The sequence below is a fragment of the Prinia subflava genome, chromosome 26 (genome assembly GCF_021018805.1).
Source record: "Prinia subflava isolate CZ2003 ecotype Zambia chromosome 26, Cam_Psub_1.2, whole genome shotgun sequence".
NCBI classification, from domain to species: domain Eukaryota; kingdom Metazoa; phylum Chordata; class Aves; order Passeriformes; family Cisticolidae; genus Prinia; species Prinia subflava.
Window position 1 is genome coordinate 1,151,654 of NC_086272.1, and position 70,951 is coordinate 1,222,604.

General features: G+C 51.7%; 1 protein-coding gene across 1 annotated transcript; it reads left to right on the forward strand.

Annotated features, from left to right (window-relative positions):
• The first annotated feature begins 3,292 nt into the window (after positions 1 to 3,292).
• On the forward strand, positions 3,293 to 28,682 carry LOC134562175 (serine/threonine-protein kinase pim-1-like). Its single transcript, XM_063419600.1, has 7 exons — positions 3,293 to 3,304; positions 26,008 to 26,255; positions 26,400 to 26,763; positions 26,893 to 26,943; positions 27,148 to 27,514; positions 28,160 to 28,339; positions 28,576 to 28,682. The coding sequence occupies exons 1-7, from the start codon at positions 3,293 to 3,295 to the stop codon at positions 28,680 to 28,682; spliced, it is 1,329 nt and encodes a 442-aa protein (XP_063275670.1).
• The last annotated feature ends 42,269 nt before the right edge of the window (positions 28,683 to 70,951 follow it).

Below are 70,951 nucleotides of genomic sequence, written 5' to 3' on the forward strand. Positions count from 1 at the left end.
GCACAGACGTGCTCCTGTTTGCACATCAGCAGCTCAGTGGAACATGGAAATGTTCCCCCTTTGGTGCCTGATGCAGGGTGGGGTTAGAGAATTGACCAGGGGGATCTGAGGTGCAGCTGATCTGTCCTGGGCTGTGTCCCTTCCTCTCCCTGAGCAGGACTCTGAGCAACTTGGGACATTTCTGATTTTCCTCTTATCCTTTCTGTGGGATGTTTTCCACACTCAGGTTCCAAATCAATTCCCCATTTTCGTTCTTGCCTTTTGTCCTCCCCGGTGCTTTCAGCAGAGGTCACACAGAATGGCACCTGCCCCACCTGGGCCTCCATCGTGGCTCTGCTCTCTCTGATTCCAGCCCCTCTCTAGCGGAGCAATCCTTCAGCTGGGTACTCCAGTGCCAGATACCAGGGCCAAGGGTAAAGGAATTTGAGGATACAGAACCCAGCTGGGCATTCCCTGATGGAGATTTGGGCACCGCCAGTGGCACTGGGAATAGGGCAGCAGTCCTCAGCCTCTGGAAGATGCTCCTGCTCACTGGGAAGGACAGGAATCCCTTGGAGCAAGATCTTGGGAGCTCTTGCTTAGGGATGTACCCAGGATCTGAGGGAATCACCTCTGGGGGAGGCAGTTCACAGCACCCTAGAGAACAAGCAGCCATCCCAATCCCTGGATGGAATCCAGAACACGCTGTCCATGCAGAGAGAGTTTGTGCAAAGGGCACTGATGTTGTTCACCAAGAGCAGGGGATAATGAGCTGGACAGGCCACCCAGCTCCAGGAACTGGGAATGTCCCTGCCTCCCTCGGGAATGTGTCTCAGCTGTGCAGAGACTGGCCCCACACTTACCCCAGCTTTTAATGAAGGATGTTTTTCCTGCTTCTACTGACCACAGTCTCAGCCATGCAGAATTTCTGCTGCAGGGAGGGGCACTGGTGCCACAGCCCATGTGTCACCCCATGGTTCTGTCTGTGGGACAGGGGCCTGCACAGGAGGAAGTGGGATGGGGAACCTCCCTGGAGACTAGAAGCTCGAGTCCAAAACTTGGAAGGGGAAAAAAAAGACAAAAAGCATTTCTCCAGGACAATCCCAGAATCCTGGGATCACTGAGGTTGGAAATGCCAACCAGGACCATCAAGGCCACCCTGTGACCGATCCCCACCTTGTCACCAGAGCAGAGCCCTGAGTGCCACATCCAGGCGTTCCTTGGACACCTCTGGGATGGGGACTCCATCATCTGACTGAGCAGCCCCTTCCAAGGCCTGACAACCCTTTCCAGGAAAGGGAAAAAATTCATCCAGATGTCCAAGCTGAAACTCCCCTGGCACAGCCTGAGGCTGTTCCCTCTCATGCTGTCCCTGTTCCCTGGCAGCAGAGCCCGACCACACCGTGCTGCCCCTCCTGTCAGGGAGTTGTGCAGAGTGAGAAGGTTCCCCCCAGCCTCCTTTTCTCCAGGCTGAGCCCCTCTGGCTCCATCAGACACTCCTGGTGTTCCAGCACCTTGCACAGCTCCTTTCCCTTCCCTGGACATGCTCCAGCCCCTCAGGGTCTCTCTGGCCATGTGGAGCCAGAACTGGACACAGCCCTCCAGGGGCCTCAGCAGCCCCAGCACAGGGACTGTCACTGCCCTGCTCCTGCTGCCACCCCATAGCTGGCACAGCACAGCAGCCCTTGGCCTCTGACACACCTGGGCACACCTGTGCTCATCTTCAGACACTGGCACCAGCACCCCCAGGACCTTTCCCAGTTCTCCAGACAGTCTCCTCCAGCCTGCAGCATTCCATGGGGTTCTTGTGAGCCCAGGCTGGGACCCAGCTCTTGGCCTTATTGACCCCCACACCTTTGGCCTCAGCCCATCGATCCAGCCTGCCCAGATCCTTCTGCAGAGCCTTGATGCCCAGCAGCAGATCCACAGGCCCACCCAGCTTGGTGTTTTCCATGAATTTGGTGCTGTCAGACTCAATCAGCCCTGAGCCCTGTTCAATGAGGTGCTGATCTGCAAAAGGAGCCCATCAACCCCCACCTGGGGGCACCTGGAATGGCCCCTCAGGTGAGCATGGGCTGGAAATTCCTCTGCTGAGCAGCTTCACTTCCCCTGGGCCCCTTCTGGGTCAGCGCTCCTCAATCCTCCAACAAAGGAGGCACAAAGCACCAAGAGGCCAAAGGAAAATCTTCCTGCTGGCTCCTGGGGAAAATCCAAGGCAAACAGTCAAGTCAGGTGTCTGCAGGGTTTTGCCACCTGTGCCACAAGAGGTGCCTTCTGTGTGGTCAGTGTGCCGTGAGGAGGGAAGATCTGCTGGAAATGTCAGGGCCTGTCAGTGGAGAATGGAGGCGCTGGCAGCTGGTGGGAGCCCTGGGCAGGGGCTGTCATTGATCTGTGCCCTCGGGGCTCCCCCTGCCAGGGGCTCTGAGCTGGGACAGGATCATCCTGCAAACAAAACCAGGGACCCCTGGGATTCACTGGGGTTCAGCCAAACCTCCCAGTGCCCTCAGAACCCAAAGCAAGTTTTCACCACCAGTCTGTGATCCCCAGCTTGGGTCTCATGAAAATCCTTCACCACAAACCATTGTAGGCAGAACATGAAACCAGAGCACTCTTTGTCTGTCCCATGGGCTGCTGGAGGGGTTTGGAATTGGATGGGGATGGGGAAGAAGGACTGCAGAAGGACTGCTGCCCCAATGCCACTGTCAGTGCCCACATCTCCTGCAAGGACTCCCCAGCTGGGCTCTGTATCCTCCAATTCCTTACTCTTGGCCCTGGTGTCTGGCACTGGAGGAAGCAGCTGACAATTTGCTCTCCCAGAGAGTGGCTGGATTCTTTTTGCATCTCTCCCAAGTCAGCCTCTGTTTCCATGCATCCTTCCTGGCTGCAGGGCAGCCAGTGCAGCCAAGGCCATGGCCTGGTGTTTGTGTGTCTGGAGATGCAAACCTGCCCTGTTCCCCTCCCTGGATGTGGAGCAGGGGCTGGAAGGGCCCAGCTGTGTCACACAGAGTTGGTGCTGGGGCTCCCTGGGTTCAAACCTCATGGCTCTGCCTCCCTCCTGAACTTGCTTGGGTTGAAGGCCCAGCCTGTTGGAGGGGACAACCTTCAGAGGGACCTGCCTGTGTTTCCCCTCCGTGTCAGCCATGGCTACACTGCTTTGGGGTGGGGCAAATCCCTGGGGATCTTCCTAAAGAGCTGGTGAGCCTCAGGAAAATCTGGGAAACTCTTCCTGAGAAAGAGCACCAGGAGGATTGTGGTTTCACCAGGATGTTCCAGACACTGAAGAATTGTTGGAATAAAGGACAGCAGAGCCACGATGGAGGCCCAGGTGGGGCAGGGGCCATTCTGTGTGTCCTCTGCTGAAAAGACCTGGGAGGACAAAAGGCAAGAAGGGAAATGGGCAATTGTCTCCGTGCCCAGAGCAGAGGGAGGGCCCAGCACAGAGCGCCAATGCCTGCCCAAGATCAAGGGCAGGATTTTGCAGCCCTTCCCAGAAAGCCCCCAGGTAGCCCAGCGACTGCAGCCCAACCCCACCTGTCCCAATTGCAGCAGGAACAGGAGCAGGGCACAGCCGCAGGAACTGATGGGGACACCCAGCACGGCTCTGCTCTGGCCAGCAACTGCTGAGCAGCCCCTTATCCCAGCCAGAGCACTCCAGCAGCACTGAGAGCCCCTGCTCCTGCCCTGTCTGCCCCCCTCTCCCGCACACCGCAGCCACTGAGGGAGTCTGGCAACGGGAGGGCTCTGGGAAACTTGGAAGGGAGATGGAAATGTGGGCACAACGGGCTCCTCTTTTCCCCCTGTGATCCCCCACAAGACCTCCGTGGAGTCACAGCCTGTGGAGAATGGCTGGGCCAGAAATTGATTTGGAACCCGAGTGTGGAAAACATCCCACAGAAAGGATAAGAGGAAAATCAGAAATGTCCCAAGTTGCTCAGAGTCCTGCTCAGGGAGAGGAAGGGACAGAGCCCAGGACAGATCAGCTGCACCTCAGATCCCCCTGGTGAATTCTCTAACCCCTCCCTGCATCAGGCACCAAAGGGGGAACATTTCCATGTTCCACTGAGCTGCTGATGTGCAAACAGGAGCACGTCTGTGCAGAGCCCATGAAGCCCCAGCTGGGCTCACCCGCAATGGCCCCTCAGGTGTGCAGGGGCTGGAAATGTCCCTGGGCCCCTCCTGGGTCAGCGCTCCTCAATCCTTCAACAAAGGAGGCACAAAGGAACAAGAGGCCAAAGGAAAATCTTCCTGCTGGCTCCTGGGGAAAATCCAAGGCAAACAGTCAAGTCAGGTGTCTGCAGGGTTTTGCCACCTGTGCCACAAGAGGTGCCTTCTGTGTGGTCAGTGTGCCGTGAGGAGGGAACATTTGCTGGAAATGTCAGGGACTGTAAGCTGAGAAGAGCCATGGGCCGGGGGGCTGAGGACACCTGTGTGCACCCCTGGCCCCACCAGGGCCAATCCTCACCAACCTTTTGCTCTTCTTCCCCAGCCAACATGGATGGCAGTGGTGAACCTGTGTGTGCTGGGGTAAGTCCTGGAGCTGGGGGCACCAGTGTGGGAACTGGGGGGCACTTTGGTCACCCCCAACCTTTCCCAGGACTGGGGACACCCCAGTGAACACATCTCATGATCTTTCCACAGCAAGTTGGTGGCATTGGAAATAGGAAGGTGAGTACCCTGAGTTCTCCTGCTGTGCCCATACTCTCCCCTCTCGTGGCCATCATCCTCCAGGGCATCCCAGTGCACCCCAGTGCATGCCAGTGCACCCCAGAGCTTCCCAAGGCTGCCCCTTCCCCAGGCTCCCCATTGCATTCCCACCCAGCCCAGTGCACCCCAGTCACCCCCAAAGAGCATCATGGCCAATCCCTTTCCTCTCCTCTTGCCCTCCAGTCCTTTCCCTTTCTCATTGCCCATGGCAGTGGTGACCCCCAATCCCCCTCCTTGACTGCCACTCCCAAAGCCCCTCCCAAACCCAGCAATTTTGCTCCTCTGCCCAGGATTTCCCCTGCCCCCACCCACTCCCCACTTCAGCCCCCATGGCCCCCCCACTGGAATTCCTGCCTCCCCACCCACATTCCCCAATTCCCATCCCTTCAACACCCCCAGCCCCATCCCTTGGGACCCCCAGCTCCCCCCTTTCACTGTCTTTGGGTTCCCCACATCCCACTCCTTCCCCTCATCCTTGGAGGCCCCAAATTCCCCTCGCTCTCCTTGTCTCCGTCCCCACCATGGTCCCTGCAGGAACAAGGATCAGGGGAAACTGCCTGGAGTGGGACTGGGGGCAGCAGAAGGGATTTTCCCCCTCAGACCGGGGCCAGCCACGGGGCTTGGGGACGCCTGTGATCCCCTGAGCCCCACAAGGGCCATTCCAGACTAATCCTTTGCTCTGCTTCCACAGGGAGGTGTAGTAGCAGGTTGGGGTGTATGCGATAAGGTAAGTCCTGGAATTGGGGCACCAGTGTGGGAACTGGAGCCATTGGGTCCCCCTGTGCCTTGCTGGGACTGGGGACACCCCAGTGACCAGGGACATCTGCCCATTTCTCTGAAAAAACCGATTGGCTTCCCATGAGTTAAGAGCTTTCAGGTGGGTACCTGGAGTTCTGCTGGGCCCAGAGCTTCCCCTGTCCTGGTCATGGCCTTCCAGGGCACTCCAGTGCACCCCAGTATACCCCAGCATACCCCAGTATCTCCCAACATGCCCCAGTACCCTCCAGTGTGGCTCTAACCCTTGCTTTCCCCCCCAGCCCCCCCTGGCTGAAAAGGTGAAGCTTCTGCGGGAGTGATGCCCAGCTGCCCCTCTGGATGCCCTGGTGAGAAATCTTCAGGGCTCTCCAGCCCCACCAAAGATCCTCGGGGTCCAGGGCACATCCCTGAGCCCTCTGGGCTGTGCAGACCTTGGCGATGGCAGAGGGACATGCAGGGGACTGTCCCTGATCCATGTGCTGGGCTGAGGTGGACAGAGCTGTCCCCAAGGCTTTCCTTGCGCTGGGGAGCTCTGGGGACAACCAGTGTCCCTGAGGGAGCAGGGAGGGCTGTGGGAGCTTTTGGGATATTCCAGGCTGAGGGGCTCTGGGAGCCACATGGAGCTCAAGAGCCAAGTGCAGTGCCAGGTGTATGCAGGGCTCCAAATCCCTTCTCCTGCTGCAGGGCCCTGCAGAGAGGGCTGGGGACAAGGGCCCTCTCATGTCCCAGAGGAGAGCGGGATCCCAATTTGGGTTCTGCCTTTCAGGTCTGGAATTGGTGGTGACACTCGTGTCCTGTCCCCCTGCAGCAGCATGAACAGATGATCATCCCTGGAGAAGGCCCTGACCCCCTTGGAGCCCTGGGAATGTCCCTGCAAGAATCAATAAATGGCTTCAGCAAAGCAGCTCTGGCTCTCCGTGTGGCCTTGTTCTCATGTCCCTGTGTGTGTTCCACGTTCCCTGTCCCTGTGTGTTCCTTGTCCCTCTCTCAGCCCTGCCCGGCTCTGCTTCCTCCCCCACCATGAGCAGAGCGACTCTGGGGGCTGCCAGGGCTCTCTGTCCCTTCCCCCCTGCCTGGTGCCCTGGGCAGGGCAGGTTGGGACAGCCTGGAATGTCCCCCCACAGCTGGCAGGGCCCAGGGGCACCCAGAGCAGCCTCTGGAGCGCGCAGGCTTTGGGGCACAGAGGGCAGCAGGTTGTGCCCAGGGCTCGGGGAGCCCCATGCCCAGGGAGCACAGCTTGGGCTGGCAGCAGCAGTGGAGCACGGCCAGGAGCCTGGAGCCCTGGCTCCTCTGCTGCCGCTGGGAGCCACAGTGCTTCCCTGCTCAGGGATCAGCACTGCTGGGCTCATGCCTGTGGGCAGGGAGGGCCTTAAGGGCACCGAAAGGGTCCCTGGCTGTTCAGATGCCATCCTTGAGGTGCCTCTGCCCAAATTCAGGGGCAAACGGGACCAGGAGCCCAAGTCAATAGTACGGAATTCGGTGAACAATCCAATGTGAAGGGGAGAAAGGAGCAAGGGCAGGAAGAGCAGGAGAGGAAGGGAGGGAGATTGTCGCTGTTAGCCTCGCCTGAAAGACACACGTAGTCCAGAGTTTGTGGAGATCAGAGCAGCAGGGAGAATCTCCTGCTTTGTTTATTACTTCCTATTATATACTTTTAGCAAGATGTCCATGGATTGGACAGTGGCATTCCCACTTCTCAACCACATTGGTCAAGGAGGCTGTCATTCAACCTCCCCTTCTATTGGAGAAGGAATTCAAAACAATGACAGTATTTACAAAACACAATCTCCTTTTTTATATGAATGAGCATGAGAAGGTGCACACTTCTACTTTAATATGAACGCTCAGCAAACTAGGAAAATCTCATGGTGACACCTCACCTTTTTAACTGTTGCAAAAAAGAAAACAAAAAAAGAAAAATTAACATATGTACAATGGGGGAAAAAAAAACCCAAAAAAATAACCTGTACAAAGTTTACCAACCTTCATTTTGGTCATCGTGTGAGGGTTGCTTGTTGGCCTGATTCTGCCTGTGCTGTGCAGGGCTTTACCCTGAATCCCCTTGCAGTAACCTGCTCAAAGAACCCCGAGCATGTTCTTCAATGGTTCAACCAGACAGCCCTCATTTTTCAAATTTCTATATGATGCAAAGGCAATATTATGCAAAGGCAATATGATGCAAAGGCAGGAGCATTCCAAGAAAAAAAAATCACTCAAATCAAAGTTCTGTCCCAAACCACACCCCCAAACCTCGTGCACATTCCCCACAAAGGGCACAGTGGCTACAGTACATAAAACTGAACCATCGCAAACAGTTCCTCTGAATCCTCGATTAACACAGCCTGCTGGCTCCCACAGCATCACGCTGCACCACCCCATCCTGCAACAGGCAGCTCCACAGGATCCAAAACCACTATGGAGGCCATACAGGAAAGGAGAGGATGGCCAAATCCGTGTCCATGTCAATCAGATCTCGAAGAGCCATCTCTGATGGGTGGCACCAGGGTGGCACAGAGTACACAAGGTTTCAGGATCAGACAGGATCAGTCCAGTGCACCTGAGGCAGCTCAGCAGACTTGAAGCGGCCGCCTTCATGACACCGATCCCCGAACCTGAGGACTTAAAAAACACAAATTGAGCAATTGAATTTTCTCAAAGAATGCAACATGGGAGGTGGGTTTGGGAACCACTGCACAAGTGTGCACTTCGCAAGAGTCCAAAAATGACCATTGCTACTGTGGTGACATCAACACCTCCTGAACTGCAGGTGCTGGCTGCAAGCTAGCCAAATTTGCTCTTGCTCCAGGGCTTAGGAAACTGTTTTGCTCCCCAGACGTCTTTGGCGCTTTCTCCGCTTCCGACTTTTCAGGCTTGGCAAGGGCTGGCCATCAACATGAACCACTGCTTTACATATGTCTGCAGTATGGTCTGGCCCGCCACACCGTGTGCAGAAGAACAAGGGAGTCACTTTCTGTGCCTCCTTTCCCTGTTTTCCACTGGCCTGAACATTTGCCTGGGTCTGCTGCTCACTCTTCAGCCCCTTATGGGACAGCTGTGGGGCAGCAGCCGGGGCAGACACCTTAAAGTCAGAGGTGTCCAAAACCGCACAGACCTGGATCATTTCCAGGACATCAGAAGTTTCAGGAAGGCTTCCAAGGAGCCTCTGGCAAGCCGCGTTAGCATTGCTCCTTGCAAATTGTTCTAGCAAAATTACTTTCAAAGTGCTATCCTCAACTTGCTTCTCCAAAGAATGCATCAGACGCCTTACAAATTGAACAAAGGTCTCGTCTGGCTTCTGGACTATACCCAAGAACTCCTGCTTTAGAGAGGAGGATAACATAGTTTTTACCAGTGCAGATATACCTATGTGTCTGCACAGATTCAGAACAGTCTGAGAAAAGCCAACTGCACATCGGGGTGAGCATATTCGCTTCTCCTGGTAAGCAAATCAGCTCTGACCCCAAACCAGGGATCTTCTTGAGACAATTGACTATTTTGGACAGCCACTTCTGTGGCCAGTCGTTCCCAATTGTCTTCAAAGCTAGAAACCTGAACAGGTCCAAATAACGCCAAAGCCAGGCATCTAATTTCATATGGAAAGGTCAAATCCACAAATTTTACACTGATCAGCTGTATGACATCAGAAAAACTGAGATCACACCTGACTACCTCCCCTCGGAAGGGAGGCAGATCTGCCCAGGACAGGGCAGCGTGGCCGTGAGGCTGTGAAACCACAGCCCACAGCTCTCGGGACAGGCTGGGGCAGTGCTGCACATTCAGACAGCGGCTCCGTCAGCTCAGCAACCGGGCTCGCCTGCAATGCAGGACCAGAAATTGCATCCCAATTCAGAGCAGGGCGAGCGTGCACATCTGACAACGCTTCAGCCTCGCTCGCCCCTCTCACAGCTGGCTTGGGCCGGCCAGGGGAGCGGGGATGGTGCAGAGACGCCGGCTCAGTCTCCGCTGTGTGCGGGCTCGTGTACATTGCACTGGCCAGGGGAGCGTGGCAGATTCGCCACGGCTTTCCGCCCCCTGCCAGTTCGGGGGGGCCCGGGACCGGGCAGACAAGTCCCGGCCGGGGGGCGATGGCAGCGGCACGGCTGCCACCCCTGCTCCCCGCTCAGCCTGCAAGTGCTGGCCGGGGGAGTGGGGGGGTGGCAGTGGCATGGTTGCTCAGCCCCCCAGCTCTGTGCGGGGAGGAATTCGCCACACGGGGCAGGGAGGGGCGGCAGATCTGCCACAGTGCTCAGCCCTCTGCCGGTTTGGGGGGGGCTGGGACCGGTTGGGCAGGTCCCAGCCCGGGGGGGGTGGCAGTGGCACGGCCACCGCGGCACCCAGCCCGCTTTCGGTGGGTTGTGTGGGGAGGGGGCGGGCTGCAGGGCCGGGCTGGCACCGCACGGGAAGGGCAGGGCGTGAGGGATTTGCCTCCGCAGGGTCTCTCCTCACTGGCACGGCCGCCAATGGCGCAGGCGGCGCCCCTGTCCCCACTCCAGGGCCAAGGCGTGGGGTGGCGGTGGCAGCGCCGCGGGGAGCCCGGGACCGCGCTCGGCCACCGGGTGGCCCCGGGTGGGCCAGGCTGGGGAGGGCCGGGCCATGGGGGTGTCCCAGCGCCTCACGAACGGGGCAGGGCGGGGGGGGTTTGCCTCCGCAGGGGCCCCCTCCAGCACGGCCGCCAACGGCGCAGGAGCAGGGAGCGCCTCCGTCCACATTCCAGGGCCGAGGGGGAGGGATGCCTCTGCACCCAGCGACTTTGCAGAAGGCACCACCGATCCAGGGGCTGGGATTCCTTGCTACCACGGCCCACCGGCCGCCCCAGCGCACGCTGACCCAGCAAAAGGACTTGAAAAAACTTCGCAGCCCTCCCAAAATTTGCGCTGGCCACACTCAACCCCTGACATGGGGGTCAGAACCTCCCGTGGTGGCTCAAACCCTGCTTCAGAGCATTCGTTGTTGAAAGGGATGGAGCTGCTGGCAGGGGAACCGATCTGCTGTCTATCTCAATACCCGAATCCGAATCCCAATCTCGAACAGTCTGTCTTAGAAACAGAAAGACTGTGCCCCAAGACCCCAAGAGCATGCCCGCATTGGAATCTCCATCAAGGACGGATGGAAAAAGGCTTTTCCCTAGGGTTTTCCATGGGGTGATTGAAAGTGCTTTTCAGCACTATAAAAAATTCCACGTGTCTTGCCCCAAGTGTATAGTTCTCTTACGTGTCCATTGGGTAGCTCGGCTTCACGGGACACCAAAAATGATCAGAGAAGTTCTATTAGGAGTCGATCTTCTGCGAACATCGTGAGTTCCTGATTGCAGCCATGGAAGACGGGGTTTTTTCTTCTTTTTTCTTTTTTCTCGTCTCACAGCTTGCAAGTTGACCACGTGGGCTCCAGATGTCGCTGGAAGCCTCACCTGAAAAGACACATGGAGCCACGAATTTGGGGAGATCAGAGCAGCAGGGAGAATCTCCTGCTTTGTTTGTTACTTCCTATTATATACTTCTAGCAAGATGCCCATGGATTGGAGAGTGGCATTACCACCTCTCAACCACATTGGTCAAAGGGACAGTCACACAGTCTTGTCTGTTCCAGCAAGGAATGTGAAAACAGTGGCAATGTTTACAGAATACAACTGGTGTTTACATGAAAGGAGCATGAAGGTGCAAACCTTCTACTTTAATATGAACGCTCAGCAAACTAGGAAAATCTCATGGCAACAGAGGTGGAGAGAAAAAAAAATGAGAAGTGGCAGAAACAATGACTTTAATTTCTGGATAAGATTTAAAAAGTAAAACAAATAAAAAGAACCTCAAAAATGAAACCAAGAAGTAGTATGAAATATCAATTCTATTACAAGTGATTTGCAAGAAATTGGCCAGCAGTTAAGTGTTTCTGAAATCGTCTAGTCATCAGTCTCCACACTGCAGCCTGAAGCTCCTGGTTCCTCAGGCTGTAGATGAGGGGATTCAGAGCCAGAGGCACCACCAAGTACAGACCTGACAGGGCCAGATCCAGGGATGGGGAGGAGATGCAGGGGGGCTTCAGGTAGGCAAAAAATGAGGTGCTGACAAAGAGTTAGCCCACGGCCAGGTGAGGAGGCAGGTGGAAAAGGCTTTGTGCCGTCCCTGCTTAGAGGGGATCCTCAGCACGGCCCTGAAGATCTGCACATAGGAGAAAACAATGAACACTAAACAACCAAAATATAGGAAAGCACTTGGCACAGTGAGCCCAAGTTCCCTGAGGTTGGAGTGTGAGCAGGAGACCTTGAGGATCTGTGGGATTTCACAGAAGAAGTGGCCCAGGGCATTGCTCTGGCACAGGGGCAGGGAAAATGTATTGGCCATGTGCAGAAGAGACGTGAGAAAGGCACTGGCCCAGGCAGCTGCTGCCATGTGGGCACAATCTCTGCTGCCCAGGAGGGTCCCGTAGTGCAGGGGTTTGCAGATGGACACGCAGCGGTCGTAGCACATGATGGTGAGAAGGGATTATTCTGCTGAAATGAAAAATACAAACAGAAATAACTGTGCAGCACGTCCTGAGTAGGAGATGGTGCTGGTGTCCCAGAGGGAATTGTGCATGGCTTTGGGGACAGTGGTGCAGATGGAGCCCAGGTCGCTGAGGGCCAGGTTGAGCAGGAAGAAGAACATGGGGCTGTGCAGGAGGTGGCCGCAGGCTACGGCACTGATGATGAGGCCGTTGGCCAGGAGGGCAGCCAGGGAGATGGCCAGGAAGAGGCAGAAGTGCAGGAGCTGCAGCTGCCGCGTGTCTGCCAATGGCAGCACGAGGAAGTGGCTGATGGAGCTGCTGTTGGACATTTCTTCACTCTGGGCATTGTGGGCTGTTGAAAGAAGACACTGAGAAAGTGGTATCATATTCCTTCTGTCAATCCTATATATTGTATTTGTAATCCCCTCAAAATTACTTATTGCAAGGGAATTTTTCTAAACTTTTTTGTGTTCGGGTTTGTGCTGCTGAGTTCCTGCCTCATCTTCAGCACCACTTTCAGCCTGAACACCTTTGAACGCAGAGGGAAAACAGGGCTCCCTGTGCCTCAGTGCAGCCATAACTGCACAAAGAGGTGCCCTTTGTTCATTACACCTCTCTCTATTTCAGAGTGATAATACTTAAAATGTGCTTGAAAAAAAGTGGAATTTCTGAAAGCTCCAAAGTCAAAAAAAATTCCCTAAACTCTTCCCTCCTTTCTTTTTCCTCTTTGTTGTTGTTGTGGTTGTTGTTGTGGTCATTGTTGTTTTTGTGTTGCTACACAGGAAAGGCTATCCAGGGTTGGTCTGCCTCTATGCTGCCTGGAATTGCACCTGCTGGGAACTGAGAGACTTTCTCTCTATCCAAGCCTTGTCCCTGCCAGTGCTCCCAGAGCCCAGCCCTGCCCTGGGGGCTCAGCTCTGCCCTGCACACCCCTCCCAGCACAGGGCACTGCCCAGGGGCATCTCCCTGGCACCAGGGCCTTAAGGGCTGCTCAGACAAACAGAGATGCTCAAGCCAAGGTGCTGCTGCTGCTGTCTGTAGCTAGAGCAAGGTGAGGAGGCACTTTCTGAGGGAGATCTGAGGCACTTCTGCTGATCCCCAGGGTGACAGTGCAGGAGTGTCAGTGGCACAGACAACCCTGAGAGCCCCTTTCCCTTTCCTTTATGAGAAAGCTGAGAGCAGCCCTGGCCATGCAGCACCATCTCCACAGCAGCAGGAATCTGCCCTGATGGGGGTGGCTCCTTCCACTTCCAACTTCTCCCCACAGTCCATGGGGAGCTCCTAGGCAGGCTGAGAGCTGCCCCTGGCAGGTGGCAGATGCCCTGGCCTGGCCAAGAGCCCTCAGGGCTGCAGGACCTGCTCTGCACCACAGCACTGGGCAGCCTTGGCTGCAGCCCCAGCTCCTGCCCTGTCCCTCTGACGGTGCCCAGGGCAGCCCCGCTCTGGAGCACATCCTCCCCCAAAGCAGCAAGGGCAGCAGAGCCATCCTTACAGTCACCTCAGTGCTGTCCTGGGTCAGCTTGAGGAGATCCCTGCAGCCAGAGACTTATGGTGTCACAAGTGGTGAACATTTCCCCATGAATGACCTCGTAATTGTCCTTCCAGTTTCTTTAAGCCTCTGTCTGCTTCACTGCTCTGAGGTGCCTGCAGACAGCACCCTCAGCCCTGCTGGGCTGGGAGAGGAGCTGCTCCTCAGGAGAAATGGCGTTTTGAAGGTCTTCTTGATTGCCAGGAGCTGCCTCTGTGCCAGGAGCCCAGCCCAGCTCAGCAGCACAGACACAGCTTAAGGACTTCAATTAGTCTCTTGAGGTTTGGTGTTGTTTACATGAGACTCAGTCCCTGAGAGAGTGTTCAAGAAACTTCTCAAGAATTCAAAATTATATTGAAATTCTGAAGTTTCTTCAAGTTTTAATGGCTCCCACTAAGAGACACGACTGAGAAAGCGTCCTGAGGTTCCAGTCAGAGCAGAACACTGTAGGCAGTGATGACAGGTGGGGACAAACAAGGCAAAGGTGTCTCTGATGCTGAGCAAACCTGGATGGGTTTCAGGAATGCACAGGGCCAAGGCCTGAGCCCCAGCCCCTGGCAAGGCAGATCCTGTCCCTCCCTCACAGCTCAGGGCTCTTCCCGGGCCACTGGGATGTGGGGATGTGCAATGTCAAGGGCAGCACCATGGGGCGGCCCCTGCCAGGCTGCTGAGCAGGGACAAGGAGGCAATGAGGCCCCAGGCCTGCAAGGGTCACTTGTCTCCTCTGATGCCTCAGGCCCAGGGTCAGCAGCCATGGCCCAAGTGCTGCAGGAGTTGGCTGTGTCAGGGCCTTTCAGCTGCTGCCCATGCCTGTGCCCTGTGCAGCCCAGGCTGTCCTACGGTGTCCGTGCCCTGTGCCTCTGTCCCTGCAGGCTGTCCTCATCCCCCGGCTGCCCCACCTGGCTGGTCCCTTCCTCTGCTGACAGCTCTGCGTCCTGCCTGCCTCTGCCTGGGCACACAGAGCCTTGGGCTGCTCCAGACTCCTTCTGGGGGATGTGTTGCACCACAGCCCTGCCCTGGCAGGGAAATTCCTTTCTCCTCATGTCTATTCTGTGCCTCCCCTGCTGCCCTTTGCAGTAATAATTTCTTTCTCTGGCTGTTTTCTACTAGGTTAATAGGATACATCATCTCTGAAACCACTTTCCAGTCCCTCCCAGAACTCTCATCCCCTGTCCTCATTCTCCACTCCACTGAGCACAGAGCTCCTTTGTCCCTGTATTGTGGTCAAGAGGTTGAGGCCAAGAGCCTGGACAAGAAGGACAGTTCTGTTCCATAGGAAGGAAAGCACAGAGCCCCAGTGCTCCAGGGGCAGAGGAGAAGCAGCTCTCACCATTCCAAGGTCAGCCGGACCCCTCAGGCAGCCCCAGGAGCCCAAGCCAGCCAGAGCTGTTCCCTGTTCCCTTGGTTCCATGGGGCCCTGCAGTGTCACAAAGGCCCCGTGGTTCTTTGGGGCCCCTCAGTGCCACAGTGGCCCCCTTGGTCCCATGGAACACCACAGGATCACTGTGGCCCCCTTGGTCCCATGGAACACCACAGGATCACTGTGGCCCCCTTGGTCCCATGGAACACCCCAGGATCACTGTGGCCCCCTTGGTCCCATGGAACACCACAGGATCACTGTGGCCCCTTGGATCCATGGAACACCCCAGGATCACTGTGGCCCCCTTGGTCACACAAGCCCTGCAGTGTCCCCATGGCCCTGGGTTCCACCAGCCCACGCAGGGTCACAGTGGTCTCCAGAGGAAGGAAAGCACCGAGTCCCAGTGTTTCAGAGACAGATGAGACACAGCCACCAGAGGCCAAGGCCAGCCACATCCATCTGTCCAGGCAGGGTTGTCAGGGAGCAGCCCTTGGATATTGGGGATTTGGAATGTGGAATCCCACTTTCAGCCATTTGTGCCTGGACGAGCTGGATGAGTCTTTTCCATGAAAAGGAAAGCATGGAGCTCCAGTGTTTGGAAGGCAGGCGAGAGCTGGCCCTCAGGAGGCCAGACCAGCCAGACCTGACAGTACTGGTGGCTTTTGTCTGAGAGCAATCCCTGGATTAATGGAATTTGGGAGGTGGAATCCCAGTTTTGGCCATGGGTGCCCTGTCAAGAAGGATGGGTTTTTTTCCATATGAAAGAAAAGCACAAAGTCCAAGAGGTTTGGAAGATGAGAGGTGGCCACAGTAAGTGAGGGCAGCCACACCTGTCTGTCATGGCAACTTCTGTCTTGGAACAATCCTTGGATATATGGAATTTGGGAGATGGATTCTCAGTATTGGCCATGGGAACTTGGACATGGAAGATGTTTAATTCCATAGGAGGAAAAGCACAAAGCCCCAGTGTTTTGAAGGCAGATGAGAGGTGGCCCCTGGGAGGCCAAGCCAGGCAGATCTGTCTTTTCCAGAAGGTTTGATCTGATAACAATCCTTGGATATACTGAAATTTGGAAGTGGAATCTTCTGGATTTTGATCATGGACACCTGGAATGACGGTTCTTTCCCATGGCAAGGAAAGGGTGGAGTCCCAATGTTTTGAAGGCAGATCAGATGTGGCTCCAAGGAGGCCAAGGCCAGCAAGACTTGTCTGTCCTTGCAGCTCTTCCCTGGGAGCAATCCTTGGATAGAATTTGGGGGCTAAAATCCCGATTTTGACCATGGGCTCATGGACAAGAACGACAGTCCTTTTCCATAGGAAGAAAAGCACAGAGCCCCAGTGTTTTGGTGGTAGATCACCAGAGGAGATCTGGTGGCCAGACATGGCCCCCAGGAGGCCAAGCTAGACAGACTTTTCCCTCCTGGAAGCTTTTGGCTGGAAGAATTCTTTGGATAAACAGAATTTTCGAGGCCAAATCCCATTTTTGGCCATGGGTCCCTGGAAGAGAAGAACAGTTCTTTTTCACAGGAAGGAAGTCATGGATCCCCAGAGGTCCAGGGGCAGATGAGAAGCGACCCTCGACATTCCATGGTCAGCTGGAGCTGTCAGGCAGTCCACCCGCTAAGCACAAATGATCCTGGGAGACTCCATCCCTGATCCACCCCCAGGACAGGTTTGAAGATAAAGCCTTGCGGGAGCCCACCAGGTGCAGAGAATTTTTCCTCTCCCAAGCAGCAGAGGAGCAGAGAAGCAAGCTGGCAAGCCCCAGTAACAGTGTTGAAGGAGAAAAAAAACAAGAGGAAAAAAGCAAAAGACCAAAACCACAGGGCAACAAGACCTCAAAGCAGATGCGCTGTGCCACGTGGCCACTGAGTCAAGCACCGCAACCAGAAAGAAGAGCAGCCCCTGGCCCCCAACCCCTGCAGGACCCCGGGCTGCCCCTCCACCCATTGCAGCACTCCCAGAGGCAGGGAGGGGAGGCAGTGACCATTCCTGGTACAAAACAAAAAACAACCCAAAATGGTGATGGGTTATGAACCATCCCCAGGACAGTTCCATGAGGCTGCCCTGTGTCAAAAGGGGCACTGGGTTATACAAGAGCTGGCAATGCCCCAGTGGCACCTGTGTCCCAGGAGACCCCACTCTGCCCAAGTAGAGCCTTGCATCCCTGAGATTCCACGTTGTCACCGTGGTCTGCTGAGCTCCATGGGGCTGTGCTGTGTCACAGCGGGCACTGAGTTCCACGTGCCCTGGCACTCTCCAAGTGGCTCCTGGCTTCCATCAGGCCCCGCTGTGTTTGCAGCTGGCACTTGGCTCCCCAAGATGTCATTGTGTCACTGTGGTCTCCTGGGTGCCCTGAGACCCCGCTGTGTTGATGCCTTACAGAACCTAGAAATAAAGTAACACCCTTTGGAGATAATATTATAGAGGAGGTAACAGAAAGGCTGATCTTTATTGGAGGCCTCCAAGGGGCAGATACAGATAATGTCCACAAAATGCCCAACCCCTCCATGAAGTCAATACAGTTTTATAAGTTTAGCAGATTAGCATATTTGACAGAAGTCACCAATTAGGAGCACAGGTGGTGAGGCATGACCAAGTTCCTTGGCAAGAGTCACTCTACCCCTGACTGGACACTTTAGGCACACCAAGGAAGGAAAGCATCAACACAACCAAACCAAATCCAGCAATCAAACCACAAACAAACCGAGAACTGTCCCTCTGTGTGTGTGTGACGAGGACAGTGAGGGCAAGAATAAAAGGAACATGGCCTTTAGCTGAACAGAGCTCAAACTAACAGGACTTAGCTTCTACCTTAACCTTAACTTACACCTTACACAATTTAACAAAAGAACAGCACTGAACAGTATTTATTCTAAATTATAACCTATGATGTAAACATTTACACAGAAATAGTACCCAGCTTGTAAATTATATTAAACCTGGAATATGGTAAGGCACTTTACAAAGCACTGACTCAGAAAACGCTAAACCCTACAACTTCAAGTTATCCATATTTTGAGAAGAGGAAGTCAGGAGAAGAGAGAGAGAGACATCCACAGCCAAGACCTTGGATCCAGCCCATCTCAGCTGCTGTAGGCTCCGGGGCCGTGGGAGGTGTCAGTGTCACAGCCGTGTCACAGCCTCACCTGCTCTGGTTCCTCACACAGGTGGGGTTTTGGGGGTGCCAGGGGCTTGGCAGCCACTTTGGGGCTGGCCCAGAGGCTGCAGTGGCTGGGGCTGGGGCAGTGACTGTCCCACCTATGCAGAACTTGTCCTGGCCCCCCAAACACACCCTGGAGATATCTGGGGCCTTTCATCATTTCTCTGCTCTCCAGCACCGAGGCAATGGACTCTGGCTGCAGCTCTGAGCTCGTGCCCAAAGCAACCACTCCTGGCAATGGGGCTCCATGGAGCTGTGCTCAGGAACCCCCTGCCAAGAATTGGGGAGTGCCCCCAAACCACCTCAGAAACCTGGGATGCACCAAAATGCCTTCAGGAATGTGGAATACCCAAAAACTCCCTCAGGAATGGGTTCCCTCTCCCTTCATCATTCCCAGCCTTCGGCTTTCTCATTCCAGATTTCACCACACCCTCCCAATCCCCACCCAAAGCCATCCCACCTCTCCTGGACATCAGGACCCCCTTCCCAAGACATATTTCCCCCATCCCACCCCTCCCAAACCCCATCCCACCCATCCCACTCCACCCAATGCCCATCTCACCCCTCCTGATTTGCAGCACACTTCACCAAAGTCCTTCCAACCCCGTTCCACCCTGAGGGGCTGTTGAAATCAAGAAATTTTGGGGTGGGATTGAATAGTTTTCAGTGGCATTGAGTGGTTTTGAGGTAACAGATCAAACCTTCTCATCTCTTTGAGTGCCAAGAAATGGAGAAAATGACAACAAATACCCCCAAATCCCTAAATCCCTTCAAGTATCTCCCTGAATCCCAGATCCCCTCAAAAGACTAGCAAAAAGTGAGCCTTTAGATGCCTTTGATGAATTTGTTCATTTTTATCCCAATTTTGTCTGTTTTAAAGGGATGAAGAGGAATCAAAAGAATATTAGGGACCACCAAACAAAAGGACCACCAGCCCAGTGTCTCCCCAGTGCAGATCACAGGGAATGTGGGTCATCAGGGCTCTGCCCAACGTGATCCCCTGATGCAGGATAGAGTTGGAGCAGCACACAAAGCTCTCCCCACAGTCGGGTCACTCACAGGACTTCCCTTACCAGTGCCTCTGTCGGTGCCTGGTCAAGGGAGAGCTGTGGGTGAAGCTCTTCCTGCACTGGGGACACTCACAGGGCCTCTCTCCGGTGTGGATGCGCTGGTGGGTGACGAGGTGGGAGTTGTTCTTGAAGCCCTTCCTGCAGACAGGACAGCAGAAGTGCTTCTCCTCTGTGTGAATCCACTGGTTCTTGAGGAGATGTGAGCTGGTCTGAAACCTCTTCCCACATTCAGGACACTCATAGGGCCTCTCCCTGGTGTGGATCATCTGGTACTGGATCAGGGTGTTGCTCCAGCTGAAGCTCTTCCCACACTCCAAGCATTTGTGGGGCTTCTCCCTATCATGAAGCTGCTCATGGACCACCAGCTCAGAGCCCTGGCTGAAGCTCTGTCCACCTTCCTAGCACTGGGTGGGTCTTTCCTCCTCTGAGTACTCTGAGATGGGTTTGGAGCCCCTTCTCCTGCGGGATCTCTGTGACTTTTCTTCCCCGTTGCATTCCTGCACCATGGAGCCGCTCAAAACAGCCTCTTCCATGAGGTTCTGCCGTGGGGATTTGTCCTCCCTGGTCTCTGTCCTCAGCTCTTTGTCTAGGGGAGGAAGCACAAGGAGTGGATGGGATTTGACTCCGTGCCAGAGGGAAGGCCAAGGAGATCCCCCCAGTGCATCCCCGGCAGGACGGCGTCGGCAGCGGGGTTGTCCTGCAGCCGGGGCCAGGCTGGGCTGGGAGATGGAGCAGGAGAGAGGGGCAAAGGGGCACTGACTTCCTCCTCACCTGCCTGGCTGTCCCTGGCCATCTTCCTCTTCCTTGCAGCTGCCTTCTCCATCTGGTCAAGGTTTGGGAATGGGAAATGCTGCTTTGGGGAAAAATACAATGTATGAGCACATTGGGTTGGGGGGTTCCTCCTGCCCAAGTCCATCTCTAGAAGTCACTGGGCTTCTGGTGCCCATATAAACCTCCAAAACACAAAGATTCATTTCTCCAAAATAACCAAGTGACCAAGGTTCAGCAAAAACACCCAACCATGAGTTTCTTCTCTCTCATCTCTCCACTTTGGGGTCCTGGAGGCCCCCCTGTCAGTGTTGCCCCGGGTCAAGTTTGTATTGGTGTTGGCCCTCTCTGGGCTGCTGTGGCTCCTGAGAATCCACGAGGTTCCCCTTCTCCGGGCTCACCACTTGGGGATCACAGGTGTCCCTGGGCTCAGCACTATCCAGGGTCCCTCTTTCAGAGTCCTGGGGTATCCATGGGTCCCCCTTGTCCTTGCTCCCAACCTGTCCAGGCTTCTGGAACAGCCCCAGCTCTCGCACTGCCCGTTTCTGCTCCCCCCATTCCCGGGTTTGCCTCCCAGCGCTGCTGGTACCGGGCGATCCCCACGTGTCTCTGGGCTGACAGTGCAGCCCCTGAGCCGGGCAGAGCAAGCCCCACCACAGGGGGACCCTGCATACCCCGCTCCCTGGGCAGCCGCGCCCAGCCCCGGGCACAGAGCTCCGCCAGCCCCCGCCGCCCCCTCCCCAGGGCCCCGGGGACCCCCGCAGCCGGGGCCGGGTCTGAGCGAGGCGGCCCCCGAGCCCGGCTGCGTGGCCAGGGGGGCACGGGGAGCCCGGGGCCTCTGTGCCAACGCTTCCCCCGCTCTCCCTCAGCCTTTGCCCGGCCCAGCCCGGCCCCCCGAGCCCCAACAGGCCCCGCACGGCCACGGCCGGGCCGCTCCGCTCCCCTGCGAGCCCGGCCACACGGACCCACCTGCGCCGGGGCCCACGGGCCACCGAGAGCTCCCCGGGCCGCCCGGGCCTGGGCCCCGAGCACAGAGCTCTGCCCGGGGGGCTCCCGGCCCAAGGCGGCGGCTCCGGGCCCGGGCGGCCGCTCCCGGCTCCCACAGCCCGCCCGGGGCCGCCCCGCCCGTGCCGGGGCTGCGCCAGCGCTCCCCGCACCCAAGGGGGTTCAAACTGCCGGGGGCATCTCACAAAAAAACATTGCCCGTATCCCCTCCCAAAACAATAAAATCCCAACCAGCCATCAACCCCCACAAAAAATAATCCAAAAACAAACCCACAAACTAACCCCTTCCACCCTGCCCTCCTGCGCCTTCGCAGGGACCCCGACCCCGCGGGAATGCCCCCGGGCCGGGACAAAAAGCTGCTCCCCTGGAGGCGCTTTGAACACCCGCCCGCGGCCCGGCCCTGGCACACGGCTCCTGGCAGCTGCCCCGCTGTCCCAGCCGGGCCTTTGCAGCAGGGAGGCTCTGCGGGACCCCCGGGCTGTGCCCCCTCCCAGGCCCTGCCCGCCCCGGGGCTGACCTTCAGCCCGGGCTCTCTCGCTGTCCCGGCTCCTGCAGAGTCCCCGCTCGCAGCTCCTTTGGCCCCTGGGCTCTCCTCTGGGGGTTGGGGAACAGCCGGCAATGGGATGTTGCCCTGAAAAGGAATCATTTTGGTGCTCCCTAGACAGGCCAGAACTGAAACTTTGTTCCTTTTACCTGGGTGCAGAGACCATCAGGGCATTTTCTGCACAGAGTTCCAGCCCCCAGCTTTAGTTGAAGGAGCTGCCTACCAATGTCATGCTGCCAGGAGCCTGTCCTTGCTGTCACCTGCTGTGGCTGGGCATGAACAGAGCTCCTGCCCTTGCATTTCCAGCTGCTGTGCAACCAAAGCTGAGGGATCTGGAGCTGCCTGAATGCAAAAACTGCAATATGAGCCACTCTCAAGGGGGAAATCTCCCCCTGCTGTGCCAGCCCGTGGCAATGCTGCCATTCTCTGCTGTTGCTGGGGCACTCTTGGGTCTGGCTGAGCAGGAAAGGTGACCCTGAGCCAGGAGATTTCTTTGGCTGCAGCAAAGCCTTGGAACGCAAAGACCTTCCTGATGCTGTGCCCTGGGCCAGGAGGCAATGAACCACCAGAGCTGAGCCTAAATTTCTTACAGAATTCACAGAATGACTGGGTAGGAAGAGACCTTCAAGAGCATCAAATCCAACCCATGCCCTAACACCTCAACTAAACCATGGCACTGAGTGCCTCATCCAATCTTTTTTTAAACACATCCAGGGATGGTGACTCCACCACCTCCCCAGGCAGACCATTCCAGTACTTTATCACTCTCTCTGTGAAAAACTTCTTCCTAATATCCATCCTGTATTTCCCTTGGGGCAGCTGAAGACTGTGTCCTTTTGTTGTGTCAGCTGCTGTCTGGAGAAAGAGACCAAACCCCACCTGACTACAGCTACCCTTCAGGGAATTGTAGAGAGCGATTAGGTCACCTCTGAGTCTCCTTTTCTCCAGGCGAAACAACCACAGCTCCCTCAGCCGTTCTTAACAGGGTTTTTGTTCCAAGCCCCTCACCAGCCTTGTTGCCCTCTCCTGGACGTGCTCAAGCGTCTCAATGTCCTTCCTAAATTGGGGGCCCAGAACTGGGCACGGCACTCGAGGTGCGGCCTCACCAGTGCCGAGTACAGGAGAAGAAACACTGCCCTGCTCCTGCTGGCCACACCATTCCTGATCCAGGCCAGGAGCCATTGGCCTTCTTGCCCACCTGCCCACACTGCTGCCTCATGTCCAGCCTGCTGTCCAGCAGTGCCCCAGGTCCCCTTCCCTGGCTGCTGTCCAGCCACTCTCTTGCCAGCCTAGAGTGCTGCACGAAGTTTTTGTGGCCAAAATGCAGGACTCAGCACTTGCACTTATTAAACTTCATCCTATTGGACTCTGCCCATCTATCCAGTCATTCCAGGTCTCTCTGCAGAGCCCTCCTACCCTCCAATAGATGGACACACGGTCCAAGCTTAGTGTCAGCTGCAAATTTACTAATGAAAGACTCAATCCCCTCATCCATGTCGTCAATAAAAATATTGAACAGAACTGGCCCCTGCACAGACCCTGGAGGAACACCACTGGTGCCACCAGCTGGATGCAGAACCTTCACCACCACTCTCTGGGCCCAGCCATGCAGGCAGTTCTTAACCCAGCACAGAGTGCTCCTGTCCAAGCTGTGGGCTGCCAGCTTTTCCAGGAGGGTGCTGTGGGAGACAGTGTCCAAGGCCTTGCTGAAATCCAGGTACACAACATCCACTGCCTTTCCCGCACCCACCCGGCGGGTCACCTGGTCATAAACGGAGACCAGGTTGGTCAAACACGACCTTCTGTTCTTAAACCCGTGCTGGCCGGGTCTGATAGCCTGGCCATCCTGTAGGTGCTGTGTGATGACACTCAGTATAAGCTGCTGCAGTACCCTACTGGGTACTGTGGTCAGGCTGACTTGAGCTGTGGGATAAGGATTTAACAATTAAAACTGTAAAGCAGTTTTATTTCCATCTGGGACACAAGGGGGATTTCCCACCATACCTGCGTACCTGGTTGAGACAGGTTTAAGGTTTAAATACACTCAGATCCCACAAAACAACCCCTCCCTCCCCGCCCATTCTCTGCCCACTCTCCGCCTCCTTGCACTTCCTATTATAATTAGCCTTCTCTGGTGCCACATCTCCTGGTGGTTGCAGGCTGGGGTCTTCTGATGAAGTAAGAGGTCTTCCTCAGTTGTTCACTGTTTGACCTCTTCCTCTGGGCAGGTGCAGTGAAGGTTTGGCTAACTCCCAGGTCACTTTGTCCTGGCCAAAACCACGAGCCTGGTTCTTTCTGATTTCTTAAGCCACAGGTTCTGCTTTATGGGGTTTTCACTATACCTAAGTCTTGCTTTACTGAGTTTTCACAATATACACAATATACATCTTATCTCTGTGGCCTTTACCTAGCAACTAAATCCTCATGTGTTCTGCTACAAGTTGTTTTTCTGCTTTTACAGGATTGCTAAATGAGCTGTATATTTCTGCTTCCCCTCCATCTGCTTAAGCACATTAAATGCTTCTAAATATCTGAATTTTAGATATGTTTCCCATATCAAACTGGCCTATAATTACCAGGATCCTCCTTTCTACCCTTATGGTGTAGGGGTCACACAACACATTGGCCAACCTCCAGTCCTCTGGAACCTCACCAGTGAGCCAGGACTGTTGGGAAATGATGGAGAGTGGCTTCACAAGCTCATCTGCCAGCTCCCTCAACACCCTGGGCTGGATCCCATCTGGGCCCATGGATTTTGAACATCCAAGTGGCTCAGCAGTTCTCTGACTGCCTCCTCCTGGATAACAGGGGCACCTTTCTGCTCCCTGACACCATCTACCAGCCCAGGAGGGCAGCTGTCCTGAGGACAAGCCGTCTTCGCCTCATCTGCAGTTCCTAAGTTCCCTCCCACATCCAGTAGAGAACAAAGGTTGGTCCTACCCTTCCTTTTGCCATTAATTTATTTGTAAAAACATATTTTATTATCCTTTACAAAAGTTGTCAAAATGACTTCAAACTGAGCTTTGGCCTCCCTAATATTTTTTTTCCTACATGTTCCCTTAAATACTTCCTGAGAGACCTGACCCTCCTTCCAAAAATGATACATCCTCTTTTTATTCCTAAGTTCCTTTGAAATCTCCTTGCCCATCCAGGCTGGACGTTTGCCTTGTCAGCTCATCTTTCAGCACACAGGGACAGTCTGTTCCTGTGCCCTCAAGATCTCTGCATTGAAGCACACCCACCTTTCCTGGACTCCTCTGTTTTTAAGGGTTCCTTCCCAAGGAACTCTCTGAATAAGTCTCCTAAAACGGCCAAAGTCTGCCCTCCAGAAGTCCAATGTAAAAATCTTTTTGATGTCCCTCCTGAATTCACCACATATTGAGAACTCTGTAATTTCATGATCCCTGTGCCCCAAGCAGCCTCCAAGCACCACATCTCCCACCAGCCTTTCTCTATTTGCAAACAACAGGTCGAACATAGTCCCTCCCCTGCTGGCCTCACTCATCCGCTGTCACAAAAAGTTCTCCTCCATCCACTCCAAAACCTTCCTGCACTGCCTCTTTGCCGCTGTACTGAGTTCCCAGCAGATGTCTGGTAGGTTAAAGTCACCTACGAGAACAAGGGCTGGTGATCCTGAAACATTCTCCAGCTTCTTAGAGAAGAAGTTGTCCACCTCTTCTTCCTGCTTGGGTGGACGATAACAGACTCCCAGTAGGTACCCCTGGGAGCCCGTCCTGTTTGCTTCGGGTAGAACAGGAACAATGAAAACCTTCCCAATGGCACAACTCCCTAGCCCACATGGGGAAAGGAAAGAAAAAGTTGTCAAGTTCTCAAAACCTTTCTCCTGCTTTGCTGCAAGACTCCTGCTTCACACATGTTGGGGAAAGTCAAGAGAAGCTGCATGGGTGGGCTATCTTGTGACAGATGGTGCAACTCGTTCTCCAGGAAAGGTTCTTGGAAAGAGCAGACAGGACTGTGGAGAAGATTCTGGGAAAGCTGAAACAGCTTTTCGGAAATGAAATGAAAGTGGAAAGAAACAACCCAAGATATTTTCCTCTGTTTATTTCTCTGTCCCACTTTCCATCTTAAACTACTTCTCCATCTCATTAATTCTAAATGGGTCTCACCTCTGACATCCAAGACTTGGTAAGATTTAGACACTGTAAAATACCATGAGCACATCCAGTTTGCCTTCCCGTTTTTCTTGGAAAGCAATGCCGGAGACACAAGTGCAGTGCTTGGGTCAGGTACAAATTCTGCATTCAGGGAATGTGCTGTGACAGTGTCTGACCCTCAGCAGGGACAATGCACAGCAACAGCCAAGGGGATTCCTCTGTCACTGTGCAGGAGTCAAGACTGGGCCCTGACTGAAAACGGCGAAGTTCCCGTGTTTGGACAGGCTCAGGGGCTGCCCCGGGGAGTGCAGGGCTCGGTGCGAGGCAGAGGGGGCAACGGAAAAAACTGACAAGGGGACAAACGGCCCTGGAGCTTCAGTTGCAGCAGCAGCAGCGGCAGCAGCGGCAGCAGCGGCAGCAGCGGCAGCAGCAGAGAAGAAAAAAGCGGCTTTGTTGACCAACCCGTGCTTCCCCTCTCCCTCTCCCACAGTCCCGCAGCCTCTCCCTTTCCCAGTGTCCCCCTCCCAACCCAGTCTCCCTTTCCCCTGCTGGGCCGGGCCATGCCTCGGGCCCACCCCCGGCCCCGGGCGGGGCTGCCCCGTCCCTGCCCCCGGGCGTCCCGCCGCGGTCTCGCCTTCGCCCGGCTCTGGCAGTGCTGGCGATGGCGCTGCTGGGCGGGCATCAGTGCCTGGGGCTGGGGCAGCATTGCTGGCCTTTGGCTGCGCCTGTGCCGAGCCCAGCCCAGGTCCCGGCCCCAGCCCCGGCCCCGGCCCCAGCCCCGGCCCCGGCCCCGGCCCCAGCCCCAGCCCCAGCCCCAGCCCCAGCCCGAGCCCCGGCCCCGGTCCCGGCCCCGGCCCCGGCCCCGGCCCCGGCCCCGGCCCCGGCCCCGGCCCCGGCCCCGGCCCGAGCCCCGGCCCCTGCCCCAACCCCGGCCCCGGCCCCGGCCCCGGCTCGTCCCTGGGCCCGCAGAGGACACAGGCGGCGCGGCTGCTCCCGCCGCCTCCACTGCGGCTTCCCCAGCCCAAGCTCCTCCGCTTGGCAGCGCAGCCGCTGGCCCTGAGCCGCTGCTGTCCCGTTGCCAGGAGCAAATGCCTGGGGATGCCCAGCCCGGGCCGCTCGAGGGGCGCTCGGGGGCCGTTCCTGGCCCCGGGCCGAGCGCTGACAGCCGCGTCTCGCCGGCAGGGAAGGCGCAGCAGGCCCTCCAGGAGCAGTACCGCCTGGGTTCGCTGCTGGGCCACGGCGGCTTCGGCAGCGTCTGGGCGGCCACACGGCTCTCAGACCGTGCCCCGGTGAGCGGCAGGGCCGGTGGTGGGTACACAAGGAAGGGGCGCAGGAGGAGGAGGAGGGTGAAGGAGAAGGAGGCTGGGGCTGGGCAGGGCAGGCAGTGAGCTCAGCCTGCTGCTCCCCTTGGCTTGCAGGTGGCCATCAAAAGGGTGCCACGGAACCGTGTCCGGCATTGGGGTGAGCTGGTGAGTGAGCGGGGCCAGCAGGAGAAGCTGGGCCGTGCCGGGCGGGGATGAGCTGAGGCCTGGCAGGGTGGAAGCCGCCAGGACGCCTGGAGGGAGAGCGGGCGTGGGGCCAGCAAAGGGCGCAGAGCATCCCGGGCTGGCTGAGGGGTCCCTGACCCCTGGCACGGCCTCAGCCCCACTGACAACATTGTGCTCCTCCCACAGCCCAACGGCACCAGCGCACCACTGGAGATCGTGCTGCTGCACAAGGTCTCCACTGGCTTCCCTGGTGTCGTCCAGCTGCTGGAGTGGCTGGAGCTCCCCAAAGACATCATTATCATCATGGAGCGCCCGGAGCGTTCTCAGGACCTCCAGCACTTCATTCGGGCACGGCGGTTCCTGTGCGAGGAGGTGGCGCGGGAGCTGTTCCGCCAGGTGCTGGAGGCCGTGCGGCACTGCACCAGCTGCGGGGTCCTGCACCGCGACCTCAAGCCAGGGAACATCCTGCTTGACCTGGCCACCGGGCAGGCCAAATTGATCGATTTTGGCTGTGGCACCTACCTACAAGACACAGCCTATACTCACTTTGCAGGTGAGCCATCGCAGGGGTGTGCTCCCCATTCCAGACATCTCCTGGCCCAACATCTCACAGCCCAGCCTGGGTGTGGCTCTGGGGATTCTCCCTTTCCCTGCCACTCATGGCACTGAGTCTTCAGCCCAGTTGCTTTTGAACACAAGTGGGTGGGGGGACCAGCTTCCAGCCCTGCTGGCAGCCTTTGCCAGCCACTCTGCCTGGGACTGGGACTGGGGCTGGGGCAGCCAGCCAAACAGAAGCACCCGTGGGTGGGGGTGGCTGAGAGGGGAGCCAGAACATGTGCACCAGCCAGTTTGGTGTGCAGGTGAGAAAGGGCTTGGACTGCTGTGATTGCCTGGTTTGCTTTGGGTTCATAATGGTTTTTGGGGCAATGCAGGCAGGGACGAGTAAGGCATGGTTTTTCCCCAGCACTGAGTGGGTTTTGCTTGTCATGGTTGGGCCTTGCCAGGGCTTCCACTGCCACCTTCCAACACCAGTGGCTTCTTTTCCAACCCTAAGTTTGTACACAAGTCCCAGGTGCTGGCCAGAGGGCAGCAGGTCACACCACGTGCCACTGGGGCAGCCCCTGCACGCCCAGGGATGCTGGGGCCAGGCTCTGGGAGCAGCAGCATCCCCCTGATGAACTCCATCTGTATTCCATAGGAACACCGTCATACAGCCCCCCGGAATGGAACCAGTTTGGCTGGTACTATGGACAGCCAGCTACCGTCTGGTCCCTGGGCATCCTGCTGCACCAGATGGTGTGTGGGGAGCACCCTTTCAGGAGGGGCCACAAGATCAGCTGGGACCATCAGCTCTCGCTGCCACCACGGCTCTCTCAAGGTGAATCCTCATCTCTGGGCACGGGGGAAATGCCAGTGCTGGGAGACAACAGTGGGCTGTGGCAGCTGCTGAGGAGGTGGCACGTGTCCTGCTGTCCTGCTTTCCTCCAAAACAGGGAATTCCTGGGAAAGTTTAGGCCCAGCTCTGAGCAAATGCAGCATGGCCTGAGAATGGGAACAGTGGGACAGACAGGAGCCTTCTCCAACTGACCGGCGGTTTCTGGTTTCTCTCGCCAGAGTGCCAAGATGTCATCCGGCAGTGTTTATCCATGCTGGATGTGGACCGGCCTTCAGTAGAAGACCTGTTGTGTCATCCCTGGATACAGGATAGTCATCTGCCATAGAAGAAGGGAGAGAGCCACAGAAACAGCGATGCAGGGCCCTGGTAAGTTCCAGCTCCACACATGCCTTGGCAATCAGAAGCAAAGAACCCAGACTTTTTTGTCCTGCCAGTGTCACTGCACAGGGGTCATCAGATGGGAACACACAGCCCCTGTGCTGGAGCTGAGCTGCTCTGCCCAGCACTGCTGGCTGCCATCCCAGCTGCTTTGGCTTGTCCTGGGTCACTGCCAGCTGGGGCCCTGGGCAGAACACTGACAGCCTGGTCTCACTCCCAGGGAAAGAGAAGCAGCCCCTGGAGAAGCTGTGCCAGGTGGGGCTGCTGCTGCTGGAGACAGCCAGGACAACATCAAGGATGAAAACCTCTTCCTCGACCAGGCCACCACAAAGCTGAAGATGATGGACTTTGATTCTGGCACCTTCTTCAAAGCCAGGCTCCACAGTGAATTTGCAGATGAGTGCACACACAGGGGGATGCTCCCAGATTTGGGCATTGCACAGGCTGGCCGGGAAACAAAGGTTCCCCCTTTTGCTGGGGTGGAAGCAACTGATTTTTCAGTGGGCTGCCAAGCTGCATTTTGGCAGGGCTGGGGGGCATGGGCTGGGGTGGGTGTGAAATGGGTGTGGGGTCCTGGCCCTGCCAACAGCCCCCAGTATCCACTGTGCCATTTTCCCTTTTTGTCTGTAGTCTATTTTCGTTAATTTCCTGTTTGTTTCTCTAAAGGAAGCGTTCTAGGTGGTGTCCAGGCTGGATGGGGAAGTGCTTGGGACCAGCCGTGCTGTGGATGGGCCGTGCCCTTGGAGAAGGCTGAGGACATCGTTTGGGAGCAGCTTTTCTTCCAGCGGCGGATGGCGTCAGGTGTGTCCCGTCTTCTTGGCCTGGGTGGGATCAGAGCTTTTGGGAGATGGCAGCCAGCACAGGAGCATCCTGCTGTGGGCAGCTGCTGAGGAGGTGGATGTGCCATGGCTGGCTGCAGGCTGGGCACATGTCCTGCCCTCCTGCTCTGCTGCCAAGGGCAGCAATGATGGGCAGCTCTGGGCACTGCTCTGGGCACGGCCAGCATGGCCTGGGCACGGCGGGCACTGGGACAAGGGGGACAGGAACCTTCAGCTGACGGGCGGGTTCTGATTTCTCTCCTTGCAGCTGGGCTCTGCGGATGCTGAGGCTGCTCTGGGCTCTGCCAGGGCTCTGCTGGAGCTCAGCCCCAGGCCAGAATCAGCCAAAGAAGAAATGGTGTGACCTGCAGCAGAGACTTGCTTGAGCACTTGGGCAATGCAGCTTGCAGAGTGTACATCTCCGAGGGAAAACATCACACCCTCCAAAATTAAACTTGATCAAGAACTTCTGAAATGCAATCAATCTGGGATGACCCCAAATGACATTTATCAACTTGCCCAAGGTGTAGCTCAGCCCTTCCCTGAAGATTTCTCTCCCCCACCTACTTTTAAATTTCACAACTGCTCCCTCCTTTCCCCCAGTGAGTTCCCAGCCCATCACATCCTATTATATACTTTTAGCAAGGTGACCATGGATTGGAGAGTGGCATTCCCACCTCTCAACGGCATTGGTCAGAGGGACTGTCATTCAACCTCCCCTTCTCTTGGGGAAGGAATTCAAAACAATAGCAATATTTACAAAACACAATCTCCTTGTTTACATGAATGAGCGTGAGAAGGTGCACACTTCTACTTTAGTATGAACGCTCAGAATACTGGGAGAATCTCATGGTGACAATGGGGAGCACCCAGAGCTGTGGCTTCCAGTCAGTGTTTGCCAGTGTTGTGTTCTCATCTCCTGCAGCCTGTGGGGAAAACAAGCTGTGCTGCCAGGCCAGCAGTGCTCCTGTGTGCAGGGACAAGGCTGAAGGGCTTTCCCATTGCAGAGGAGCTGGCACTGATCCTTGTCAGGGCCTGGCAGGGCTGGAGCCGGGTCTGGCCTGCTGTGAGGGACTCGCTGCCACCAACCGGCCCCACCCGCCGCGCTGCGTCCTCCAGGGACAGAGGGGTCTGTGTGTGCCAGGGGCTCTGGGATGTCTCTGTCTGCAGGGACAGAATGGTCTGTGTGTGCCAGGGGCTCTGGGATGTCTCTGTACCCATGGACAGAAGGGTGTGTGTGTGCCAGGGGCTCTGGGATGTCTCTGTCTGCAGGGACAGAAGGGTCTGTCTGTGCCAGGGGCTCTGGGGTGTCTCTGTCTGCATGGACAGAAGGGTCTGTGTGTGCCAGAGGCTCTGGGATGTGTCTGTACCCATGGACAGAAGGGTCTGTGTGTGCCAGGGGCTCTGGGATGTCTCTGTGTGCAGGGACAGAAGGGTGTGTGTGTGCCAGGGTTTCCATAATGTCTTTGTACCCATGGGTATGGAATGAACACAGAGAGTGAAAGTGTCAGTCACGTTGCTTGCACACTCCTTCCTCTTTGCACAAGACACATCCATGCACACCCCCATGTATGGATATACTAAAAGCATAGGGATGAATAGAGATTTCCCACACAGTTCTAAGTTTGGAATAACTCACTTGTAAGCCAGTGGCCAGGGCAATTTTTCCCAGCTCAGTGTGAGTAGGTGTCCAAGAGCTGAAGGGAGCATCATTCAGAAGCAGTTTCAGGATTTCTAGGCAGGAAGTTACACCATCCGTGTAACTCACTGTATTTATCGGGATGGACTCTGCTGGTTCTTTAGGAATATGGAGCAATTGAGACACGAGACTTGGGAAAATCCCTGCTCTGTGGATTTGTGTCGAGGGAGGAGCAGCAGAAACACTTTGTGTCTGCTTTGGGGGATACAGGGTCCAAGGAGCTGGGGTGGCAGAACGTGACCTGGCATGTTGGCAGGTGAAGTCCTGTTTCATGACATCCCAGAGTGGAACAGGACAAAGCTCCAAGCACCCCTAAGCCCACTGATGAAGTCTTTGTGATGCTGCAAATTCTCAAGGAAAGGCTGCTGCCACACAATCCACTGGGATTTACAACTTTCAGTTGCAACTCTAGGTCGAAGTGTCAAACTGTAATATTTTTTACCCTCAAGATACAGTCATGCACAATCCATAGGTCAGTTTCTTAATGCTTCAACAACAATTTCAAATAACTTAATATTGGAAAGAAAACCCATAATCTTTTAAAAAAGGATACTGAGGTCAGTAAGATGGATCCATGCCATCAAAACATTCACAAATTAAGTAATTTAGTTGTCTTTTTAAGAAGATCAGCTACCTCTTAATCTAAAGTTACAGAAGATTTTTCACTGCATGTTTGTTTTTTGTTCTCCCTTTCTTTTTTCCCTGTTTTTTCCTTTTTTCTTTTCCTTGTTAAGCAGATAACACATCCTAAAAGAGGAATGTACAGCAAAATGAGATACATTTTGGATAAACAATGAAAATGTAGGCTCCTCCTCTGTTTGCTTCTGTCTGGAAACCCTGAAGAAAAAGATCTAGCAGGGACCAGCAGAGGTCTAAAGTGGTTGCTTTGGGCTAAACTGGAGTTCAGCACTGGTGACATCCTGATCCAGTCAAGAGTTGCAGAATTCCTTTGCACATCTCGAGCCATGTGTTTGCAGGCACAGCACCTGCAGTGCTGATGCACCAATGCACGTGAATAACTCTGTTATTTCCTCACAGAATTTGGGCTTTGGCCAAGAACGAGGTGCTCCAGTGCTTTGCTGCTGGTTCCCGTGTGGAGCAGCTCCCTTCCCACTGGCTGAGCTGCTCAGGCACAGCCCGGCAGCTCCTGGCCCTGCAGGGCTGAGGCTTTTCCCCATTGCTGGGCACAGACTGATGGAGCAGCACTGCTGGACACGGGCACACACAGAGGGAGCAGAAGCAGCTGCCTTTGTGCACTTGCAGCTCCAAGGCCCAAACTCTGAGCAGACAGAGCTGCAGGAGTCTGGCAGGCTCCCTGTTTGCTGTGCTGCCCCACTTGTGCCCAGCCCAGCTCTGCAGGGCAGAGGGAGAACAAGGGGCAGCTCCCTGCCAGCCCCAGCCCAGGGACCCCTGCGGCCCCGGGGCTTGGGGCACTGTCAGCACCCGCTGCTGCAGCCACCGCCTCTGCTGGCACTGCCAGCAACAACCAACCTGGGGCTGAGCCCAGGGAGCAGCAGCAGGGCCTGGAGCTGATCCCTCCCTCTGGGCAGGGCTGCACAAATGACCCCCACAGCAGCAGCAGCACATGGAGCTGACTTTGAGCACAGCCCTGCCACTCTTCCCTCCTGTGTGCAGGGGTGTCACAGCAGCCTGAGGCACCTGGGAGCCCTCAGGGCCAGCAGGGCCTTGAGATGGTAGCCCTGGGCTCCTGGGGGCTGTGCAAGGAACAGAGGTGGGGACTCTCTCTCCATGTGCAGCTTCCAGATGGAAAAGGCTGCTGTGCCCAGGCAGCTCTAAGGGCAGAGAAATGAGGAGCTCGATCACTGGATCTGTGCCAGTCCCACAGACCTGGGCAGCAGCCACTGAGCACAGGGGAACAGAGGGCACAGCAAGAGGGACAAAAGCAGGCAAGGTCAGAGCATGGGAAGAGCCAGAGCTGGGAGCAGGAACAGCTGCTCCATTGCACTCTTGGAGAAAGCTCTGGGCTGGTTCAAAGCGCTGAAAGGTGTTAAGGGTAGAGGGGAGGCCACACCAAACAATGTTCCTGTTTCCACACCCTCCCCTCTCAGTGTCCATGAAGGAATTGCATGAACTCTGTGTTCTTCTCTCTGAGTCATCTCGTTCAGCATGAGCAGCTTAGCACCAGGAGCTGAAGGAGCTGAAGCCTTAGGCCACAAGAGCTGAGCAAGAGGAAACTTTTTGACCAAAGTAATGCTGCTAACATGGTCTTGGATGAATCCAGCAGATGGAATCCTGGAATTATGGAATCCTTTCTGTTGGGAAAGACCTCTGAGCACATCCAGTTCCTCCGTTCACCAGCACTATCAAGCCCAGCACTAAACCATGTCCCTGAAAGTGCCAAGGCCTGGACAACAGGCCTGAGTGAGGCCTGAACAACAGGCCCTGAGCCAAAGGTGACCTCTGGATGAACCTTCCAACCAAAGGTTATCTTTGTTACTGCTCCATAATGAAATATGCATGGTCATTAGTGCTGTGATAAATTGATCACTCATCACTTAAACATGGATTGACCTTTCTGTAGTTAGAAACCGGACAAGGCCATGAAATCCGACATCTGGCCTTGTTTGGGGCTGTATGGTCAGAGTCAGCTCCCTTGGTTCCTCCTTGAGCCCCGGCCAGGCTTTGGGAGGAACCCAAGAGGAGAATGAAACCAGATGTTCCTGCACTAGAAGTGCTGTCAGTTTGTTTATTCAGCACTGTCAGAGCTGGGCCCTCTCCCAGCCAGGTTGGAGCCTCACCTGTGGCTGGAGGCCCCTGCAGGAATTCCCAGTGTCCGGGAGTGGCTCTGCAGTCCTTGGCTGTGACAGCTCCCACAGCTGATGTGTGGGTCTGGGTGATGGCAAAGTCTGAGGGTGACTGCTGCTGTCTCTTTCTTAATCACTGCAGGCAATCCTTGGTAGTGATGATTGGGTGCATTGCTGAGCTTCTCCTTTTGTGATTCTTTGCAGTTTTGCATTAGAATAAATCACACCATTGCTGAACTTTGTGTCTGTGTCTTTGGTGCTGACCCTGCTCAGGGGCAGAACAGACACTGCAGCCCCAGAGAACCAAAGGTGCCCTGTGACACTGCGGGGCCTGGTGTGACCAAGGGGACCAGAGTGACACTGTGGGGCCACATGGAACCAACGGGACCAGAGTGACAGTGTGGGGCCACATGGAACCAAGGGGACCAGAGTGACACTGTGGGGACACATGGAACCAAGGGGACCAGAGTGACACTGTGAGGCCACATGGAACCAAGGGGACCAGAGTGACACTGTGGGGACACATGGAACCAAGGGGACCAGAGTGACACTGTGGGGCCACATGGAACCAAGGGGACCAGAGTGACACTGTGGGGCCACATGGAACCAAGGGGACCAGAGTGACACTATGGGGCCACATGGAACCAAGGCGACCAGAGTGATACTGTTACAAACGAGGCCAGGACTCGGATGGAAAAATAAGAAAAATATTCCTCGTTTCTTCTATAAACTACCAAAGACGGGAGCCCAGGATAAGCCCACGCTCCTCACCACAAGCCAGAGAACACATCCAAAACAACAGTGTAACAATTCAGTACACCTGATGCTCCTTGGCATACGTTGTGTCCGCCAGAGAACGCTGGCAGAGCTCCAACACTCCCTTTTATCCGCTCCTGTCCTCCTCTGATTGGGGCGCTCAGGATCCTCTCTCTGACTGGCCAGTTGTCTAGGGTTTGATTGGTTTATAATGAGAGTCATCCTGGACCAATCATTCTGCCAGGGCATCGAGTGATTGGTCCGTTGCCCCTACCAATCCAGGCTCGTGGTTTTGATGCTGCCTGCATGATGGCATCTGTGGAGCTGTTCTTGTTGTCACAGTTCCAGCGTTTGCAGAGACATTACTAACTTGTACCCCAAACATGCAAACCTAAGAACTGCTACTTATAACACCCCTGAAACATTTTTCTACTTATAACAATTTCCCCAAACATACAAACTTAAGAACTGTTAGTTATAACACCCCAGAAACATTTATCACAAACTTATAACAATTTCCCCAAACATACAAACTTAAGAGCTGTTATAACACCCCAGAAGCATTTATCTGCTTTTAACAATTTCCCCCCTCTAAGAATTTGATCGGGCCTTTTGCCCACATCAACTACTTAATATCGAACTTTTATATTAAACCGTTTCTTCATAAACTTGATTTATTTCTCGCATCTTCTGGTAATTTTCATATATTTCTTTCGCTGTTTCTGGGCTTTCTTGGTTGGTTCTCATGTTTCATTCATGGGAGATACCCATTCTGGTATCTCCACAAATCCAACAGTTAGTGACATTGAACTCATGACTTATTTTCTCTGCCAGATCTAAATACAAATTTTTCCCTCCATACACTTGAATTTCAGGTCCCATTTTAATTATCCCATTTGCCTCTCTTTCTTTAATTAAATCTGGTTCATAGTATTTTTTTTTTTTCCCCCTGTTTCTTCGAGCTTAGGATCTTTCAGTGCAGATCCATTTTTTCCTCATAGGGCATTCTCCTAGCAATTTTTGTTTAAAATTCCCTACATTTTCGAAAAGCCAATAGATTTCGCCATCTTCTTTACAGGTTATTAATCGTGAAAAGTCAGTACAAGCAGGGCTTGGATTGGAATGTATTCTAAGGACGGCTGTCCGAGAGTCTCCTGCATATAAGGGGTAGCAGCACTTGTCGCAGGACCCATCTCCTTTTGTAATAGTTATCACTAGGAGGGCCCAGATCAACGGGGGTCCGGCACAGAACACTCTCCCACTCATCTCTCTCCTCTGCTCTCTTCCTAGAGGATCTACCACTCAGTGTGGCAAGAGTGTGTTCTGACCCGGCCTTGCCCCCCGTGGCGGTCTTACTGGCTACTATTCTCCTCCTGGTTCCAGGAACTCACATTCCCTTTTTGTATCGATTTGTTTCTTTTTCTTCTTTTGGGGTCAGATTACTAGGTGCATGGGAGGATGCTCTATTTTTTTAGGCTCTAGGGTCTGCAATGAAAAATACCAGAAGTTAGATCAAATTTCTAACATTTTGATACCATAGATTGTTAACAAACAACTTTTTAGAACTCTTAGCTTTAAGTCATACAGATAAACTTCAGATTTTAGCTTTTTAAAAGAAGACTTTTAACTGTTGTAAAGAAACTTTTTACTCTTCTGGTCTCTCTTGTGGCTTCTTCTTCAGAATCAGTTTAGTATCTGCTGCTTTTACTATTGTCTATTCAGTTGGGGCGGAAACTGGTCCTTTTACTCTGGAAGCATGTGTCCATCCTTTTTCTTGGGTACGTACTGCAGTCTCTGTGACCAGGAGGACCTGAAAAGGACCTTCCCATTTCGGGATTAACGGTTGTTCCTTCCAAGTTTTTATCAAAACCCAGTCCCCAGGTTGGAATCTGTGAATTTTAAAATCAATGGGGGTGGTCTGAGGGAGATAACCTTTTTCTCTTAATTCCTTCAGGGTCTTACTAATAGTCTGTACATACTTTCGAACACTCTGCTCCCCTCCTTCATAGGTTCCAAAATTGTTTCTGGCAGTCAAAAAGGGCAAACCGAACATCATTTCATATGGAGAGATCCCTAAATCTGCTCTGGGCTGTGTTCTAATTCTCATCAGAGCCAAAGGTAGACATTTCAACCAGCTCATTTTTGTCTCTTCTGTTAATTTTGTAAGTGTTAGTTTCAATGTCTGGTTCATTCTTTCGACTCATCCTGAGCTCTGTGGTCCCCAGGGGGTATAGAACTTCCAGGTAATATTTAAAGCCTCAGTTACTTGTTGTAAAATGTTCGCTGTAAAGTGAGGGCCTCTATCTGAATCTATGATGTTTATAATTCCGTACCTCGGGATTACTTGTTCCAAAAAACTTTACTAACTGCTTCAGCTGTTGCCTTTATTGTTGGAAACGCCTCCACCCAATGTGTTAAGTGGTCTATGATAACTAATAGATATTTATATCTCTGCACTTGAGGCATCTCAGTAAAATCTACTTGGATACTTTGAAACAGTCTCGTTGCTAGCTCTCTTCCTCCTGGTGGCATTTTCTTCATTACTTTCCTATTTACTTGCTGACAAAGCATACAATCCCGAGTTACAGATTTTGCTACCTCAAAGGCTCCAATGCACACATAAGTTCTCATAAAATGGTCATAGAGTGCTTGAGTTCCCCAGTGAGTTGAGGCATGGAGGCTTTCTAACACTTTCCTAGTTAGTGCCTTATTCAACACTTGCCTCCCATCGGGCATGTTCCATTCCCGTTTTTCATTCTGAACAGCTCCATGCTTCTGTAACTCTTCTAATTCTTTTTCACTAAATGTTGGTACTTCTTTGTCATCTTTGTCTCCCAGATTGGTTAAATAGAAAACTTTACTTTGATCTTCTAAAGCAGCTTCCTTGGCTATCTGGTCTGCTAAGTTATTGCCTTGGACCTCTTTTGAATTTCCCTTTTGATGGCCTCTAACATGGACTACTGCAATTTCTGAGGGGCTCCTTAGGGCTTCTAACACTTCCCTGATTAGATTTTCGTGAACTAGTGTTTTCCCCTTTGAGTTCACAAAGCCCCCCTCTACCCATATTTTCCCAAAGGTATGCTCCACTCCATAGGCATATTTGGAATCTGTGTATATAGTGCCTTTTTTGTACTCAAGCCATTTAAGTCCTCTTAACAATGCATAAATTTCACAACATTGAGCTGACCACTTTGCAGATAATTTCCCTTTTTCTACTACTGTCATATCTTTCCCATTTATAACTGCATACCCTGACACTCATTTCCCTTCTACTATTCTCGAGGAGCCATCTACAAAGAGGACTTCTCCTTCAGGCAGTGGATACTCCGATAAATCTTCTCTGATTTTTGTTTGTAAATCAATGATCTCAAGGCACCAATGTTCTAATGTACTTTCAGATGTTCCATACAAAAATTGCGCTGGGTTCTGCACTCTTGTAGTGGCCAATTCTAAATTCTCAATATTATTTAATATTAATTCATATTTTAACAATCGGCTATCTGAGCTCCATTGACTGGCTTTTTCGTTCAATATTGCCTTGAGGTCATGTGGGGTGTACACTTTAATTTTATTTCCAAATGTTAACTTGTAGCTTTCTTCTGCCAGAACTACAGTAGCTGCTACCGCTTGGAGGCAAGTAGGCCACCCTCCCACAACTGGGTCTAGTAACTTGGATATGTAAGCAATCGGTTTCCTAACTCCACACTAGTCCTGAGTTAAAACTCCATAAGCTACTCCTTCTTCTACATTTACATATAACTCAAACAACTTATTTAAATCTGGCAAACTTAACACTGGAGCTGTAACTAACTTCTCTTTCAGTTCCTTCAGTTTCTCTTCATCTTCTTCACTCCATGTCACAGGTTCATTCCCTACTAGCTTTTCATATAAAAATTTTACTAATTGGGTGTGCCTATCGATCCACATTTTACAGTACCAAATTAGACTAATAATTTTCTTATATCTGTTTTGGTTTTTGGTGTTGGTAATGATAGAATGCCCTGTACTCAGTTTACATCTAACTTTTTATAACCTCTCCCAATTAAGTGTCCTAAATACCAAACCTCAGGCTCTACAAATTGCAACTTCTTTTTAGAGACTTTCAACCCTTTTTCGCCTAGGAAATTTAGCAGTTTAACGGTTGTCTGTTTAACTTCTTCTTCTAATTTTCCTGAGACTAAAAGATCATCTGCATACTGTAGAATTTGGACTTCCCCAATTGGAACGAATGGTTGCAGTATCTCTTCTAATGCCTGACGGAATAAATTAGGGGATTCAGTAAACCCCTGAGGGAGTCGGGTCCACTGTAGTTGTTGTTTTCTTCCCGTGCTCTCGTCATGCCATTCAAAGGCAAACCAACTTCGGCTTTGTTTTTCGAGGAGGCAGGCCCAAAAGGCATCTTTTAAATCTATAACACTGAACCATGCATGATCTGATGGGTCTCTGGTCAATAACGTATAGGGATTGGTTACTACTGGATAACGAGCAATGGTTTGCTTGTTTACTTCCCTCGGATCTTGCACTAAGCGATAGGTACCATCTGGTTTCTTAACTGGTAAAATTGGTGTATTATGAGGGGACATGCATGGTTCTAAGATTCCATCTTTTATTAATTCTTTTATTACTGGGTTCAACCCTTGTTTTCCTTCTGCTGAGATGGGATATTGCTTCTTCCTAATTGGGGGTATATTAGGTTTCATCTTGACCTCTATTGGGGGAATTTCCAGTAATCCTCGACCCCCTTCTTCTGCCCATACCCTTGGATCTATTTCTCCCTCATCTTCTTGTTTTAAAACCATCATTTTTGCCACCATCCGACCTTCTTCTTGGCACTACACCAATATTTAGTTGTATTTGCAAATCTTGCCCTGAAGATTACTGCCTATTTTTGGCATGTACAACATATCTACACACCTTTCTCTAAAGCTCCCTTTCACAGGAACCTGTTCTATAATCAATACTTCAAATGGTTTGCTCTCTGCACCTTTAACTTTACACTTCCTGTCACTCACTACACATCCTTTTGGAATCATGCAAACACTCAATCTGTCAGCTCCAGTATCAACTAAAAATTCATATTCTTCGCTCTGGGGGCCAATTTCTAATTTTACCCAGGGCTCATCTCGATCTTCTTTCTCTTCCCCCAGAGCATAGAGTCCCCGACACCCCTAGTCGTCATCTCCTCCATCTCCTCTGAGGATCCATTCTAAGGTGTCTTGTTCCCTTGCAATGGCTTCATCCATCTTTTTCTTCCTACAAAATCTCTGTATGTGCCCTTTCTCTTGGCATTAATAACAGGTGATACCAGAGTCACTGTCTGCCCAGGGTAACTTCTTCTCTCTGTCTGACTCCCTTCTCTTCTCTACTTCTCCTCTCGGTCCATGTCCTCTTGGCTTACTGTTCCTTGGTTCATCTCTTTTTGGCTCATCTCTCTTGTCTCTTACACTTTCCCTAGCTACCGCTATCATCACCTTTGCTTTTGTCCTTGCTTTTTCCTCTTCTCTCCTTAGATAGACTTTCTGTGCTCCTCTTAACAACTCATTCAGTCCTTTCTCATGCCAATCATCTAATTTCTCTAATTTCCTTCTGATATCTGCCCATGCTCGAGTTACAAATCGCACTTTTACTAACACTTGCCCCTCTGAGCTTTCTGGGTCAACATTGGAATACAATTGGAAGTTTCTCTTCAGTCTCTCGAGCCACACACTAGGTGATTCATCTTTTTCTTGCTGGCTGTCAAATGCCAGTTTGGCATTATTTGTTCTCGGGACAGCCTCCCTTATCCCTCTTATTATCAAAGACCTGTAATCCCTCATGTTCCTTCTTCCAAGTTCATCATTGGGGTCCCAGTCTGGTGGATTATGCAGCAGCTTAGTTTCTCCTCGTGGACCAACTGGGTTTTCTCTCTCCCATATCCTCATCCCTGCTGCTCGAATTAATTGAATTTCTTCTAGGGAAAAGAGGATATTTAATATTGAATTCAACTCTTCCCAGGTATAAACACTGGGACCCAAGAACTGATCTAATTGATTTGAAATCCCAATAGGATCTTCTAACAAAGTCTTTATTTCCTTTCTAAAGTTTCTCACTTCTGAGGCTGTCAAGGGTGCATTCACGAATCCAATGCCTCCTACTACTCCACCCATTGGGACTTCCCTAAGAGGGAAGAGCCTCTCTACTTTTGTTACTTTTGACCTTGTGTTACAATAAGGCCCTTCTGCTTGACTATTTCCTCGGAATGTACTAGGGGATACAGTATTCGGTTGGCTCGATTCCCAGTTGGGAGGAGGTAAGGGAATTGCAGTGGGTGTAGGGGAAGGAACTGAATTGGTAGGGTGTATCAGGGAGGAATTTGGAAGAGTGGCTGGAGGGGCTGAAGAAAAGGTTGTGGACATAGTGGGGTTTAAGGATGGTGATGGAGTAACTGGTAAAGCGAACAGGGGACTTGGGTTAGAGTTTGAAGGGTGAGGAACTGGGCACTCAACGGGTGGAACTGTGGGAGGGACCAGGGTCCCTACCTGTGAGGCTGAGGAAGGAACTTGGGGTGCTACTGAGGATACAGGGGAAATAGCTGAAGGTGTGACTGGGGGAACTGAGGCAAGAGCTGGGGATGCCACAGAAGGAGTTGGGAGAAGAGCTGAAGGTGGGGCTGGAGATGCTGGGGAAAGGACTGGAGGCACAGCTGGGGGTGTTGTGGGATAGATTGGAGGAGGGGCTAGGGATAATGAGGGTTGTAGAGGTTGGGCTAAGGGAGGTGGAGATTGAATCTGAGAGGATGTATAAGGGCTAGGGGAAGGAGCTACAGGTGGAGTTAATGGTGGAGGTGGGGGAAGACAATCTAAGGGATCCCATTTCTTTTCTGTTCTCTTATCTTTGTCATTTTCTGGTTCCTTTGAAACTTTATATACCCTTACCTTCTTGTCCCAAATTTCATTCTCTAACCAACATGCTGCATATTGTATTTCCTCTTCGTTTTGAGACTTCTTTAATCTTACATGTTTATTTAGAGCAGCACATAGCCACTTTTCTTTAGATTCATCCCAGGGCCAATAAACAGGTCCTTCATGGATACTTTCTTTTGGCCAAATTTCCATGCTGTATTTTATCATTGTTATTTTGTTCAAATCCTTTAGATTACTATCTTCCTCCCAATTTTCTAGCATTTCTCCTAGAGGACTATTTGGAGGAATACCTCTTACTTCTCTTTCTTCCTTTGTTCTTTTTGAATTCTTACTTACACATTTCCCCATCTTAAATACTCAAGTGGTAATCTCAACTAAACCTTTAAATACTGTTAGAGTTACTGTACAAATGTGATAATGTTAATTGCAATCTTTGCTTAAGCAAATATACTGTGAGAAAAACAAATATGGTTTTTCGTGGGGGAAAAAAAAAAATATGGCTACCCATGGGAAAACTAAATATGGCTACTCGTGGGAAAACTAAATATGGAGGCTTGTGGGAAAAATAATAATTACTAGTTTAAAATAAATGATATAATAATATAATTTTCAAATTATTTGACTTTAAAAATTATTCTTTAAAAATGTCTATAGAGGTGGCCAATTAATGTACTAATAAAGATAGTAGCTAATAAAAATAATAGTAATTAATTTTAAAAGGTATAAAATAAATGAAATTATTACAGAACTTTTCAAAGATGGCTGCTTACTAAAAGGAGGAGGGGGGCCTTAACACTGACTGGAACAACCACAAAATGGTGGCATTGCCCTGGCAACCAAGAATCACAAGAGTCACAAGATGGCGACGTCACCTTGCCGCACTTCAGAAACTCAAAATGGCGACTTTGCCTCACAACCAGGATTCACAAAATGGCGACACTGCCCTGACACACTCAGAAATTCACTTCACTGGACTCTTCACAATCACTGAACTAGTTCTCCTTTTTCTAATGAGCAGTCTGAGGACTCTTGGTCTCCCCTTACTTCAGAACCTCGTTCACTAGATTTCCTGCAATTGCAATTCAAATAAAATCTTACAAAGTCAACACACAATATACTATCCACATAAAAACTTACTTAAAGCAGCTATTGCCAACAAAATGTGCCTAAGTAGTCTTAGACTCAAAATTAAAACTCAATTAACTCAGACTCTTGGAGGAAAGAAAAGGTTAATTTCCCTATTCTGACAGGTTCTACCGTCCCTCACACTCCTAGTGAGTGCGAAGGTCCTCCCACAGCCGGCGGCCCCGTCACTTGGTCCCCACACCGTGAGGAACCCGCTCTCACCCTCCCTTTGTGAGGTGAGTCTTCTCTCCCCTGACTATAAATCCCCCTTGGATCTCTAATAATCAGGGTCCTAATTCCCCTTAAACTGGGCCCTCTCCCCCTCCCTTGCCAAAAAGGGGGCAATCCCCTATCTGGCGGCCACCACAACCTGTTGGTCACCGGGTAGGAGCATTTTCCCAGTCTTAAGGGTCCTAACTCCCCACAGACAGACCCTCACCGGTAGTAGATCTGCTTTGAGGAATAACCCTCCAGGTGGACTTCTGGAACTCTACCTCTGCCACTCCCCTACCTATGAATCTCCCTTGGATTCCTATTAGGTAGGAGCCCAAAGGCACCCTAGTTCCAAAGCCCACCCCTCGGAGTTCTCCTGTCCCACCCAAGGGTCAGTCCAGCAACCTCACACGCTGCGTCCCTCCCTTTAGAACCACAAGGGAAACGGGAGCCTGCACGGGTAAGGGCGGCGAAAAGGAGAGTACTCCCTCGTCTCCTGCCTTTAAGGGTCCCCAGAGGTACCGCACACACTCCTTCCTCACTCACTCCCCTCTGTTGGAGGTCTGCACCCACTTCGGGGGTCTGGATTACCAGCCCCTGCCTCACTCACTCACTCATACAGTCTCGCACCCCCTTATGCCAGTCCCCACTCAGGGTACCAACCTGTGCACCGCGAGCCCCGCTCCCTCTCGGAGGGTCCTCTCAGTCTGAGTTGCTGTGTCCTTGGTAGTTCTTCGGGAAAACCAGCGGCCCTTCTCACTGTCCCCAGAAAATCCGTAATCCAAGGTGGAAGAAAAAAAGATTCTTCTCAGACGCGTCTTCCTTGAATCCGTCCTTCCTTGGGACCGCCTCTGGGTGTGGATTATCCTGGACGAGTCCCCAAAATTGTTACAAACGAGGCCAGGACTCAGATGGAAAAATAAAAAAAATATTCCTCGTTTATTCTATTAACTACCAAAGATGGGAGCCCAGGATAAGCCCAGGCTCCTCACCACAAGCCAGAGAACACATACAAAACAACAGTGTAACAATTCAGTACACCGGATGCTCCTTGGCATACGTTGTGTCCGCCAGAGAACGCTGGCAGAGCTCCAACACTCCCTTTTATCCGCTCCTGTCCTCCTCTGATTGGGGCGCTCAGGATCCTCTCTCTGACTGGCCAGTTGTGTAGGGTTTGATTGGTTTATAATGAGAGTCATCCTGGACCAATCATTCTGCCAGGGCGTCGAGTGATTGGTCCGTTGCCCCTACCAATCCAGGCTCGTGGTTTTGATGCTGCCTGCATGATGGCATCTGTGGAGCTGTTCTTGTTGTCACAGTTCCAGCGTTTGCAGAGACACTACTAACATGTACCCCAAACATGCAAACCTATGAACTGTTAGTTATAACACCCCAGAAACATTTATCACAAACTTATAACAATTTCCCCAAACATACAAACTTAAGAGCTGTTACTTATAACACCCCAGAAACATTTATCACAAACTTATAACACTACTTTATTTCTAAGTTTCATTAATAGCAGAAATAAGAGAAACTATATTAATGCAGCAGAATTTTTCAACATTGTACATACAGCTTTCATTTTAATATTTTCAAAAAGCCAATAAGGTGATGTGCTCTTCTAACACTCTGCCTCCAGTTCCTGCATCGAGGGAGTCGCCAGTCCTGGCAATGCCCCGGGGACGCCTCAGAGCAGAACTGTCCCAGGGCTCTGCCCCAGCAGAGGGCCCCAGGAAATGTCCTGGTTTTGGAATGCAGAACGTAAAAACCCCTTCCCACCAAATTAATACAATTTTGCCATTTGGAGCTTTCAGGCAAAAAGATGGGAATAGGGATAACAGTTGTTTACTAGGAATATTGAAAAATACAAATGCAGTAGTAGAAAAAACCACAAACAAGCAAACAAACAAAAGTCCCAGAAAACCCTGACAGAGTCAGAGACACAACCTGACACCCTGTTGTCAGGCTGTTGGAGGCAGACCAAATAAATCCTCCTGGAGTAACAGATGTTGTTCTGTGGAGTAGAGATGATCCTGTAGGAAAATGGGTCCAGTGCTGGCGAGATGGGTCCCATCTTCCTCCGAGGATACAGGAGAAAACCAGCTAAATTAGAGTTTAGATTAATGATTAGACTGCAGGTTTTATGCTGGTGGAAAGGCTTTGGCTCCTCCCACTGGGTGGAGCATCTCACAGTGGGATGAGGTGATGTTATCAGTCATGTGAGAGGCCTTAAATGGCCCATTCACGGGTGATGTCCCTCAGAAGAGGATGGGTGGAGGAAGAGATAAGAAGGCACTGCCTTATCTGGTGTTATCAGGTGCCCCATTAACAGAAGGCATTTACCCTCTTCCCCCCCTAGAGTTACAAGAGATAAAGAACAATATCTCCCAACTGACTTCAACAGACGAAAATAGAATACACATTTTTGGTTCCATTTTTCAACCCAAGACACCTGGCTGTGAGCAGCAGAGCAGAGAGAAAGGCACTGGCCCGGGCAGCTGCTGCCCTGCAGGCACCGGCTCTGCTGCCCAGCAGGGTCCCGGAGTGACCACAGGGGTTTGCAGATGGACACGGAGCTGCCACAGCACACGATGGGCAGGAGGCAATGACCTGTCCCAAGGAAAAAAGACAGAAAAGCGACCTGTGCAGTGTTGCCCTGGTTTTTCGGAGGTTTTTAAAGCCTTCTTGGTGTTCATAAGATGGAGTCAGTTCTTTAGTTTGTGTACAATATTAAGGGTCAGCTTTTCACTTTCTCACACTTTAGACCGGAGACAACCTTTCTTGTTTTTGTTCACTGTCCTTTGTTTCCATCTTTCTAGCCTGAAAATAATGTTGGTTGACAGCTGGTCTGGCCATTGGGGTGAAGGGGTAGTAACCCCAGATGCCAATCCATAACCAGACCCATAAATGCATAAAAATGAAAGAAATAAACAGGCTCATTCTCTTTTTGGGGAGCAGCTTTTCCCTGCAGACCTCCTGCCTCCGTGTCGCTGTTTGCGTGCCGCTCTCACAGTGCAGCACATCCCCCTCAGGAGATGTCCCCGGTGGCCCAGAGGGGACTGGCCGTGGCTTTAGGGACAGGGATGGAGCCCTGGCGGAGCAGGGGGGGCTGAGCAGGAAGAAGCCCCTGGGGTGTGCAGGGGGTGGCCACAGGCTGTGGGGGGATGTTGAGGCCATGGCCCAGGGGGGCAGCCAGGGATGCACCCGGGGAGAGCCACAAGTGCAGGGGCTGCAGCTCTGGAGAGGCCAGGGGGAGGAACGGGGTGCTGGAGCTGCTGGGGGACACCTGGAGCCTCTGGGCACAGGGGTGTGTGAGACACACAGTGAGAGGTGAGGCTGGGCTCTGCAGAGGGAAACCTGGTTTGTTTTTGGAGAGCTGCCTGCCCTGGCTGTGCGCCCTTGGCTCCCTTTGCCCGGAGCTGTGCCTGGCACTGGCTGAGGCTGCCAGCAGAGCCAAGGGGGATGCACTGGGACAGCCTCAAGGGACTGACGGGCAGGCAGAGCCCCCAGCTCACCTGAGCAGCTCCTCTGCCCAACCTGGGAGCACCAGCAGTGCCTTCGCTCAGGGCCAGCAGGCACCGGGAGTTCCAGCACAATCCAACACCCAAACAACACAGGTTGGGCATGGCAAAAGCAACTGCAGACATTTGCGAGTTGGACATTGTCTAATGCAGCAAAATGAGGATTAACTGTCTCTGTGTGTGTCTGTGGGTTCGTGTGGGTTTGTGAAGATGATGGGCAGAAATGAATAATTATTCTAAAATACTCCAGACTCCAGGAGAGCAGCCCCTCTCCCATATCCCAGCCAGGACAGGCACAGCTGCACCCCGTGTTTGCCACTCAGACAAAAACAATCTTCCCAAGCCTTGGAAAATGAAAAAACAACAACAGGAGGAGATGAGGCAGCAGCCCTGGCAGGGAGCAGCCAGTGTTTGTGCTAAGCCCCAGCAGAGCTGGGCCAAGCTGCAGCTCCTCAAGGCCGAGGCCTCAGCAGCATTTCTTCCAAGCAAGGCATGCCTTGGGATGGAAATGCCAGGCACCCAGATTTGTGTAACTTTTGCTTTTTAAAATGTCTCTAATAGTCTATTTTTTTTAAAATTTATTATATTTATTTATTAATGAAGTTTTTTGTTAAACTTTAAACACCTTAACAAAAGTGAGCTGTGCTTTTCACCCAGGCCCCTCCGTGCTCTGAAAGACCCCTCAGGGCACACCCAGCCCCAGCAGCTCCCTGGGGACCCCCCAGCAGCCTCCCCTCGCCCACAGCCCACGCAGATCCCAGCCTGGAACAGGCTCTCCCTGCTGACATCCCCGGGGCTCTGGGCTGCCCAGGAGCCCACAGCTCCCGGGCACTGCCAGGGCCTCCCTGCTGCCTCCCCTGCAGCCTTCACCCTGGGCAGGAGCTGGCAGGGCACACGCACGGGCACACCGGCTCCCCGGGCACAGCCCGGCCATCTCCGGGCTGCCCAGGGCTCTGCGGGTGCCCCGCGCTGTCACAGGAGCTCTGTGGGGACACGCCAGAGCTCTCCCTGTCCCCAAAGAACACAGACACTGTCCCCACTCTCCCTGTCCCCAAAGGACACGCCAGAGCTCTCCCTGTCCCCAAAGAACACAGACACTGTCCCCACTCTCCCTGTCCCCAAAGGACATGCCAGAGCTCTCCCTGTCCCCAAAGAACACCAAGCCCCACCCGGGGGCTCCCAGCAGAGTCGTGGGCACATCTCAGGGGGCTGCAGCTGCTGAGGAGCCCTGGGGGCACAGGCACTGCCAGGGCCTCAGGGCTGGCAGCCCAGTGGAATATATGATGTAATTCGTGTTCATGCAATATAAATGTATAATCATCCATGTTCATGAAATATCGATGATATAAATACAGCTGCATTTAGGGGGAATACAGCAGCAGTCACCCGTGATTGGAAATAAAGTAAAAGGATTAAGAATTGAAAAACGCCCTTGCTGGAAACTTGGGTAAGGACCATGATTTACAGCAGAAAGGAGGGCGGCCATGAGAAGAGATGGATCTTGACTGCATCATCCGGGGTGTGCATCCCAATACAAGATTCCCTGCAATCGAATCAAATGTTCATCTCTCCATGGAAATCCAATCAACCGTCCTGCAATGAGGACACAATTTCATTAATATGGAGAAAGAGTGAAAAAAGGACAAAGAAGTATGAAGCAATGCCCTGTCCGGCCAAAACTGTATATAACCTGACCCTGCAGGGATAGAAATTGTGAACAGGGGAGCTCCTGTGCGATAGAGGCCGGGGCTGGATTCACCAAGGCTGAGACAATTAAATATGGCAACAGTTCACGTTCTGCCAGCAGCAGGCAAAGATCTCTTTGTTCCAGGGCATCTTGAAAACATTCAAGCCCAGAGCATATTGCTAAAGCTTCCAGACAATTGTTCTAGCCAGTCACTGACAGCACACGTACACCTGCTTCAAACAATGCTAACTTGGATGCTTTCTATTGACAATAAACAATATCCCATTATTCAGTTCAAAACTTTCTACTGTCTTGCTAAGCATATTTTTCTGCGGTCTTAAGATCTATCCTAGCCAAACCTAACACTCAGACTATGGTTTCATGTCCTTGCTTGCTGTACTGGTGCAACTTTTCCTTCTTTCCAGCTTTGCAGTTGCAGATAATTCTAAATTCTGCTGCTCCTTCTGTTTCTGAGGCCTTCTTTTACAGCTTCTACTGTGATAAGGCTGAAGGCACAGGCAGGAAAAGCAACAATCCAAAATGCAGAGTCAGGCAATCCAAAATGGAACCAAATGAGAACTGTCTGTCTCTGGCAGTGTGTGTGTCTGTGTGAAGGTGATCTCAAGAGAAAGGATCAAAAGGACCTGGCCCAAAGGCTGCAGAGCTCTTCACTTAACAGCACTTCAGCTCAGCAGCAATGGAACTGAGGAGTTCAACTGAACCATTCAGTGGTGCAATAACACCTCGGAGCTTTTCAACTTAACCAGGCTCCAGCTCCACAGGACTTCACTTAGAACTGAACTCAAACCCAGCATCCCAGAAAAGGACTCCTAAAGGAGTGACCATCTCTGCAGAGGAACTTTCCCTCCAGGCAGAACTGAGTGACAATTGGAAAGGACTCCAGACTCCAGGAGAGCAGCCCCTCTCCCACATCCCAGCCAGGACAGGCACAGCTGCACCCAGTGTTTGCCATTCAGACAAAAACAATCTTCCCAAGGCTGGGAAAATGAAAAACAAAACCAGCAGGAGATGAGGCAGCAGCCCTGGCAGGGAGCAGCCAGTGTTTGTGCTAAGCCCCAGCAGAGCTGGGCCCAGCTGCAGCTCCTCAAGGCCGAGGCCTCAGCAGCATTTCTCCCATCCCGGTGGGGCTGAGCAAGGGGAGGCGAGGGCCCTGCAGCCCCACGAGGCAGGAGATGCCAGCTGAGCACAGACCCTCCACGCTGGCACCCCGTGCCAGCCCAGGGCTCCTCATCCTCCAGAGCTCCCGCAGCTGGCGGGCACTGACAGCCACAGCAGAGGGGTCTCTGTGTGCCACGCAGCCCCCTGGGCTCAGGCACTCCCTGCCCTTCCAGAAAGATCTCCCAGCGCTCTCCGTGCCCCTCAGGAACACCGAGGGCAGGGTCAACGCCAGAGGCTCCACGGGGACGTGCCAGGGCTCTGCCACTGCCAAAGCACCCCCAGCTCCCTGCCAGGCTGGAACTGGGTGTCACTTTGCACAGCAGGGCTGTCCCCAGGCTGCTGAGGGGCCCTGATGTCCCAGCATCTGCCAGGGGCTCCGTGCTGACACCCCAGGGCCCTCCAGGCTGGCAAAGAGCTGTCCTGTCACCCATGGTCACACAGGGGCCACTGCCACACCCCAGTGCTGTCCGTGCTCCGAGGAACACTGAGCTCCCCAGCAATCCCAGGGGCTCCACGGGGACACCCCAGGGCTCTCCAATGTCTTTGAGCACACTGAGCTCAGAGGCTGCAAGAGGATGAGCATCGTGACATCAGTTCTGTCTCTAAGCTACTGATATTTACAGGGAAAGGGATTGTCTGGAAGGCAGCCTTGTCCAGGGCACTTCAGCAGCTCATCTGTGAAATCTTTGGGTCACTTTTGGGTCTTTGGGGCACTTTTAGGTCAGCTCTTTCATTCTGGGGCAGCAGCCATAAGGAGATGCAGAAGAAGTCAAATCTAAAAGATCACACTGTGCCCCTCTCAATACAACTGAGAGCTTTGTAAATGGGACATTTTCCTACTGCCTTGACCCCATTCCAAGGCAAAGCAGCCAGCCCAAAGCATCCTGCCCCGACCTTCCAGGGGTCTCCAGACTGCTCCAGGGCAGGGACAGCAAAGGCACGGTCAGGGCTTCCATCCTTATGTAACAGAATTTCTTAGAGAACATGAACATGAGGTATTTTGGAATGAGATCTGAGCTATCCCAAAATGGGGCCCAGGCTCAGGCCTGTGTGGAAGTAAATAAGCCTGTGGTGCCGTTAAAATTTAGATTAAGGTGGGTTTATGCATTAGACAGGAGTTATAGTGAAATTATGGTAGCTACCTTAAATTGAGATTGTTTGCATTCCTTTTTATGCTGAATACCAATTAGAAAACACCTGTAACTGTAAATTATCTGTATTTAACCAGCCATTTCAGGAATAAGAGAACGTATCATTTCACCATAGTGGTTGTGCTCTGCGTTGCTCAGCCCAGCTTCCATGTAATTAATGGGGACCCTGTCTCCATCCTTACACCCTGGGTGGTTACAGGTTTCCTAAGATGCCTGAGCTCACCTGCGTCCGCAGGGCTCCCATGGGAACATCCCAGAGCTGTGTGGGGATGATGAAGAGCCGCTGTTCTCAGAGGCTCTCACAGCCCTTCAGTGGCCACATCCCAGGTGACTTTAGTGAGCTACGGCACAGCTGTGTCACAGCCCCTCACTGGGATTCCAGGAGCACATCCTGTAATAAACGGGGAGCTTGACTCACCCAGTATATCAAGCAACAATCAATTTATTAATTTATTAGTTCAAATGATAAAGTGTGAGCAAAGCAGCGCGGCGCTGGGTACAGTGGATGGGGTCTCCCCTCCAGCTGCACACCCACTGTTAATTCTTGCTGGGATTTATTGAGCGTGTTCATAAGCATTTCTCAGCACGTTTTATTTTTGTGGTTTCCTCCTAGTTTCTATTTGTGACGTCGGATTTCTATACTTTAGGGTTGGAAATTTCACAATCCCAGCAGTCTCTGTGTGATGGTGATGGAAGAGACAGGACTGATTGCTTGGATGCAAAAAAATCAGTTTATTGATCACAAAGCTTTAGTATCTTTACCTTTTCAGCTGTAACTCAAAATAGCTGCTTGCTTAAGGAGTAATAACTATAGCAACCACATCTTATGTTTCTTGATAACGTGAAATGTGGGCTTGTGTTTCATGTCAGGTAGATAAAGGTGGCCTGTGCAGTTGAATGTGGCCATGGGACAGTTATAAAAACCAGCTTTAATAAACAACCAGAAGAGACACAGAAAGAAGCTTTTGAACAAAATTTTTGCTTGCTTATAAATGAATAATGTAAGCTTTAAAGCTTTCACAATGTAAGTTTTAGGGGTTTTAGTTAATATGAGTTTTATAGGCCTTTACCATACAGGATAGAAGAATGTGGAAGTATTATGATTATTTTCTTTTGAAAATAAAATTATGATAAGCTTTAAGCTACATTGTAATAAGAGGTTTTGAACTAGAGCGTTAGAAAATACAGAAGGATTTGTAATCACCTAAACAAAGGAGGGAAGCAAGTTTATCCCAAGCTACAATCCTGGAAAGGGAAGCTGGACATCAGCATCACTGATTTATGGTCCTGCAAAAGGAAGCTGGATATCATCATCACTGATTTACAATGCTGGAAAAGGAAGCTGGACATCGCCATCACAGGTGTATGATTGAGAAGGGAAGATGAACATGACCATGACTGATTCACAACCCCGGGGTATAGAAACTCGACATCACAAATAAGAACTGATCAGAATGGAGTACAGAAATAAGACTTATTTTCAAACCTAAAGTATAGAAATCCGACTTCACAAATAGAAACTAGGAGGAAACCACAAAAATAAACCCTGCTGAGAAATGCTTATGAGCACGCTCAATAAATCCCAGCAAGAATTAACAGTGGGTGTGCAGCTGGAGGGGAGACCCCATCCACTGTACCCAGCGCCGCGCTGCTTTGCTCACACTTTATCATTTGAACTAATAAATTAATAAATTTTTTGTTGCTTGATGTACTGGGTGAGTCAAGCTCCCCGTTTATTACAAGGCCCTGCCGGATTTTTTTTTTCTTTTAAGATATTTTTGTTTTTCCCTGCCGCCCCCACGGCAGCCCCGCCGCTCTCCCGCCGAGCCGCCTCCCCTCGCCCCGCCCCGCCGCCCCCCGCAGCCCCACACGCGGCCCGGCTGAGGGGATCGCGGCCCGGCGGCACCGCCCGGCCCGCAGCCACCGGCCCGGCCGAGCTCCCCCGCCCGCCGCCGCAGCGCAGGGCCCGGCGCCCTCGGCCGCCTTTCGGTTTCGGTTCCGCGCTGCGAGAGGAGGTAATTTTGCTTTTCTTCGCTGGTTTATTTTTCGGCGCGGCTACGAGCAGGAGCCGTAGGGCGGGGCTGCGGTAGCTGTTCGTTTCCCTTTCCCAGCCCGCTCTCCACGCCGCTTTTTCCTGGCGATTTCTCTTTTTCCCCGCTGTTTTCCCCTCGCTGCCCGCGCCGCCTTTCGGGGCCGGCCCGCGCTCCGCGCTGAGGGCGGGCGGTGGCGCGGGGCACCACGGGAAGGGCTTTTCCCGCCGCCCGGGCCGGGAGAGGAGGAGGCGGCGCGGGGCCAGCGAGCGCGTCGGGCGAGCGGGGCAGCGGCGCACGGGTGAGGCCGGGCACGGGCTGCGGGTGGCGGCGGGCGGTGCGTGGTGTCTCTTCGCGAAGGAGATTCCTGCGTGGGTCGGTTGGACTCTTGTCGCTGTTCCGCGGCGTTTTTCCGACGCCTCTCCCGCTTCTTCGGCCCGCGGCGGGGGCGAGCGGGAGCGCAGCGGGGCGAGGGAGTGAAGCAGAAATGAAGGCGGGAGGCGAGGCAGGGGCAGGGCGGGTTTAGAGAGCCGCTTCCCGGGTTTAGAGATCTCACCTGCTGCCTGTCCGTGGATGGGGACGGGGAAGGGAGAGAGGGGACAGTAATTGTGGCGGCTCCTAAAGGCTCGCTCCTTCCGTCCTCGGGCGCAGTGCGGCGCGGTGAGGCGCAGGGGAGGGACAGTGGCGGCGGTGAGGGTGACTGAGAGGGGAGGAAGGTTAAAGAGCCTTGGGATGTCACCGTGGCATACCTGTGACTGCTCCTGACCTCTCTTTAGCGGCCCAGAGCCTTCTAGGATGTGACCATGGAGTGTCTGTCACTGCCAGTGACCTCCTGGCTGCTTAGAAGCCCCAGAGAGCTCTGCGATGTCACCGTGGAAGCCCTGTGAGTGCAGGTGAGCTCAGGGTTCTTTAGAAACCTGTGTCCCTCTGGGATGAGAGGATGGAAGGCTTGGGAGGGCCTTTGACCTGACTGCCCTTCAGCAGTTCAGAGAAACCTGGGATGTCACCATGGAGCTGTTGTCAGTGCCGGTGACATCCGAGTTCTTTGGCAGCCTAGAGACAGATGGGATGCCAGCACAGAGCTGCTGTCATTGCCTGTGACCTCACTGTTCTTTAGGAGCACAGGGGCCGCTGGCATGTCACGATGGAAGCCCTCAGGGTGGCAGTGACAAAGTGGTTCTTCAGCAGCCTGGAGAGACCTGGGATGTCCCTCTGGGGTCCCTGTAACAGCGTGTGACCTCATGGTTCTTTTGCAGCCTTCGACACCCTTGGAGAATGTCGCTGTAGATCCTGTGAGTGCCTGTGACATTGCAGCTTTTTAACAGCATGGAGACTTCTAGGATGTCACCGTGGAACCCCTGTGAGTGCCTGTGACATGGCAGCTTTTTGGCAGCATGGAGACTTCTAGGATGTCACCGTGGAACCCCTGTGAGTTCCTGTGACCTCACGGCTGCTTAGCAGCCTGGACACACTTGTGATGCTGCCGTTGAGACCCTGTGACAGTCTGTGAGGTCAGTGTGGTTTGGCAAAGGGGAGACTCCTGGGATGTTCCCATGGAGCCCCTGGGATTGCCCATGCCCTCAGTGTTCGTTAGGAGCTTGGAGACCTCTGGGATGTCACCACAGAACCTCAGTGAGTGCCTGTGCCAAATGGGCTCCTTAACATGTAGAGACATCTCTGTTGTCCTCATGGACACTGGTGACTGCCTGGGACCTCGCACGTCTTTGGAAGATGAAGGAGCTGTGGCGTGTCACCATGGAGTCACTGTGCCTGTTTGTGATCTCTGTGCTTCTGAGCAGGCTGGAGACAACTGTGATGTCACCAGGAACTGGAGTGGGGGTGTGGTGGTTGAGGGAGGTGAGGGTGAGGGGAGGAACATGTGGCAGGACTCGCTGGGAGCTGCTCAGGCACTGAGTGGGCAGGAACAGCACCAGAACCTTGGCCTGGGAAACACTCTCTCTGTAGTGTGTAATGCAGGCATTGCTAATGGTGTCATTCTCAAAGTGTGCTATTCCTCGGCCTTGGGATACAAGGTGTTTCCAGTTTTAAAATTCTTTGTTTCTCCAGTCACATGGTTTTGGATATTTAAATTTTGGGGTTGGCCTTTTCCATTCAGACAATTCCTCCCTTGCTGGTACTTGTAAAGTGACTGTTGGCTTAGCAGTCCATATTGACAGGATTTGCTTTTGTCTGCTCTGGCTGTTATCCATAACTTGGCATACTTAGCTTCTACACCACTCTTTCTTAGGAACTCTTTGATTATCCCATCCAAAGGTTTTGCTGGTCTGTGCAATCTCCTAGCTTGAATGTCAGGGATGAGTCCCACCAATCTAATCAATGCTAAGCCTCTGTGTTTAGTGCTAGAGTCTAATAAGGTGTCCCAAGTGTCCCCCACTGGCCAGGTCTGGTCACAGGAAGCAGGTCTGCTCTCTGCTGGGATGGGAGGCCACCTCACCCCACTGGAGCAGGGGACCAGCTGTACCCCGTGTCCCCAGCACACCAAGCCTGGTCACAGAAGGCCAGGTCTACCCACTGGGGTCTCAGACATGGTCTGCCTGCCGCTGGCATGGGAGGCCTTCCCTCCTCTACCCTGGAGGCCAGGTCTGCTCACCAAAATGATCAGAGTAGTGGTATTTTACCGACGGCTGGGACACCAGCAGGGGGTCATCCCACACTGTTGAGAGTGCACCAGGCTTGACAGGGTCTGCTTTCCCTGCTGATTCTGCCAAGGCCCTGCCCTTGTCTGTGGTTTCACTGGATAGTGGGTAGGGACTGTGGGAATCTCATTCATTCATTCATTGATTCATTCATGCCACTAATTAGATGATGAGGCATTTGGCAATTTATTGAACATATATTTTCATCTATGTTCCTTTTCTGGGCTAAGTATAGGTGGCCCATCCACCTTGGTCCAAATCAGTAGAATTTAGTCTCAAATGTGGGTGAAATGCAACGCTACATCCTTGGAAGAAATCTGTCATTCCCACTGTCCTTATGTACCCATCCAGCTTTTAACTTTCCTTCTTTGTTTTTAATTTGCATAAACAATAATAACTCTACATATCTGAGCCAGCCTTGCTTGATATGAACAGTATCAACTGAGGTAAAGAGCGCTCTGGAGGCCAGGGCTGGGGCAGTTTCCCCCTGCCTTGTGTTGGAGAGACCTATGAGCTCATTGTTTCTGTAGAACTACTTGGCCCGCACTTGGCTTTTATATCTGAGCTTATGTCATATGGTATGGAATATTCTTTTGGCTAATTTGGGTCAGCTGACCTGGTTGTTTCCCCTGCCAGGATCTTGCCCACTCCCATGGCCTTTGATGTGGAGAGGAATGTCAGAGGAGCAGTGCTGCTCGGTAGTACTCAAAAGACTGGTCTGTTATCAACACCCGTCCAGCTACCAATGCAAAGCACAGCACTGTAAAGAGTATGAACTTTACCTTGGTCAGACCCAGTACAATTTCCACCCCTTATTCCATACCATTTGTGTCATGCTGGGATCTCATATAGTCTATATACTCTCATTACTAGAATCCTTAAGCCTTCTCTAGACCAATCATACTTTTTATTAACTAGTATCGCCTGTCCTTTCACATCCCTCTGGGTGGTCTCCATTCCAGCAGGAGGTGGGGTCATGTCATGGGTTGACGCTGGACCAAATGCCAGTGCACCCATGAGTGTATATTTTACCCAGTGGGTGACTGTGAGATGCGACCAAGAACAGAGCAGAGCAGGCCTAGAACTTGAAATAGAAAAAGACTTTATTAAACTACATAACAGAAAATAGAAAAAGAAAACCCAGCCACCTAAAAGCAGAGATGAAAACCCCCCCAGAACACTTCTTCTCCTCCCCCCAATTTCCATCCCATGCGTGCTCACACAGTTGACACCAGCACATTACCCTCATCTACTTGCTTAAACCTTCTATGACCCTGGGTTCCCATCACAATCATCATCCCTTAAAAAAACAAACAATCTTCATTCCATCCAGGGAGAGAGGAGTCTCTCTCGCACCACAGACCCCCCACAGGAAACACAGGTCCACCATCCCGTGTTCCCATGTCACCCATGGCACCGCCCGGGGGCAGTCTGCCAGGGCTACACCCTCCTTTCCTTGTCCAGCACTATCGCCGCCGTCCATGGACCAAAACCGCAATAGGGCTCTTTTAAGGATGTTTGGCCACGTACCAAAAACTAGCCATCTTCTCATATTGGGACAGAGGTCCCCCCCATTTTCCCCTGGGGCCGAGGGTTTCCAAGAACAGGCCACAACGTCTCTGGTTTTGAGCCAAAAAAGCATCCACCCAAACACAGTCTTATTTATAATCAGGAGGGTCCAGGGTCCGTCTATGGCTAACATTACGCAGGAAAAGTCCAGCCCAAAGGGCCACTCCTCTTCACTCTGGCAATCGAAGGGGGTTCTTTTCATCTCCCGTTACCATCTCGGTCCCAGGCTGTCCTCTCTCTTCTAAAACCCCCAGCCATGAGAATTAATGTCTGGAAACAGTTCTCCTCTGCCTTAGAAAGAGTTAAAAGCTTCTGTCTCCCAGCAAGGCCACAGGCTCAGGCACTGGCAGGCTCCGGCAGCTCCCACACACAGCTCGGCACCTTCTCCCTTGGGGGGTGGGGGGAAGACGGGACAGGACAGGGGGACGGAGGGACGGAAAGCACCTCCAAAGTTCTCCACCCCTTCATCCTGGATGGAGCTGGCTAAGGTCCAGTCCCATTCTCTCTTTTCCCACCCCCTGGGGCCGAGGCCTACCTCAGCCAGGCCTACCTGGCTCCCCTCCCCCGCCCAGCCTGGGCAGGGGAGAGGAGGATGCTCCTCTGCTCAAAGCAGAGCCAGGAAAGAGGAAGTCCGTCTGGGAGGCCTTGCTTTTAACCCCTTGTGTCCTCAGAGGCGTGTCCAACCTCTCAGTGGCCACCGAAGGTGTCAACATCCAAACCTGGCCACTGATTGGTTTGACCTCAGCTTCCTGAAAAAAACCTCATTTCCCCTCAAACCAGGACAGGTCAGGACAGGAGAAATAGTACACTTGATGATTGGGCACTGGCATCATCCCTTTTCATCAGTGCCTTTTTCTTGCTCCTTGCCAAAATTCATTCTTTGTCAGTTCATGTCCCTCCTGCTACTTTACCTCCTGCAACATACAACTTACACTATAACTTATTCTTACCTCAAGGTTAAATCTCCTTGAAGTACACACCGGGTCTCCCCATCCTCTGGAATCACCCACCAAGCACACCCATAAAACACATTAAAATTCTATGTTTCTTTTCCGGGTTAAGTAAAGGTGGCCCGTCCACCTGGTCAAATTCAAATTTACAGCCTAAATATGGGCAAGACGCAGTATGATCGGACGAACCCCTCCCTCCCAAAACCAATTCCAACTGTCCAGTTACACCACGCAGGGAAGGGGCCTTAATTTATTTTATGGTACAGATACACGAGCTTTACTAGTGAAGATGTGCACGATATCAACGGAAGAGAGGAGCGCTCTGGATGCTAGGGCCCGGGCTATCCTCCCTAGCCTCGCTTTAGAGGGACGCAGGGCCAACAGCAACTCAGAGTTCTTCTCAAACCACTTTCCCCGCGCTCCCAAGGGAAAGCCTACAAACTGGATGGCTGTCACGTTTGTAAGGTCCCAAATTTGAGGTAGAAGGTGTTGGTATTTCTTAGCCTTCTCGGCAGCAGCCTCTCTCAAGAATGAGTTGCTGTGCTCATATCTGACTGTCACATCCACCACCAGTGCCTTCCCCCCTTTTACGAAGATCAAATCTGGCTTATACAATTTGTTTTGTTCATCCCTCAAGTGTGGTTTCTCAAACACTGTCCAATCCTCCCTCTTAGCTTCTCTACTAAGTTTCACAGATGGAGTTGTGGTGTTTAATCCTGGCATTCTGAGTTATTGGACAGTTTCCGATGACATGGGCAGTTGTTTCATACTCAGTGCCACAGTGTCTATAGGATCTAATGCAGACATCTTGCCTACCCCTAGCCAGGAACTCTCGTGTCGGGTAGACGTTAGCTCTTAATTGCAGCGCCATTATTAACTTCCTATGAGGGATGCCACGGTACTGTACCAGCCATCGATTATTGATGTTATCATTCTCAAAGTTTGCAATACCGTGTCCCTGGACAACCAGCTGTATCCACCTTTTAAACTCCAGCTTCCTCCAGTCACAAGGTTTCAGAGAGTGGAATCGGGAGCGGGGGGCCTCCCACTCTGACAAGGCCTCATCTCCTACTACCGTTCCTTCTTTCTCAGGGATAGGCTCCCAGATCGGTAGGATGGACTCTCTTGTCCCACTGGCTCGCAACCACAATTTTTCAAAAGTCCTTCCGAGATGTTCACCTTTCAGAAACGGGACCAGAGCCACATCCGAAGAGTGAGCCAGTTTGTACAATCTTTGCGCCTGGATGTTCGGAATCAGTGCCGCCAACTTGATGAGGCCTAGCCCTCCATCTTTAAACCTCGGATACAAGATGGCATCACATGTACTAGGTGGGAGGTGAAGCCACTCCTTGACCGCCCTCCTGATCATCAGGTCAAGGGATTTGAGGAGCCCAGATCTTACTTCAGTATGGTCAGCTAGATACATCAGTCTTGGGATGGTATAGGTCCTGAGTAGATCCACCTTCTGAAGAGGTTTGAGTGGTGCATCACCAATCCGATGGAGCCATTCCTCAAGTTTCTTGGATAGGCCCAAATTGGCGAAGCCTACCCAGGGGTCTATCTGGACACCTAGGTGTCCTGGTTTGGGACAACTCCCTCCCCCACCACTGGGTTTGGGAGGAATTTCCTCAGAGGAAAAGTGGAAAAAACTTGTTTATTAAGAAACAACAAAAAAACCACCCCCCAACACAAGAAAAACAGTCTGAGATGACAACAAATGTTTTCACCAGTCCAAGAGAGGGTGAGCAGTCTCTGCTGGGGAGGGTGCCAAAGCTTCTTTCAGGTGCAGACTCCGGGGGGTTTTCCCTTGACGTTCCTGAATCAGGGCCCGAAGCAGGTCCGATGTCTTCAGGGAAGGGGAGGAAGGAAGGAAGGGGAAAAAACAAAAGCAGAAAAATGGCAAAAAGCAAGCAAAAAAGCAGAAAGCAAGAGAGCAAAGCAGCCTAAAGCTAGCAGCAAGCAAGCCAAAAGCAAGCAGCCGGGGGAGGGGCTCAGCTATAGACAAAACAAACTGAGAACATGGGAACAGAAACACACGATTTGGGGTACAAAGCATGAAAATGTCCTGTCACCCCAGGACATTCCACCCCTTATCCCATATCGTGAACATGTTACTGAATACAATGAAAAAACTTTCTTCTCACTTGCTCAAACCTTCCACACTTACACATTTCCTTCCATCTTACTTGCTCAGACCTTTGATACTTTCACGTTTCCTTCTGTCTCATATCTGTATGATCTAACGTACAGACAATGGTGGTAACGCTCAGCAAACAATGATATCATCCCACAATCAGATCTCCCTGAGGTACACAACGGGTTGTCCCATCTTTCTGCATTATCCACCAGGTATAACCTGGTCCTTGAGCAAAGACAATCCCACAAATGGGTTTGCCTGTACTCAAGGCAGGATTAATCCATACTGTCTTCCCCAACAAACCTCTGACATGGGCCACTGGGACTTTATCTCCATCTACTATATTAAGGGGCTCAGACTGGGCAGGACCTGCTCGGTTGGTGGAACCTCGAGTGTTAACTAACCAGGTGGCTCTTGCTAAATGCTGCTCCCAGTTCTTGAAAGACCCCCCACCCAGTGCTTTCAAAGTGGTTTTTAACAATCCATTGTACCTCTCCACTTTACCTGCAGCTGGTGCATGGTAGGGGATGTGGTACACCCACTCGATGCCATGTTCCCTAGCCCAGTTGTTAATAAGATTATTTTTAAAATGAGTCCCATTGTCTGACTCAGTCCTCTCAGGACTACCATGCCTCCAAAGGACCTGCTTTTCAAGGCCCAGGATGGTGTTGCGGGCTGTAGCATGAGACACGGGGTAGGTTTCCAACCATCCCGTAGTGGCTTCTACCATGGTTAGTACGTGGTGTTTGCCTTGGCGGGTTTGAGGCAGTGTGATGTAATCAATCTGCCAAGCCTCCCCATACTTGTACTTGGACCACCGCCCCCCATACCAGAGGGGCTTCACCCACTTAGCCTGTTTAATGGTAGCACACGTCTCACAGTCATGAATAACCTGAGAAATGCTGTCCATGGTTAGATCCACCCCTCGGTCTCGTACCTACTTATAGGTGGCATCTCTACCCTGGTGGCCTGAGGCATCATGGGCCCATCGTGCTAGGAACAGCTCTCCTTTGTGATCCCAGTCAAGATCTATCTTCAACTCCCCTATCTTTGCAGCCTGATCTACCTGCTGATTGTTCTGCTGTTCCTCATTAGCTCTGCTTCTAAGGACATGGGCATCTACATGGTGAACCTTCACAGGTAGTTTCTCTAACCGGGTAGCGATGTCTTTCCATTCTTCAGCAGCCCAGATTGGTTTTCCTCTGCACTGCCAGTTCACCTCCTTCCATCTCTTCAGCCATCCCCACAGAGCATTGGCTACCATCCAGGAATCAGTATAAAGATAAAGTTTTGGCCACTTCTCTGCTTCAGCAATGTCCAGGGCCAACTGAACGGCTTTGAGCTCCACGAGTTGACTCGATCCACCTTCTCCTTCGATAGCTTGTGCAACTTGTCGTGTGGGGCTCCACACGGCTGCTTTCCACTTCCGGTTCATCCCCACAAGGCGACAGGAACCATCAGTAAAAAGAGCGTAGCGTGTGTCTTCTGCCGGCAGTTGGTTATATGGTGGAGCTTCTTCAGCACGGGTCACTTGCTCTTCTCCCTCTTCACCAGTGAGACTGAAACTTTCACCCTCAGGCCAATTTGTAATTACCTCCAAAATCCCAGGACGATTTAGTTTCCCAATTTGGGCGCGCTGTGTAATGAGGGCAATCCACTTGCTCCATGTAGCATTGGTGGCATGGTGGGTGGAGGGAACCTTTCCTCTAAACATCCACCCCAGCACGGGTAGTCGAGGTGCCAGGAAGAGTTGTACCTCGGTACCAATCACTTCTGAAGCGGCTTGGACTCCTTCATACGCAGCCAAGATTTCTTTCTCTGTTGGGGTGTAGTTGGCTTCAGACCCTCTGTAGCTCCGACTCCAGAATCCCAGTGATCGGCCTCGGGTCTCACCAGGCACCTTCTGCCAAAGGCTCCAGGACAGGCCATGGTTCCCAGCTGCAGAGTAGAGCACGTTCTTCACCTCTGGTCCTGTCCTGATCGGGCCAAGGGCTACCGCATGAGCGATCTCCTGCTTGATCTGGGCAAAGGCTTGCTGCTGTTCAGGGCCCCAATAGAAATCATTCTTCTTACGGGTAACCAAGTAAAGAGGGCTCACAATCTGACTATATTCAGGAATGTGCATCCTCCAGAAACCTATAGCACCTAAGAAAGCTTGTGTTTCCTTCTTGTTGGTCGGTGGGGACATAGCTGTGATTTTGTTGATGACATCAGTAGGAATCTGGCGCCATCCATCTTGCCACTTCACTCGCAGGAACTGGATCTCTCAAGCAGGTCCCTTTACTTTTCTTAATGGCAAAACCAGCTTCCAGGAGAATTTGGATGATTTTCTCTCCTTTCTCAAACACTTTTGCTGCTGTGTTTCCCCACACAATGATATCATCAATGTATTGTAAATGTTCTGGAGCCTCACCCTTTTCTAGCGTAGTCTGGATCAGTCCATGGCAGATGGTGGGACTGTGCTTCCACCCCTGGGGCAGTCGGTTCCAGGTGTACTGCACGCCCCTCCAGGTGAAAGTAAACTGAGGCCTGCATTCTGCAGCCAGAGGAATGGAGAAAAACGCATTAGCGATGTCGATTGTGGCATACCACTTCGCTGCCTTGGACTCCAGCTCGTACTGGAGTTCCAGCATGTCCGGCACAGCGGCGCTCAGTGGTGGAGTCACTTCATTCAAAGCATGGTAATCCACGGTCAATCTCCATTCTCCTTCAGATTTACGCACAGGCCAGATGGGACTGTTGAAGGGTGAGTGGGTTTTGCTGACCACCCCTTGGCTCTCCAGCTCTCGGATCATCTTGTGGATGGGGATCACAGCATCTCGATTCGTTCGATACTGCCGGCAATGCACTGTCGAGGTGGCAACAGGTACTCGTTGCTCTTCTACCTTCAGGAGTCCTACTGCAGATGGGTTCTCTGACAGTCCAGGCAAGGTGTTCAATTTCTTAATGCCCTCTGCCTCCACGGCAGCTATTCCAAAAGCCCATCTGAACCCCTTAGGGTCTTTGTAATAGCCATTCCTGAGATAGTCTATGCCCAGAATACTCGGAGCCTCTGGGCCAGTCACAATCGGATGTTTCTGCCACTCCTTCCCAGTCAGGCTCACCTTGGCTTCTAACTGAGTCAATTCTTGTGATCCCCCTGTCACCCCGGCAATGGAAATAGGTTCTGTTCCCTCATGTTCTGATGGCATTAGGGTACACTGAGAACCGGTATCAACCAAAGCTTTATATTTCTGTGGCTCTGATGTGCCAGGCCATAGAACCCATACTGTCCAAAAAACCCGGTTTTCCCTAACCTCTACCTGGCTAGAGGCAGGGCCCCTCTAAGCCTGGTTATCCTTCTTTCCTGAGACATATATCTTGGAGGTTCCTTCAAGGGGATCGGACAAGTCATCGTCATCATTATGCCTGACAGTTCGAGTACGGGCAACTGGAGCTGCTTCCCTTTTCCTACCTTCCTTCAATTCATGCACCCGTTGTGCCAGAGCAGCAGTAGGCTTCCCATCCCATCTCCTCATGTTTTCTCCAGACTCACGTAGGAAGAACCACAACTCAGCTCGTGGGGTGTACCTTCTCTCCCCAACAAGGGAACGTCTGTGTTGGATAGCAGGGCCTCTAATTTGTACAGCCGAGATTTGGAGGAGGTCCTCCTTAATCTCTTCCTTGAGTTTCTTACGACTTTCCTCTATTTTGTCTTCTAATTTCTGCAGTCGTGTTTCCACAGCTGCAATTCTGGCATGAGTTGGGCCATGTACAGCATCCGCATATGCCCGAAGCTTCTTTGCCATATCAAGCACAGTCTCATATACCTCATCCCGCTTCATTATTGCTAGAGCAGAAGCGTATTCAGGTGGCCCAAGGCGCACAAGTTTCCTCCACATTACAGGTGTACATGGTATGAAGTCCTGATTCCTAGTTGTTATGTCATCTGAAAAAATTATCTCTACCACTGCCATCTTCCTCAGGCATTGGATCCCCTGTTCTATGGTCTTCCACCGTGTCTGCTGAATATAGAGGTCATCTGCACACAGGTATCTTTGTGCTATGCTGTCCAGGATCCATTCCCAGAGGCTGTGAGGGCGAGCCCCCCTCATCATGGTTTGGACAGGATCATGTGACAGGGATCCTAAATGCCTCGCTTCAGTGCCATCCAAAATTGTAGCCTCGCCTGCAGCATCCCAAAGGTGGACTAGCCAACTAATTATAGATTCATCGGGCTGTCGCCTATAATCCTTCCTAAGGCCTCGAAGGTCCTTCAGGGAGGAGGAATCGATATTGGCTTCAGAATCTGTGCCACTTGGTGTGGTCTCTGATGTTGGTGATGGTCCTTCTCTTGGATCATCATCATCCTCCACCCTTCGGTCAGTCTTGCTTTTACACTTTCCACCTCTTGTATTAGCAGCAACAGCCATTGGTTGAGGCTTACTCTCTGGTTTAACGACTGGCCTGGAGCCTGGGATGTTGGCTGCAGCCTGAGTGACTGGGACAGTAACTAATTTATCTCCCTGTTCCCTTTCCTCTATCTGCTGCCCTACAGTGTTTAGCAGGGTGCGATAAGCATGTGCCGGGGCTCAGCTCACTGCAATGATCCTTTTCTCCTTAGTGTTACCATGGCACGTCTCTTTCAGATACTTTGCCACCTCAGCTGGGTTCTGAATTTGTTCAGATGGAAAGTCCCAGACTATAGGATCAGAAAATTCCTTTAAAATTCGGCCCATATCCTCCCATTTCCCACACCACTCAGGATTCCTCACCCTTGGTTTTACTCCTAAATCAGGAGTCTCACCAGCCCCTCTAGAAATCTCAGCCTTCATCTTATATAAACTGCAGACAGTATAAAGAAAGCTTACTAAATTAAATGCCAGAAAGATGGTGTCCTTGGCAGTCAGGGGGAACCGAACATTTTCTAATAGAGATGTAAACAATTCAGAGGAGAAGAAGGAAAGCAAAGGCTGAAAAGCCTCCTCCCCTGCTTCTCCCCTAACAAACTGATTACACAGCCACAACCACAAACTATACATTCCTGGAACTGATAACAACATTTTTATAAACCTCTTGCAAATCATCACAACCAAGCCCAGCCCGATAAATATTCTGGTTAGCGCCCCACGGTTACAAAAGCTATGCATCAGGGACAATATCGGAGCTATTTCTGGATAAGAAAATAAACCTAGGGACCACAAAGGTATTAAAACTTCAAAGAACCCTAATGACCAGAAATAGAGGCAGGCTTTCACTCCAAATGACATTATACCTTCAAAAAGAGACATACCAATATGCCCACAAAACAACAGAAACCAAAATATTATTAGAATAAAGTTTGTTCCACTTTGTATGATCGTCTCCCTGTACGGGCCACCAAAAATGTTTGTCCTAGTTTAGGACAAATTTAGGGGAAAATCCCCACAACTCCCTCCCCAACCACCGGGTTCGGGAGGAATTTCCTCAGAGGAAAAAGTGGAAAAAACTTGTTTATTAGGAAACAACAAAAAAAACCCACTCCCCAACACAAGAAAAAACAGTCCGAGATGACAACAAATGTTTTCACCAGTCCAAGAGAGGGTGAGCAGTCTCTGCTGGGGAGGGTGCCAAAGCTTCTCTCAGGTGCAAACTCCGGGGGGTTTTCCCTTGACGTTCCCAAATCAGGGCCCGAAGCAGGTCCGATGTCTTCAGGGAAGGGGAGGAAGGAAAGAAGGGGAAACACAAAAGCAGAAAAATGCCAAAAAAGCAAGCAAAAATGCAGAAAGCAAGAGAGCAAAGCCAGCAAAGCAGCCTAAAGCTAGCAGCAAGCCAAAAGCAAGCAGCTGGGGGAGGGGCTCAGCTATAGACAAAACAAACTGAGAACATGGGAACAGAAACACACGATTTGGGGTACAAAGCATGAAAATGTCCTGTCACCCCAGGACAGGATCATATTGTTTGATGGCTCTTTTTCCTCAATATTTTTTCTCTCTCAACAATGACATGTTGGGTGTTAACAATGAAAGTCTCCCAATACTGCATGGGCCACCTGTCACCTGTGCAAGGATCGCGGGTCAAATCCTGTCCCTGCAAATTAAAAAGATCCCTTTTGGCAATTGCGCTGGACCAGCATGGCTGAATGGTTTGTTCCGCACCTTGGTGTAATTGCACCAAGAGGATGCATTCTTATAGATTATTTGATTCGGTGTGACATCTATTACTGTGTTTTCTGTCACCCCAAAAGGACCGAATTTTAGACAAAATCCCATTCTGACCGATCCAAGAATTTCCAGTTCCTGAGGTTCAAAGGGGGCCTAAGGAAGGGATTCCACCCAAGCATCCCATTCGCCTGCTGTTGGGATCGCCTGCTGCCATTCATTCACTGGCAAGCCCACTAAACATGTTGAGAAGGGTTTCTTTGGCTTTGAGTGTGTCAAACAGATGGTGTCCAACCCTGACACATTGGCCAGAGTCTCCCAAACATTTTCTCTTGGTTGTATCATTGGCAGATCTGCCACATTGCCTAAGGCAATTGGTGAGAAAATGAGGCATAGAAGTAACACCTGATCAAACTCCATATTTAAAAACCTCATTCCTCCTGGGAATTTCTGAGATCCAACACCACCCAAGTCCCAAAAGAACCCCGAGTCCCAAAGTCTTTTGCACACCAGGCAAGGAGATGTTCACAGTCTTGGCACCAGCTCACGTCTGCGTGCTTGCTTTTCCGTTCCCGGAGCTTGCTTCTCTGTTCCCGGGGCTTACGTCCGCTTGCTTCTGGACCCGATAGGGTTTCACGTGTCTTGCCGACACCCACTTTGGTCCAGCTCCTGTGGAGACACAAGCATAACCCTTGCCCCAAGTTATTAATTTGAAAGGACCTTCAATTTTTCCTGACTCTGGGTTTTTGACCAGGACCAGAGGATTCTCTTTCAATTTCACCTGAGAGCTTTTTGAAAAGGGTCTAACGATTGGTGGAGTGGGCTCTGTAAAAGAGCCGTTCAGGAAATTCAACACACATAAAGCTTTGTTCAGGCGCATGTGAGGTGTTGCGTCCGCCTCCCCCTTTTTTGTTTGTCCAAAAGGGACTTCAATGTATGATGTGTTCTTTCAATGATTGCCTGACCTGTTGGAGAATGTGGGATGCCAAAGGTGTGATGGACACCCCATCTTTTCAAAAATTTGTCAAGCACCTTTCCTGTATATGTTGGACCATTGTCTGTTTTAATTTCCTGCGGTACGCCTAGTGATGCAAATGCTTGTAAAAAATGTCTGCATGTGTGTTGTGCTGTTTCACCTGCGTGCAGAGATGCAAAAATTGCGCCTGAAAATGTGTCGATTGAAACATGAATATTTTTGAGCTTTCCAAAAGATGGATATTTCGTTACATCAGTCTGCCACAACTGCAGACTTTGCAATCCTCTTGGATTGCCTGCTCCCATGGATGCGGGGGGTTGCACAAGCTGACAATCTGGGCAAGCACTTATGGTTTCCTTCGTGTCATTTTTAGAGATGCGAAAGTTTTCCATCAGTGCTTGTGCATTCTGATGAAAAAATGCATGACTCAGCCTTGCCTGTTCAAAGATATTTGGCAGAGTCTTTCAAATTGGCATTGTCAGTTCGTCTGCGTGCGCATTCCCTTCCGCTAAAAATCCTGGAAGAGAGGAGTGTGCCCTGATATGTGAAACAAAATATTCATGTTTCCTTTCCTGTAACAATGTCCTCATGCAAAGTAAGTATGTGTATAAATCCTCATTGTCGACTTCTCTCAGAAGTGACCCCTCAATTCTCCTGACCACATTAGCAACATATGCTGAATCTGTGATCAGATTAAAGGGTTGCTGAAATAATTCAAAAGTCCTCACTACTGCTGCCAATTCTACAATTTGGGGCGAGCCCTGCACTGTTTATACATTTGATTCCCACTTTCCCGTGGTTTCATTCTGCCACGTGATTACCGATTTGTGAGTTTTTCCTGAGCCGTCAATAAACACCGTTATGGCATCTAACTGCACCTCACTTATTTTTGGGTTTTCCCTTAGACTTATTTTTGCTTTCAGCAATCTGTGGCTTGGAAAGTGAATTGTACAGATACCTGGGTAGTCTAACAATGCAATTTGGAAATCTTCTGATTTCTGCAATGCCCAATCGAGATGCTCTTTTTTCAGAGGTGGGTAAATTGTAGCAAATTCTTTGCCTGCCATGGACAACAGTCTCGCCTAGCTTTCATTATAATTTGAGCTATCATTTCCAAATTCGTGAGGATTGTTTTAGAGGATCTGTAGGGTAAGAAAGTCCATTTGATGATCAACAACAGGTCTTTTTGTGACACGTCCCACTGGAAAATCAGCCCGTACAACTGTATTTCTTCTAATATTGCAAGAAAGAATGGTAGTGATGTTACAAAGCAATGAGCTTGTCTTTGTTCGAGCATCTTCGCAATTTTCTCAAGGGCTTCTTGAGCTTCAGGTGTGAGCGCTCTGGGAGATTTGATGCTGCAGTCCCCTCTCAAAAGATTGAACAATGGCGCAAGTTCATTTGTGATTCCCAAGATTGGCCTCATCGAGTTGATTTCTCCTAAAAGTAGTTGCAGATCTTGTAGAGTGTGGATTTCTGTTCTGATCTGTATCTTCTGCTGCCTGATTGTTTGCTCCGTGATCTTCCATCCTAAATATTTCCATGGCGCAATCTCCTGAATTTTTGAGGTGGAGATTCCCAATCCTGCGCCTTGCACTTCTGCAATCACTCTGTCACGAGCTTTTTGCAGTTCTTGTTGTGTTTGTGCTGCGATGAGGAGATCATCCATGTAATGAACAATCCTTGCTTCTGGATGTTTCTCTCGCACTGGGGACAAGGCTTGCGCCACAAACCATTGGCATATCGTTGGTGAGTTCTTGAGGCCTTGTGGAAGAACCACCCAATGATATCTTTGCAGGGGCTCCTCCCTGTTGATGCTTGGGATGGAAAATGCGAATCGAGTAGCATCATCTGGATGAAGTGGGATATTAAAAAAGCAGTCCTTGAGATCAATGATCACAAGTGGCCAATCTCTCGGGATCATTGAGTTGAGAGTCCGAGTTGCAATGGACCCATTTTTTCAATGACCTCGTTGATTTTTAAGAGATCATGAAGCAGTCTCCATGAGCCTGAGGTTTTCTTGCAAATCACGAACACTGGAGAGTTCTAGGGGCTGTTCATTGGCTTGAGGTGTCCTTTTTGCAGCTGTTCTTGAACTAAGTTTTTGAGTGCACTCAGTGTTTTCCGTTCAAGGGGCCACTGATCCACCAGACAGGGTTGTCTGTTTTCCAAATCAGTTTCAAAGTGGCGAGTGCCACAGTGACCCCTACTGAAAATCCATTTCTAACTTCACGCCCCATTGTTCCAAAACATCTCTCCCCCACACCGTGATGGGTTTTTGCACAATGAATGGGCGGATAATTGCAGTCCTTCCACCAGGTCCTGAAACAACAATTGCGTTCTCACTCTGCAGACACAGGGAGCTTCCCCCTATGCCTGAGTGAGAACTCAGAGGTGCAATCAAATTCCATTCTCTGGGCCAAAAGATGTACGATATAACTGAAACATCGGCCCCTGTGTCAAGCATTCCACTGACTGTGACCATCTTCCCACCATAGGACAACTCACAGGTGATGATGGGTCGATCCCAACCTATGGGCTTCACCCATGAAGCATGAATTTCCACATGCTCCACAGATGGAAAGTCTTGTTGGCCGAATACTGGCATGACCTGTTTTGCATCATGGAATGGCAGAGCAATGGCTTTGGCTATTGAGGTATTTTCCAGAATGACCAGTGGTGTTCGAAGAGGTGTGGCTAAAACTGTCAATTCTTCATTACGATTTGCTGAGACAATGGAAGGATAAATGATGAGTCCTAGGATGTTGCTCCTATCTTTACCTACGATTAAAAGGACTTGTCTTTTGTAAGATGTTCCAGTGACTTCCGTGGAGATCACTGCATGATTCCCATCGAAAAAACATGTTAGTTTGGAAGCTGCCAAGTCGCATTGTGCCTCTGGCGGCAGCAATTCTGGGTCACTGTGGATCCTGCAGGTTGCCCAATTTGAGGGCATCTGATTGACGTTCCCCAAGAATTGTGTGTTTTGCAGAGCCTGGTTTGGAGTCATCGCCATCACTTGTGTTGTTGCGCACTGGCAGCTCGTGCTCTTCTTCAAGTTTCCCAGAACTGGTAAAGGTGTTCTGTCTATATCTGTCTTGGAGTGACACTTCTTCGCAAGATGTCTTCCTCTTTGGCATCATGGACAAAGGCCTATCTGTTTCGTGGCTTTTGCGAGCTCTGGACAATGTATCTTGAGATGTCCTTGTTTGCCGCAATTATAGCATGTTGCTTTGGAAAATTTCGTCGCCGTTGTTTCTGAAGAATAGGATTGATGAAGCGCTGCAAGAGCTTCCCTAAAGTTCTCGTTCTTGGCTTTGAGGATTTTGTCAATCTGCTCTCCCAAAAGGCTCGCTTGAATTGATGTGACGTGTTGAGGTGTGCCCACTTTGCTGCATGCTTCCACCATATCTGTCAGAGAGGGTTGACCTGGCATGGCGCTGATGATGCGCTTGCATTCTTCATTGGCATTTGCAAAGGCAAGACCTCAAAGTAGTTGTGGTTTTGCTCCTTCATCATTTACTTGTCTGTCCACTGCCTGCGTGAGGCGATCGACGAATGAAGTGAAGGGTTCCAAAGGACCTTGTTTGATGTCAGTGTAAATGCTTTCTGGAACTCCCGCTGGTGGAATTTTCACGATTGCTTTACGTGCTGCGTCTTTGATATCTGTCAACACCCCTCGTGGTAAGTTTCTGGCTTGCTGCTGTGGGTTGTCATTTGGTGGGTCTCCTGCCATTTCTGCCATGGTGAGAGCTTCATTTGGCCCTCCTTGATACTTGTTTCTGAGATCTCCAAGGGCTCTTCTCCATTTTGCATCCCATATCAGGATTTGTGAGTCTGTAAGAGTCATTGAAGCAATGGATCTAAGATTATACAGTGTTATGTCGTATGTGTTGAATGTACCTTTCAAGAGCTGCTTGAAGTAGGGTGATCCAATACCATTCTCACGCATTGCTCTC

Coding starts and splice junctions, on each gene's coding strand:
- LOC134562175 (XM_063419600.1), top strand. Junction 26,944..27,147: donor TCCGGCATTGGGGTGAGCTG/GTGAGTGAGCGG, acceptor CTCCTCCCACAG/CCCAACGGCACCAGCGCACC. Junction 27,515..28,159: donor AGCCTATACTCACTTTGCAG/GTGAGCCATCGC, acceptor TGTATTCCATAG/GAACACCGTCATACAGCCCC.